Source organism: Kogia breviceps, chromosome 5 (assembly GCF_026419965.1).
Source record: "Kogia breviceps isolate mKogBre1 chromosome 5, mKogBre1 haplotype 1, whole genome shotgun sequence".
NCBI lineage: Eukaryota > Metazoa > Chordata > Mammalia > Artiodactyla > Physeteridae > Kogia > Kogia breviceps.
The window spans coordinates 134023166-134083722 of record NC_081314.1 but is presented as its reverse complement, the minus strand read 5'-3'; the positions used below and the strand labels follow the sequence as shown (position 1 = coordinate 134083722).

The following is a 60557-nucleotide window of genomic DNA, read 5'->3' as shown; positions in this document are numbered from 1 at the left end:
GTGCAGTATCCCAGTTATGAGAAGCAAAAATGTCCCAACATTGCTAAATGTCACCTAGGTGATAAAATTGTTCCCAGTTGACAACAGTTACCCTAGAGCATGGACTAATCAGGCACCATTCAATAGAAATACAGTGTGAGCCACATATGGTATTTTAAGTTTTGCTAGTAGCCAAAAATGTAAGAATAGGTGAAATTTTAATAACACAATTTGTTTAACTTGGTATCCAAAATACTATTTCAACATATAATCAATTTTTAAAATTTAGACATTTTACATTCTTTTTTCATATTAAGTTTTGAAATCCAGTGTATTTTAAATTTATAGCATTTCAATTTAGATAGGAAATTTTCATCAGGAATACTTTATCTGTATTTAGATGTCAGGAAATTTACTATTGAAATAGCAAATTCATATACCCAAGTTTTTTCCAAACACACTTAACAGTTTTCCAATAACTGGATCTATTTTGAAATTTTAATTAATAAAAATTTGAAATTTAGTTCCTTAGTCACACTTGCCACGTTTCAAGTGATCATTAGCCACATGTGGCTAGTGGCTATTGTATTGGACAGTGCAGGCCTAACCTTACATGTACATACAAAAAGAAAGGTTCTTGATAATCTAGGAAGAATCACTCTGGACTCAAACTCAGCTACAAATACTTTTACCTATGTCTTGAGAGTCTTTTGCCCGTAAAATTCTGGGATCATAGCTTATCCTTTGGTTAAGTTTTGAATCACACATAATGTAGTCATATGTCAAAATCAGCTATACTTTGGTCACAGGTAGCATTTTCCAGAATTTTAAAAAATAATTCTGCAGTAAATTTTAACTGGCAGTTCCGTTTATTAAATGGTTGTACCATGAGGAAAGTACTATATTCTGATAATGGTCCTGAAATAATAGTTATAGATTGTTGGACATTTCCATTATTTGAGTGGTTTTAGTACTCTGAGGGGTCTGATGTACTATGGTAATAGAATTATTAGAAGGTAAAGTTAGTAGTAGCTAAGTTACCCATATCAGTATATTGTTGTCCATCTGTATTTATAGATCTTCCTCCCTAGGGGTCTAGAAGAAGGTCGGGGAATTGTTAAGTGCTGGTGTTTCCTGGAGTAACATTACTAGAGAGGTTTTGGATAGTTGTCCTGTTTCTTAGCCATGACTGTACATTAATTCTTCTCCTAGCCCTTCTGCTTATGGTATTATTACCCACAGCTGCCCATTTCTCATAGAACAGAGAAGGTTTTGGTCTTATTTTTGTTTTGATTATCAGTTAGTTTATCTTGAAGATCAGAAGTTTGTTTTGATTTCTAGATTTTTGAAATGTTTAATGACATGTTGGAGATCATCTCTAAATTGGCATTTCTGAGCAAACCCACGCCCTCGGCAGTGAAAGCCCTGCATCTTAACCACTGGACTGCCAGGGAATTTCTTTTTCAGACAGAAAAATTCAAGAAATGACCTTGAAAGGGTAAGCAAACAGGAAATGCACTACTAAGGCCATTTCAGATGCCTTTCCCTTAGGAAAAGTCTTAGCAACAGCAACAACAGAAATTCAAAACTATGAACAAATAGGCTTGTCCTTTTTTTGTTGTTTTTTGAAAATGAAAAAAAAAAAAGGTCAAGGCTGTTTGTCTTTACATTAGCTCTTGAGGATACTCCAGAATATTGTTTGAAATTTTTTCTGGGTTTGTTTTTGGAGTCTGCTATTTATTCATCTTTTTTGTTTGTTCATAGTTTTGAATTTTTGTTGTTGCTGTTGAGTTAAGACTTCCTAAGGGAAAGGCATCTGAAATGGCCTTGGTAGTGCATTTCCTGTTTGCTTACCCTTTCAAGGTCATTTCTTGAATTATGAGGAGCTGAGTTATTTAAACCATCTCCTAATTTCTTGTGGTTTTTTGTTTTCATTGTTTTTGCTGCTTTTAAGCTTTTTACCCTCATCTGAGGGGCTGACAATTAAGTGAACTGGTTGGTACAAACCTGGTAGTCCAGGACAATAACTATCAAACAAAATTCTGGGGCTTCCCTGGCGCAGTGGTTGAGAATCTGCCTGCCAATGCAGGGGACACGGGTTCGAGCCCTGGTCTGGGAAGATCCCACATGCCGCGGAGCAACTGGGCCCGTGAGCCACAACTACTGAGCCTGCACGTCTGGAGCCTGTGCTCCGCAATAAGAGAGAGCACGATAGTGAGAGGCCTTTGCACCGCAATGAAGAGTGGCCCCCACTTGCCGCAACTAGAGAAAGCCCTTGCACAGAAGCGAAGACCCAACACAGCCAAAAGTAAATAAATTTTTAAAAAAATACGGGAGTCCGTGTATTTAAAAGAATTCTGAATTCTGCATAAATTTGTCTTCCTAAGGTTAAGAAAATTATTGATTAAAGCTCTCAACTTGACTCTAGATCAAGGTTCAAATATCAGTTTGTTTAGATCTGCATTCTGGTCTAATAGCGTTGAAGGAGTATATATAATGTAAATGATCTGTGTTAAGAAAAACTTTGAGGAAAGGATTACTTGTTTTGGAGGTAAAAGAAGGTGCAGAAGGATAGAAGGGGTTTTAGTGGATGGTAAAGCTGCAGCTGGGTAGAGAGAAAGGTGCAAGCAGGGTGGGTTTAGGTTTGAATGGGAATGAACTGGTATTTCTTTCACAGAGGCTTTCTAAGAGTCATTGTTTCATTTTGAGGCCACAGCATACCAATCAAAAGTTGACTGTTGAATGCTTTAGGCTTTTTTCCCCCTAATTTTCCTAGAGCTCCTTTGAAATGTATTGATTTTGATATATCAGAAGTTCCCTATAATGGCTATTGTAATTCTAAGACATTTTTAGCAAAACATTTGCCTTTATCAAGTTAAGCACAAGAGTTAGGATTAGAGTGAAAATTGTGCCAGGAGGAGGTTGTGTCTTTGACACAGACAAATCAGTGACAAACAAGAAAAAGGCACTACATTGGTTGAGTGTGTTTGTTAATGATAGATGAGGTTCTTCAAGGAAGCAGAGGATAGGAAGGAGCCAAGTGATCAGTGACCCCTACAACTGATCCTGACACATGGACTAAACAAAGTGAACTTTCACAAATTGCCAGGTCTTGGGGAGAACTCTTAAGAGGATCTCATAGGGGACACCCAAAACAATGTTGGACCCATCATCTTAACAGCCAATTTTCATCAGTCTAATGAATCATTAGTCTTTAGGGCCAACTTGTGTTGATGTGGAGACTTAGCTTATGCCTCCATCTGTCCCCTATGAAGTACTTCCTTATATGTTCAACAGACAGAAGACAGTAAGGGCCAAAATAAGAAAACATAAGACAAGAATTCGTATAAATAGATGTACAGGAAAGTGAAAGCAAACCATGCGGTGGGTCTGATTACCATAAAGACAGAAGTAAATGTACTAAGTAACCTTATATGAAGACCTATTTGTTTAGAACTCTTAGATAAATTCAGCAATTGAGAGCTCAATGAACCCTAGTCAAAGTTCAGATTGTTTTTGAGAGACTCACCTGGCAACAGATGTGAGGGCTTGGAGTTTGGGACTCAAGAGGCCGCGGATCTTTTCTGTTGGTCCAAGGGTCCGTTGGGATACTGTCAAGTGAGGTATTATAAATAATCTTGATGTGAGAATTGTCCAAGGAAGAGATCAAGATTACTACTTGATATCTGAAACAAAGCCTGTATTACTTAAGAAAGGGAGAGTTATGCTGGTTGGGCCTGTCATTCTGAGTAAGTCCAATTGCTAATTTTATGTAAGGTTTTTGACTCGGGTATTGTTCTGATGTTGTGTTGGTTACAGAGGTGGAGTGGGTTGGCCTCACTCTTACAGTCTTGGTTATTCTCGCAAGACCTGTTGGCCAGCTGGCTTTCAGAAGGTTTAGTGATAAGTGTATTGTTGACTGGTTGACCTTCAAAAGTGTGAGACTGTCACTGAATGATTGGCTTGCAGAGGCAAGGTTACTGAATCAAGTCATTGTTGATTACATAGATTTTGAATTGGTTCTAATTTACTTGTTACTGGCTGTAGAACAGTCAGTCTGTTACCAAGACTGGAGAGAGAGGCTTTTTTATTCTTAACAGGTTTGTTGGCTGTATAGTTTTTGCTGGATTTAGTTTTTTTTTTTAATTAAGTGAAATCCACATAACATAAAATTAACCATTTTATTTTAGTTTTTTAAAGATTAGTTTTAATTTTTGGCTGCGCCATGCGGCTTGTGGGACCTTAGTGCCCCAACCAGGGTTTGAACCCAGGCCCTCAGCAGTGAGAGCGTGGAGTTCTAACCACTGGACCGCCAGGGAATTCCCCACATTAACCATTTTTAAGTGGACAGTGGGAATTCCCTGGCGGTCCAGTGGTTAGGATGCAGCACTTTCACTGCTGTGGGCCTGGGTTTGATCCCTGGTCAGGGAACTAAGATCCTGCAGGCCTCGGGGCATGGCCAGAAAATTAAAAAATAAAGTGGACAGTTTAGTAGCATTTAGTACATTAAACAGTTACCTCCCAACCTCCCACCCAACCCCTAGTAACCACCTACCTGCTTTTTTTTTGTCTCTATGGATTTACCTTTTCTGGACATTTCATATAAATGGAATTGTATAACGTGACCTTTTATGCCTGTCTTCTTTCACTTAGCATGTCTTTGAGTTTCCTCCACATTGTAGCATGTATCAGTATTTCATTCCTTTTTTATGGCTGAATAACATTCCATAGCGTGTATATACCACAACTGGTTTGTTATTCTTTTGTTGATAGACGTTTGGGTTGTTTCACTTTTTCACTATTGTGAATAGTGCTTCTTTGGATGTTCGTGTACAATTATTTTTATGAGTCCCTGTCTTCAATTATTTTGGGTATATACATAGGAGTAGAATTGCAGGTGATTCTGTGTTTAATTTTCTAAGGAAACACCAAGCTGTTTTCCACAGCAGCTGCCACATTTTACATTCCCACTCAGCCAGGTATGAGGGTTCCAGTTTCTTTACAGTCTCTCCCACACTTGTTATTTTGCATTTTTAAAAATTATATATAGCCATCCGAGTGCATATGTAATATTATTTCATTGTGATTTTGATTTGAATTTCCCTAATGACTAATGATGTTGAGCATCTGTCTATTCGTATACTTGTTGATTGTATATCTTCTTTGGAGAAATACCTATTCAAATCCTTTCCTCATTTTTATTTATTTTATTTATTTATTGCGGTACGCGGGCCTCTCACTGTTGTGGCCTCTCCCGTTGCAGAGCACAGGCTCCGGACGCGCAGGCGCAGCGGCCACGGCTCACGGGCCCAGCCGTGGGATCCGTGGCATGTGGGATCTTCCCGGACCGGGTCACAAACCCATGTCCCCTGCATCGGCAGGCGGACTCTCAACCACTGCGCCACCAGGGAAGCCCCTTTCCTCATTTTTAAATCGGGGTAAAGTTTTGTTTTTGTTGCTATTGAGTTGTTAAGACTTTTTAATATATTCTGGATACGAGACCAAGATCTAGCTTAGAAGGATGTTAATATTCTTTAATTTGGGGAGAAGTCCTTGAGAATTCAGTATTGATTAGGTTTGGCAGAAGTGACAAAAAATTCAAAGTAAATATGGTTTACACAAGAAAGAAGTTGATCTCTTTTGTAAATGAAGTCTAGATATAAGCAGTTCGGGGACGTAGGTTTCTTATGTATGTATATGGACCTTGGCTTCTTATGTCTATATATGGACCTAGGTTTCTTACGTATGAATGTAGACCTAGGATTCTTATGTTGTTGCTCCACTGTTCTCAATGTCTGACTCCACTTCATGGTCCAAGGTGACTGCTCGAGCACCAGCCATTTGGGGTACTTTACATTCAGCACCCTGTTAATATACCTGTCTGAGACTGATTCTCTTCCTGCCATCTCTTGCACATTTGTCCTTCTGTTTACAGAATTAAGAAAGAATTCTCACCCATCTATCTCTAATTTTACAGTGGCCAAGGTAGGGAAAACAGAAAACCCCTGGGAGCCTAGAAAGGTAATTTGAAATATGTTGAGAAAGATGTTTGTAAGGACTAACAAATCCTTTTTTGCAACTCAGTGGTTTTCAGTTGCTTACTTTTGATAAAATAAAAGCCTAATAGAGGGACTTCCCTGGCGGTCCAGTGGTTAGGACTCTGCACTTCCACAGCTGGGAGCATGCGTTTGACCCCTGGTCGGGGAACTAAGATCCTGCATGCCGCCTAATAGAGCTGTCAGTCAATACATCATTAGAAATTATTTCATGTTTAGCATATTACTCAGAAAAATTTAATGAATGCAATGACATTGAGTAACAAAGCTTGAGTTACTATAAAACTCCATTTTCATCTACTTATTCACATGAAGAGTTTTCTCAGTGATTTTATTTATAAATAGGAAAAATAGGAATAGAATTTATGTCAACTGCTATCTTATTTTAGTTATATATTTGTAAGTAATTATAGTAATATATAGTTATAAATAATATATATATATATCTATGTGGAACTATGAACTAAAAAAAAAACTACAAACTAGTTTCAACTCTAATAAGAGATGAAGAATTTCCAGTAAGATTTAAAATATTTTCTGCTTAATTACCTATAAAATTTTTAATGTTTATGTTTTTATTATTTGAATTCTAATAGTTATTTAATAACAATCTAGAAAAATATTTTTAATACCTATAGCTTAGTCACAGGAAATCGATATTTAAATTTTTAAATTTATATTCCTATTTTTACTATACAGCAGTATTATAGGGGGATAAAGAAAATATTTTAAGCACTCCAAATATACTATAATTCTGTAAGGGAAATGGAGTAAAAATACAGATCCAATGAATGGTGTTAAATGTCTGACTGTTGAAGAGTTTTCTTGTATTATTTTATTGATGATGGGAATCAAATTGCTATAGCATTTAGATTCTATTAGGTATATTTAAGAGAATGATATAACAGTTTCTATTTTTAAAAATGTGTTTATAGTATGCCCCTGGAAATTATCTTATTTATACTTATTTAAACTTACGATGATAAACTTTAGTTATTAGTTTTAAAATATGTGAAGTGGTACATACCTTCCCAAAATTTGTTTGGGAAATTCTGTTCTGGCAGATGGTAAGAGAAAGGTTGGCAGCAGGTTCCCATATGAGTTAAAGAGACCTACACAGACAGCTCTTTATTGACAGTTTTAGAGACATTTAAAACTGTTTCTTAATTTTAGATTTGGTGCTGGAGAGTTTGTCAGGAATAGCATGTCACACTATCTTCCAGGTGAGCCAGTCAAGTGATGGTGCTAGAAATGTTGAAACTGCTGTACTGCTTGGGTCAGATCTTTCAAAGGCTATATTGCTAGGATTCTAGCCATTGCCTGAAAAAAGAGAGAAATCAAACAGAACTCTATGTAATCAAAGCCTAATTCTTCCATAATAACAGAACTGACAGCTTTTACAAAGTGAAAAGTTTACATTTTCTTTTTTAAAAGTACATATTTATTAATTTATGTTAAATAACAATAGCAAATCCATCACCTGTTAATATAGAACTGGCATATTTTTATGACAAATAATTATATTTTCCAAAATAAAATGTTTAGTGAGAGAGCAACATAGTTTTACAATTTTTGCAAATTTCTTTAATGCCTGACTTGTTAGAAGGCAGCTGGATTCTCATGTCTGCTTCTGCTTTCAGTTGGCTGCCATCTGTTGTTTTGGTTGAAGTATATTTAAAAAAAAAAAAAAAAAAACAACAAACTAGCCCCACACAGATATGTAAAGGTTACATTTTCTATCAGCAAAAGAATATACATTTTGACTTGTCTTACTAGAAGTGAGTTTTTAGTTGTCACAAGATTACAATTAAGTAGTTTCATTTTTTGGAAGGCACTTTCCTTAATTTAACACCCTTTCATGCCTGTGTAACTCAAGGTTTGTCATAATCTGCTTGACAGTGGTTCTGAGAACAGTCCTATGGAATTTCACATCTTGTTTCCTCATCTTAAGTCCTGAATGGATGGTGAGTTTAAGCAAATACTTTTCTACATCTAATTAAATGACAAGGTTTTCTTTTTTCCTTCTCTTTATCCTCGTGGTGGTTACCTAAATAGATTTTCTAATCTTGAACCATCCTTGCATTCTTAGTACAAACCCTACTTGGTCATGATCAATACTATTATTACTGATAATATATTTGTGGATTTTAAAGATATTTTTTCAAAGTCTGCTTCTTTGTTCACAATCCACCCTATGATAATCTTTATTGTACTGTATATTGATAAGTGAGATTAACCTATAATTTTCTTTCTTATATTGTTTCTGTTTGGTTTTGGTATCAGTGATATACTAGTATATCAATGATATAATAGCTCATATTAAAAAAATGAGTTAAGGTTCTTGAGTGTTTGATAAAACTCACTTGTAAAGTCACCTGGGCCTGGTGCTTTTGTTTTGTGGAGTGGAGTGGGCAGATACTCAACTAACTTTCTTTAATGGTCATAGACTCTTTAAAATGTTCTATTTTTTCACAAGTTAGTAAGTTTTCTTTTCTTAGGAAATTATTCATTTCATCTGTTTTTAAATGGATTGGTATAAAGTTATTCATGGTATTTTCTTATGATTTTTAGTACTTATACACTATTTGTATGATTTTTCATCCCTAATATTATTGATTTGTGCCTTATTTCTCTTTTTTCTTGATCAACCTAACTAAAGATATATCTAGGTAATCTTTTCAGAGAACAGGTCATTGTTTTGTTTAACCACTCAGATTCTTTCATGTTTCATTAATTTTTTTTTTTGTTATTTCATTATACTTGTAATAGTTTATTCTTTTTGTAACTTCTTGAGTTATTCATTGATCTTCTATAGTTTTTGTTTTCTAATAGATGTATTTGAGAGATATATTTCTCTCTTTATATTACTTGAACCCTTTTCCGCAAGTATTGATATGTGGTACTTTATCATTTCATAATTTTCAATATGACTGTTAATTTGACTCAGTTATTTAAAAGTGAGGGTTTAAAATTTTTTGTTGTTGTTTAAAAAATATACAAAGCATTTTGGCCTTCATTTTTATTTTCACTTTTTGAAATAAATTTCTATGTATACTTCATTGTGGTTATTATTTCTACTTTGTTGTGGTTACTGTTTTTCCCTTTGCATACTCTAATCCTTGGAAGTGAATTACTAAGACAAGTTCACACTCGAGGGGTTAAAAAGTAGACTCCACGTTTTGAAGGGAGGAGTGTCAAAGAATTTGTGGACATACTTTAAAATCCCCACAGTGGAGATAATGCACATACAGATTTTGGTGGAGCACAATGTTGTGCTAAAAACAATGTTCTTTCTAATTTATGAAAGCTATGAAGCAGAAGTGAATTTGAAATTGGTTGCAGTGACTGTATTATTTATAACATCTAAAGTGTGATACACTGCCAAATAGCCCTGTAGTTAATTTACACACACACACTTTACACTAACTGAACTATTAAACATTTAAGCTAATATTAAAACAAAAAATAAAAATTAATTTAAAAAATATATTTACCATACACTGTGGGAGCCATCCACCTACTTCAAAAATGTATAATTATTTTAAAGTGACTGCTCATAGACAATTGTTTTATTACATGCTACTGCAAAATCAGTCTGTGAAGCATGACTTTCCATTTAAGTGATTATTCCCAAGTAATTTCATTATTTTCTGTTCTCATTTTTATTTCACACATGAAAAGCAAAGCTGTCATTGTTGATGTGTTTCATTCATAGAACTTTGCAGTTAAATAATGTCAATATCATCAGATATGTCAAAAGAAATCAGTTAAGTCAATGCCAAAATTGGTCCAAAAATTTTAAAATTCAATTCAAGGAACTGAATAAACCTCTTGGATATTCATTCCTTGAAGATACAACCAACATCTGACAACATTGTGCATGTTACAAATTAAGTTAAAAAGCTCCACATTGAATAGAAAGCCGTTTGACAGTTTTATTAGTTAGTTATTACTATGTAACAAATCACCCCAAACCTTAATTTAAAACAATCATTTATTTTCTAACACAATTTCTATGGGTCAGGAATTTGAGGCTGGCATAACTGGGTGGCTCTATTTTGGGGTCTGTCATGAAGTTGAGGTCAAGATGTTGGCTGTGGCTGCAGTTATTATCTGAAGGCTTGATCGGGGTTGGAGGATACTCTTCCAAATGATTCACTCATATGGCTGTGGGCAGGAGACTGTGGCCTCTCACCACTTAGGTGTCTTCAAGGGGTTGAGTTTTACAAACACGGCATCTGGATTCTTCCAGAGAGAGTGACCCAAGACAGTAAGACAGAAGCTGTAATACCTTTTATGGCCAACTCTCAAAAGTCTACATCATCACTTTTGGGCTCTCTAGTACTTAAACTCCTAGCTGTGGCATGTTTAGCCCCACTCTGCACTAGTGCCATGTTACACATGTCAGTCATTGCATCTTGTGCCCTCCATTTGAGCATACTTCACTAATGATTACTTGTACCTTAGGTATAATAGGTCTACCAGGTCCTCAAGGACTGACTTAGCCCATCAACATAGGTTATGCCTTCCTTCTGAAAGCAGAGATTGGCACCATCTGCCAATTCTCTGAGTCTTGTGTAAACTGCTCTAGTGAGATGCTCAGCTAGCACTGAAGCAAGGGATGTAATGGCCATTGGTTCAGGTTCTCTTCTTAGGTCCAGTGTCTTTATTCCTAGGGCCAGCTCAGGGCAAGCCCAGGCCTTGCCAGTGTAGGTGCCCCCTTTTCCTCTACTGAGACAAGGGAGTTGCTCAGACATCTGCAACCATTTCTGCACCTAAGAAGGGGGATGGGCATCCCTTACCAAAGCCTCTATTCCTGTGGTTATCAATCCTGGCTGCATATTAGAGTCATATGGGGAGTTTAAAAAATATACTGATTCCCAGCTCTCATCCCTCATTATTCTGATTTGATGGTGTATGGTGGGGCTCCTGGCATCAGTACATTTTGAAATATATTCAGGCAGTTATAGTCTGCAGTGAGGTTATTTTCTCGCTGGTTAACTCGAACAGGGGTTGTCAAACTTCCTGTAAAGGGCCAAGGAGTAAATGTTTTAGGCTTTATGGGCAACTATTTAACTCTGCCAGTGTATCACAAAAGCAAATGAATGAATGAAAAGCTGTGGTCCAATAAAACTTTATTTACAAAAGCAGGTAGTGGGCCAGATTTTGCTTGTGGGCTGTATGTAGTTTGCCAGCCCTTGAACTAGATCAACACAACATGAAAAGCACCCCAAAGCTGTTAACAGAAGCCTCTGTCAGTGCCACCACACTTCAGGAGACTCACTAATGTATCCTGAATCCTGGCAATGGTGAATGGTTCAATTTCACTAGTTGTCACCTGTTTGAAACCAGCTGGTTTTCATAGCTCTAGCTGTGGTGTCTTGAATAGGATTGGACCCGTAGGACCTAACCTTTAACCCAAATCTCAACTATCACCCTATTGTGGCAGTTATATGCTCAGGGGCTCGAGCCAGAAGACCCAGCCTGTGGGACTCTTGTCACATGAGCTATGATATTCACTGCAGTGTCTCAGCAGAAGGCCCTATGGACATGCAGTCACTGTTCCTAGTCCCTGGTATCTCCCCCACTTGGTTGAAGATGCATGTTGGAAGATCAATCTTCATGGATCTCTTGTGTTTCTTTGTCTTGAAATTAAGGCACTAACTTCCCTTTGTTCTGGATTATCTCTTCAAGAATATTTGTATAGGGCTTCCTTGGTGGCGCAGTGGTTAAGAATCCGCCTGCCAATGCAGGGGACGTGGGTTCGAGCCCTGGTCCAGGAAGATCCCATATGCCGTGGAACAATTAAGCCCGTGTGCCACAACTACTGAGCCTGTGCTCTAGAGCCCACAGCCACAACTACTGAGCCTGCGTGCCACAACTACTGAAGCCCGTACACCTACAGCCCGTGCTCTGCAACAAGAGAAGCCACTGAAATGAGAAGCCCATGCACTGCAAAGAAGAGTAGCCCCCGCTCACTGCAACTAGAGAAAGCCCGCGCGCAGCAACGAAGACCCAACGCAGCCAAAAGTAAATAAACTTTAAAAATACATTTGTATAGTGACCATCCTTTAGAAAATAGTGATAGTGTCTCTCTCCAAAGCAGAGAGAAGACATTTCTCAAAGAGCAGGTACTTGTACCCTCCGGTCTAATAAACAGTGTCTCCACAGCAAAGGGAGGACATGCTTAATGCCCGCAAGGAAAAATTGGGGTTCCCTTAAGTTCAGGGTTTCTCTTTTATAGTGCAACCCACTGTGTATACCAGTTATCCTTCTGGGTCCCTCCACGTTGCTCCCATAGGACTCCAGGGCAAGGAGAAGCTGATGAAAATATGCTGGTGCTCATATTAATTGCTAGGCTGAGTAATAAAGTTCTTTGTCTCTGATCGAGAAGCATTCTTTCTTCTGCCAACAGTGAGGGTGTGTCAGGTTAACCTGTTAGCTTACAAGTAGGGTAAAATCTCAGATCCTTTACATTTCTTGGCAGTGCCGTGTCCTGCAGTGTTTTCTGTGGAACCGCCATTAGTGCTGGCTGACTGGAGCCAATGGGCCTTCATACGATAATCCACTCCCCAAAATGTTGTTATGGCACGTTTGCAAAAGTACTGTCATAGGACCCACAGCCAAGGGCTATAGGTTGGAAACAAGTCTCCCTGGTGACCTGTACTTTACACTCCTTTCCCACTCTTTACTTAAATCATGAGGTTTTTCTTACCAATTCTCCTGCCTATGCCCATGAGCTAAGCCAATCTAGTTGGAGTTTACAGATCCGTGAGAATGACAGTGAAACTCAGCCTAAGTTGTTTTCACTTTGCCATTTGGAGCAAAGATCAAATTCATGGCCTAAAGATGAAATTAAAGGTATGCCTATAAAATCCTTCAGTAAGACCTCAGAAAGATCAAAGGTGGTGTTTTAGAGCATTTTCAGTCAGAATAAAGGCTCTGTAACTATTTTAAGGATGAGCCTCACAGATTCTCTTAAATAATAGGGCCTCTAGGAAGCTTAAGGGCATTAACCCTGAGATACCTCAACAGAAGCCCAAGGTAGAGCACGGCTTATCTTGAAAAGATTTATGTGTGTGGCATACATCTAATCGAGTTAACCCCAAAAAGATTTCCAGGAGACCTTAAAGTTTTAAAGAGAACTACATCAGCGGAAGTACAACTTGGACTGAGACCATCCAAAATGAAAAGAGATTTTGGACCTCTAAACATCCATGAGCAGGGACCAGCCTGAGAAAACAACTCAGATGCAAACATGTACTACCTTTATCTTGTGGTTTAACAACCCATACAGGATATTGTAGTGAATGCTGAAGATTGAGAAAGTTCTAGGAAGTTGTCCATTTCATCTCTATTTAAAAAGTATTGGCATCCAAGTGTTCATATTTTTTCGTTTGTGACTTCTCGTTATCGATATAATCAGAATTTCTCATTTTTCAGATATTTGTCCTTTGATATATTATTGTATCTTTGTTTTAAAATCAATTTTGGGGAATTCCCTGGCAGTCCAGTGGTTAGGACTCAGTGCTTTCACTGCCGAGGGCCTGGGTTCAATCCCTGGTCAGGGAATTAAGATCCCACAGGCTGCATAGTGCGGCCAAAATAAATAAATAAAAAAAAATAAAATCAATTTTTGCTCTCATCTATATCATATTACCAATTTTCCTACTTTTTTAGAGAATTTATTCTAGCTTCTCAAATTGGACACCTAGTATATTAATTCTAAGCCTTTCTTCTTTTCTTTTAAAGCATTTAAGGCTGTAAATTTCCTTTTAAGTTTTACTTCCACTGAATTCCCTGTTCTGATATTGAAATTTTCATACAATTCAGTCATTTAAAAAATGCCCATTATCACTTAATTTTGACCTATAAATTATTTAGAAGCATGTTTTAAATTTTGCAAATGTATGAAGTTTTAAAATTTATCTTTTTCTTAGCGATTTATAATCTAATTACTTTATAATCAGAGAATATGGGCTATATGATACTGATTCTTTGATTATTACAGGGACTTGCTTTTGGCCTAATAGGGAATTATGTTTGTAAACATCCCATGTATGCTTATGTATTCTCTAATTGTTGGCTCCGGAGTTCTATTATACGTTAGTCTATAAATCAAACATTTCTATTGTTCAAATCTACCTTTATGTTTTTTGTAAATCTCCTTGATGTTGTGGTAATTGAGAGGGGATTTGAAATCTTCCTGTATGACTGATCGGTCAACTTAAACTTGCATTTCTCTTTTTATTTTGTATAGTATGAGGCTCTTTTACAGTTACATTCAAGTTTAGAACTGTGAATATCTTCCTGTACACCTTTTATCATTCTTTAGTGTCCACTTCGATCCCTAATAACGCTTGTAACTTATTGTCAGTGTATTAGCTTCCCAAAACTGCTGTAACAAAACACCACACAGCTGGGTGGCTTAAAACAATGGAAATGGATTCTCTCGGAGTTCTGGAGGCTAGAAGTCTGAAGTCAAGGGGTCAGCAGGGCCGGGGCCCCCCCCCCCATGAGGGCTTTTGGGGAAGAATCCTTTCTTGCATCTTCCATCCAGCTTCGGGTAGTTGGTGGCAATCCTCGGCACTCCTTGGCTGGTAGACTCATCACTCCAATCTCTGCCTCATCTTCATGTGGTATTTTCCCTGTGCCTGTGTCTCTACATCCAAATGTCCTTCTTTTTACAAAGACAATCATCATATTGGATATCGGGCCCACCCTAGTCCAGTATGATGTCACCTTAACGTAATTACATCTGCAAAGACCCTATTTCCCAATAAGGTCTCATTCACGGGTTCTGGATGGATGTGAATTTTGTGGGGAACACTATTCAACCCAGTATAGGCAACTATTAATGTAGCTATCTCAGCTTGTTGATTTGTCTAATATATCTTTTCCCATCCTTTTATTTCCAATCTTAAAATGTACTATACTTCAGATAAGTCTCTTAGAATCACTGTGTAATTGAAATTTAAAAATGATAATATTTTTCTTCTAGCTAGTGAGTTTAATTCAATTACTTGGATAACTGAGATATTCTAAATTATATCTCATTACCTTGATTTACCCCCCTTTTCTGTTTGTCTTTTTTTTTTTTTAATTGAGGCTTTTTATTTTATAATTTGCTGTTTTCCTCTCCTGTTTCTACTATTTTGGTGGTTACCCTTGAACTTTGACCATACTGTATTAGCTTCCTATGGCTGCCGGAACAAATGACTGTAACCTTAGTGGCTTAGAACAACAGGAATTTATTCTCTTGCAGTTCTGGTGGACAGAAGTCTGAAATGGGGTTCTCTGGGCCAAAATCAAGGTGTCAGCAGGGTCTCACTCCCTCGGGAGGCTTTAAGGAAGAATCATTTCCTTGCCTTTTCTAGCTTCCAGGGCTGATTCCTTGTGATCCTTTAGTTCATGGTCCCTTGTTCCACCTTCAAAGCCAGCAGCATCGTCATAATAAACTTCTCTTTTGTATTAGAATCGCCCTCTGCCTCTTTCCTATAATACACTTGTGATTACACTTAGCGCCTACCTAGACAATCCGGGATAATCTTCCCATCTCAAAATCCTTAATCACTTCTGCCAAGTTCCTTTTGTTGTATAGAGTAACATTCACAGGGTTCTAGGGGTTAGAATAGAGATATCTTTGGGGCCCATTATTCAGCCTACCACACATACATATTAAGTACTATCTTTACCTCCTGAACATTGCAAAGAATTTAGAACACTTTCACTCTAATCAAAATGCCCTGCCTAATTTATACACAGGTGTTCAATATTTATTTCTATTTTCAAACCAGTTAAATCACACTGCAATTACTAGTAGTATTTTATATAATGTTTGTTTGCATTTATGTACATCTTTCGCATTTTATTTGCCATCAGTTATTTTTTCCATTTGAGACCCCTGGGATGTTTTTCCTTTTTCCTGAAATACCTTTTTAGAAGTTCCTTTACTGTAAATCTCTTATTGGTAAACGCCTTCATTTTTACCTGTAAATGTTACTTTTTAAAACCTCACTTGTAAGAGTTTTGCTGGGAACACAATAGGTGGACCACTACTCTCAACATTTTGAAGATCTTACTCCACTGGCTCTGGCTTCCACTGTAGCTGTTCAAGAACTCTGTTGTTTCTATTATAGTTCCTTTATAGCAGGGGTTGGCAAACATATTAAAGGAACAAAGAGTAAATATTTTGTGGTTTGTGGGCCATATGGTTTCAATGGTAACTGTTGCAGTTACTCAACCCTGCCACTGAAGTCCAAAGCAGCCACAGGCAATGCAGAAATGAACTGGAGTGGCTGTGTCCTAACATTTTATTTACAAACACAGTTTGTCAACATCTGCTTAATAGCGATGTGTACCTTCCTTCTCTTTGATTGCCTTCTGAGATCTCTTTGCCTTTCGTGTTTTGCAATATCACTACTATATGTCTAGGTGTGGATTCTCCTTTATCCATTTTTTGCTTCCAGGATTCATCTTCTTTTTAATTAATTAATTTATTTATTCTTGGCTGTGTTGGGTCTTCGTTGCTGCACACGGGCTTTCTCTAGTTGCGGCGAGCGGGGGCTACTCTTCATTGCGGTGCATGGGCTTCCTTCTCATTGTGGTGGCTTCTCTTGTTGCGAAGCACGGGCTCAGTAGTTGTGGCACATGGGCTCAGTAGGTGAGGCTCACAGGCTCTAGAGTGCAGGCTCAGTTGTTGTGGCACATGGGATTAGTTGCTCCACAGCATGTGGGATCTTCTCAGACCAGGGCCTGAACCTGGGCCCAAACCCACGTCCCCTACATCGGCAGGGGGATTCTTAACCACTGTGCCACCAGGGAAGACCTATAGATTTTATCATTGTGAAAATTTTTGGCTATCAGCTTTAAACATTTTGTTTTCAGTTTTCCTACTCTTTCTCTTCTTTCTGGGAATTTGACTGCATATATATTGTCCTGTTTTATATTGTCCCACAGATCACTGAGGTTTTGTTCCTATATTTTCAGTGTTTTTTGTTTGTTTTCAAATCTTCCTTTTTGTATTTGGATTGTGCTGTCACTGTTTTCTCATGCACTGATCTTTTCCTCTGCTAATCCCTTGTAGTGATAATTTTACTTCAGATATCATATTTTTGATCTTTAGAAGTTCTGCTTAGTTCTTTTAAAATATTTACTTCTCATTATATTCAAGTTTTTCTTTATATCTTTGTACTTATTCATAATATTTTTAGTAACTATCTTAAGGTCCTTGTTTAGTAGTTTATAATCTATCATTGTTGGGTCTGTTTCTCCTGATGGATTTTCCCCTGATTATGGTCTATATTTTCCTGATTTCTTCACATTGTTGCGGGAAAGAATTCAAGAGCGAACCATGGTAAAGTGAAAGGTTTATTCAGGGAGATACACACTCCGAAGACAGAGTGTGGTCCATCTCAGAAGGTGAGAGAGGCCTCATCTTCTTCTTAAAATGTCATTTCAGGAAAAACATTAGCAAAAACATTACCTTTCCAAACAGTCTCTTTCTTACATTCTTTTTGGGATTCTTGTTTTGCTAGACCTTTGCATTCTATCCTCCATAATCATTTTTCTTCATATTTTCTCTTTTTGTCTCTCAGAGCTACATTCTGTGAGTTTCTTTCAGTTCATTAATTCTCTTGTTAGCTATCTGTTTTACCCTCTCCATAGTGGCATTAAAAAAATAATAAATTTATTTATTTATTTATTTTTGGCTACATTGTGTCTTTGTTGCTGTGTGCAGGCTTTCTCTAGTTGCAGCGAGCAGGAGTTACTCTTCATTGCAGTGTATGGGCGTCTCATTGCGGTGGCTTCTCTTGTTGTGGAGTACAGGCTCTAGGCATGCAGGCTTCAGTAGTTGCAGCATGTGGGCTTAGTTGCTCCATGGCATGTGGGATCTTCCCGGACCAGGGCTTGAACCCATGTCCCCTGCATTGGCAGGCAGATTCTTAACCACTGCACCACCAGGGAAGTCCCCCTAGTGGCTTTTGATTACAGGAATTCTATTTCTCATTTTCAAAAGTTGCCATGAATTTCTTTTTTCCAAACAGTATCTTCTTGTGTGTCTCCTTCGTGATTATGTTAGCTCTAAACGTTTCAAGCATTCTGTATAACAATTCCAGTATCTGTATTCCTTGGGTGACCAATTCTGAGTTAATTTTTTCCCTCTGCTCTCATTGACTGTTTGCAGAATGTGGGTATTTCCCTGTCTTTGGCTATTAGCTTGCTAGGGTTGCCATGACAAAATAACACAGGATGAATGGGTTAAACAGCAGACATTTATTTCCTCACTGTTCTGGAGTCTAGAAGTCCAAGATCAAGGTAGCAGCAGGTTGTTTTCTCCTCAGACCTCTTTCCTTGGCCTGAAGGTGGCCACCTTCTGTGTCCTCACATGGTCTTTCCTCTGTGTGCAAGCGTTCCTGATGTTTTTTTAATCTCCTTTTCTTATAAGGACACCAGTCACACATGCAGCCCAATGTTCACTGCAGCACTATTTACAATAGCCAGGTCATGGAAGCAACCTAAATGTCCATCGACAGACGAATGGATAAAGATGATATGGTACGTACATACAATGGAGTATTACTCAGCCATAAAAAGGAACAAAATTGGGTCATTTGTAGAGATGTGGATGGACCTAGAGACTGTCATATGAGCGAAGTAAGCCAGAAAGAAAAAAATATTGTATATTAACACATATATGTGGAATCTAGAAAAATGCTTCAGATGAACCAGTTTGCAAGGCAGAAATAGAGACACGGATGTAGAGAATAAATGTATGGACACCAAGCGGGGAAGGAGGGGATGAATTGGGAGATTGGGATTGACATACACACACTAACATGTATAAAACAGATAACTAATGAGAACCTGCTGTATAGCACAGGGAACTCCACTTCACTGTACAGTAGAAACTAACACAACATTGTAAAATAACTATACCCCAGTAGGAAAAAAAAAGAACACCAGATTGGATTAGGGCCCACCCTAATGGCCTTTTTATTTAACTACCTCTCTTAAGGCCCTATCTCTAAATACAGTCATATTCTGAGGTAAGAGGGGATCAGGGCTTCAACACATGCATTTGGTGGTGGTGACAGGGGTGGGGTAGCGGGGGAGACACAATTGAATCTGCAACAGCTGTGTATGTGAAGTCCTTGGTGTTTTACGTAGCATTTCTATGTTTAGTTTCCTATGTTGATAGAAGTCCTCTATACTCACTTAAAAGTATTTCAAACATTATTTGAAAAAGTATTCAGGACCTCATTCCCCAAAACTATGACTAACAGCCCACAGTAAAATTCCAAGGTTAATTTTTTTTTTCTCCTGGGATACAAGAGGTTATTTACTATAAGACTTCATTCAGATGGCACTGTTTCTGGGAATGGAAATTTATTTACAGATATCAGATTTAAGTAAATACTAATTTTGACATTTTTGCTGCTGAAAGCAGCATAAGCAAAGGAAAAGACAGCTTTTGGAGTCAGATCTGTGTTTGAAATGTTGCCGTACCGTTTTCACTGTTTACTACTGTGTTTCTTTGAACAAATTAACATTTCTGAATATCGAAGGTGGATAATTCTATTGTCTGTGGATTGTCCAAAGGATTAAATGAGCATGCCATCTAAAGCAATAGTTCTAAAATTTGATAGGGTGCCTTAAAGAATGTTGAGAAGTACTTTTTTTTTTTTCTTTTTTTTTTTAGCGGTTCGCGGGCCTCTCACTGTTCTGGCCTCTCCTGTTGCGGAGCACAGGCTCCAGATGCACAGGCTCAGTGACCATGGCTCAGGGGCCCAGCCGCTCCGCAGCATGTGAGATCTTCCCAAACCGGGGCACGAACCCGTGTCCCCTGCATTGGCAGGCGGACTCTCAACCACTGCGCCACCAGGGAAGCCCGAGAAGTACATTTTAAAAAATACAGTTTTTAGGTCTCGTCGGCAGAGTATTCCGTGGATTTACGGTGGCGTTTAGGAATGTATAATCTTGAACTTCCTTAGGCGATTCTGAATGTAGCCAAATTAAAAAATTATAGATTGCTCTCACTCTGGTCCTACACAGTCCTGCTAATTGATTTTGATAAATATAGGTGACCCTTGAACAACACGGGGGTTAGAGCGCTGACTCCCCTCACAGTCAAAAGCCCACATATAACTCTACAGTCAGCCCTCCATGGCATCCACGGATTCAACGAACCACTGATTGTGAACTACTGTAGTATGTCATTACTGAAAAAGATCTGTGTATAAGTGGACCCGTACAGCTCAAACCCATGTTGTTCAAGGGTCAACTGTATATTTTAAATGGTGGAGAAGTTACAGAAGAGGTTCCTAAATTTAGTAAGGGTAATTTGACATTTCTTGAAAGATACATGTGGGCTCTTAAAAATGTGATTAATTTGAGTGCTGGGTTTATTTACATAGAACTCTCCCAGACCTAAGAAAAAAATGAAAGCAGTCTGCAATATATATGCAAGAAGAAAATAGAAATATATGATAGAGGATAAAAAGTTGGAAAAATGTGACCAAGGAGAAGAATGGAGGCAGAAGCCATTCTAAATAATAGAAAGAGAATGGAGACAATAAGTAAAGGTAAACTTAAAACATTTTAAATAAAAGATTGTGTTTAATTACAGAATACACTATCATTGTACAAAAGCCAACGCAAAAGAATGAAAGTTCCTCTATTCCCACCTGTTATTTACCTTTTGAGAATTTCTTATATACACATACACACAAACTTTCTTTTGTTAGTTTTTCAAAAATATACATATAGGTTAGTACTATTTTGCAACTTGATTTTTTTCACTACTCAATAGTACATCATGAACCCCTTCTGGTTCAGTATATAAAGAAGTGACTTGTGTTTAATGGCTGGATATGTCACTCATGTTCAGTAACATGAATATACTGTCATTTATTTTACCAATCCCTTTGCTGATGGACATTTAGGTTAACTTCATTGTTTTGCCATTACAAGTAATGCTGAAATGAACATCCTCTTCATATAAAAATATAATTTTTTATTATATATTCTCCACATATAATATATATAATATATAAAATTCAAATTATATATATATTTACTTGCATATGTGCAAATATTTCTGTAGGCCTGATTCCTGGGTAAAAGGAAATGCCTTACTCTTCTGCCTTTTTCTATATGACAAATTTCTGACTTTACTTGTTAACTAAGAAATGACTTCTGTTTCAAAATATGCCAAATGCATGCAGCTTTCAGTAGCACACACTGTAGATTAGGACTTGGTGAACTTGAGGACTGAAAGGATTTCTTGGCCCGCTTGCCTGGAAAGTGCAGTGGTCCCTTGTAGACCTTTTGTCTTCATTATTTTCAAAATTTCTTCTAAAACCAAAATTAAACAAAAGGTAAAATCCAATGAAATCATATGGTGAAGTACATATTATCACTAAACAGTTTAATAAGATGATAAACACAGACTATTTACAAATTCTATTTATCTAAGAAAATAGCGTATACCATGTAATTTCTATTGAAGTGAACTTGGACTTCAGACAGATGAGGGCACCTTGGATTTTCAGGGTGTTGCTGAGATTTCTAATCAGACTGGATAACTGCTTTGCAGTGGTAACCTACTCTGGACTCAATAGAAACGTTAGTTATACTTGCTATTACAGTAAATGATTCATTTTTTAGTTGCTTGGCTCTAATCTCTGCCCTATCATCCTCCGTTTTGGATGAAAAATGCCAACGAGGGTGTGTGCAAATCATATACGGACATTGAAAAGTGGTAGTAAATGAAGTAGCTTATTTCTTTCAAGAGTACTGAAAAAAGCAAGACCTTCCCTTTCCAAATAAGTAACATTAAAAAGATGAAACCAAGAAACTGGAGTTACAAAAGACAAAAAAACCCCTCAAAACCAAACGAACCAAAAACCCTAGTTAATTATGATGTGATTTGAGGGGCTGAGAATGTAACATATAAGATAATAATCAAACCTGAGATCTACAGAAAAGAGAAGAAAGATTATGGTCGATTTAGTTAACCAAGTAATCTGAAAACCAAGATATAAAAATCATATCAGGAGATACCTTTCATGGTAAAACTTCAGATGAACTAAAGAGTATGCAGCAGAACTGTCAAAGACATGAAGACTAGAATATAGAGGGAAAATTCACAGGCTGAATTGAGGGTGAGGTGTTTTAAGAAGAAATTATAGATTCTGTATTTGAATATTAGTTGATAAATTAGGGAAAAAAACTCTCCCTCGCTCCAAAAAAGACAATACTCTTGAAAATCTACCTCTAAAAAATCTCTCTCCTCTTTCAACATGAATGTTACGTCTGTATTATCTGTTGTCAGTGATTACATTCATTAACATTCTGGGTTACTACCGTCTTTGACATAATTAGCCTTGATTTCAGCAAAGTAAATGGTTAAAGATAAACTGCTCTGTATTACCTGGATTGTTTTCTTTAATGGTGACTAGATAGAACAATCCTCTTGGTGAAAGGAGCTCTGGAGCCAGTGGAAACAATCTGTCCATGACCTCACGACCATTTCTGCCACCAGCCCAAGCTGCCTCTATCCCGTGACTCCTTACCTGTGACCAATTAGAAAGATGGTTCTGTTTTGACTTAAGTTACATTAAAAAAACTGAATCTTTTTGACAAGTAACGTTCACCAAACAGGTATTTACTTTTTATTTTACTGCTGCTGAGGAGGCAGCAGTAAAGCTGAATCTGAGCCCCACCATTTCCTAGCATGTGTGACCTTGCATAAGCCTGTAATCTTTTTTTTTTTTGCCCTTGGGATAGACCTTTGTGTGATTAGCAACATAAAGCTAAAGGTCCTAAATATCTGTCACCATTTCACATTTAATTATGGCAGCTGGCACTACAGGAGAAAACTCCCTCACAGAACCTTCATGTCTCCAAATCTTATACAGATAAGTCTGTAATCTTGATGAATTAGTTTCCTCTCTTACCTGTAACATTAGAAAAACAATAGTTTTATCTGTAAAATTAGGAAAATGATAAAAAATTATTTTTGTCCTTTAGGAATAAACAAGGAAGTATATTTAAAGTTTGAGAACAGTGATCTGTGCATAATAATGTGGTTTAATAATAGTTGAGGGCTTCCCTGGTGGCGCAGTGGTTGAGAGTCTGCCTGCCGATGCAGGGGACACAGGTTTGTGCCCCGGTCCGGGAAGATCCCACGTGCCGCGGAGCGGCTGGGCCCGTGAGCCGTGGCCGCTGAGCCTGCGCGTCCGGAGCCTGTGCTCCGCAATGGGAGAGGCCACAACAGTGAGAGGCCCGCGTACCACCAAAAAAATAATAATAATAGTAGTTGATACTATTAATACAATGTTTAAATTCTTATACCTAATATAGAACAATTAGGAAGAAACTAAAAGGGAGAACTAGTATTATAAGAGATCTACTTTGCAGATACAAAGTTTCAAAATGTCCCACTGTATCTGGCTCTCTTCTAGATTACTTGAGAGTACTACAGCCCTTTTTTAGGAACCCATTTATTACATAAAAGTACATTGAAGCATTTTTTCCTATAATGATCTAATTATAGTATAGAAACAAAACCCATGAGTTTATATAGTATTTAAAATCTTTAGGGCTTCCCTGGTGGCGCAGTGGTTGAGAATCCACCTGCCGATGCAGGGGACGCGGGTTCGTGCCCCGGTCCAGGAGGATCCCACATGCCGCGGAGCGGCTGGGCCCATGAGTCATGGCCGCTGAGCCTGCGCGTCCGGAGCCTGTGCTCCGCAACAGGAGAGGCCACAACAGTGAGAGGCCTGAGTACCACTAAAAAAAAAAAAAATCTTTAGATCCTTAACATTGTATATTGTTTCTAAAACTTAAGAATACATCGAGAGATGAACGGATAAAGAAGATGTGGCACATATATACAATGGAATATTACTCAGCCATAAAATGAAATTGAGTTATTTGTAGTGAGGTGGATGGACTTAGAGCCTGTCATACAGAGTGAAGTAAGTCAGAAAGAGAAAAACAAATACCATATGCTAACACATATATATGGAATCTAAAAAAAAAAAAAGGTCATGAAGAACCTAGGGGCAAGACAGGAATAAAGATGCAGACCTACTCGAGAATGGACTTGAGGACATGGGGAGGGGGACAAAGTGAGAGAGTGGTAGTGTATATATGGACATATACACACTACCAAATGTAAAAGAGATAGCTAGTGGGAAGCAGTCGCATAGCACAGGGAGATCAGCTCAGTGCTCTCTGACCAGCCAGAAGGGTGGGAGGGAGGGAGACACAAGAGGGAAGAGATATGGGGATATATGTATATGTATAACTGATTCACTTTGTTAGAAAGCAGAAACTAACACACCATTGTAAAGCAATTATACTCCAATAAAAACATTAAAAAAAAAAAGAATATCTTGATGAAATCACTCAACTATTTAAACCCTAATACAATTATTTTCTTCCTAATACCTTTAATGGTTTTTGTCCACATTTTAGTTTAAATTATTTACATACAATTATACATTGTGCTTTTATTCATTTATCATGGCATGTATTTCCCTATTAAAAATAATTTCTTGGGAATTGCCTGGCGTCCAGTGGTTAGGGCTCCACGCTTCTGCTGCAGGGGGCATAGGTTTGATCCCTGGTTGGGGAACTAAGATCCCGCAAGCCACATGGCGTGGCTGTAAAAAAGAATTTCTTTATACCTATAACCATATACATGTACAATTAACAGAAATATGTTTGTATACCTCCTTTAAAAATAAACTGTACTTTTCCCTTTTCCTGTTTTGCTTGTCTGCTACCCTCCCATCTTACATACACACACACACACACACACACGTTTTTCTTTTTTGTCCGTGTTTTACAAAAAAAGGATTATACCTACGTTCTTACCTGTATCTTGCTTTTCTCAACAGTACCATATGGAAATCTCTTCCATGTGATCAGGTATAGTTAAATTTCCTTTTTAATGGCTGCATAATATTTTATTGTGGAAAAGTATCATTTCTTATTTAGCTATTGATGGGCATTCAGCCTGTCCATTTGCTTAATTTTTTTGTATCTAATTTAAATTATTCTCATATTTATCATAAGCTCCTCAATATAATTTCCCACATAGCTAATCATACTAGGAGTTCCTCTGCTTTTTTTGCCATGACTTTCCTCCTGGAGACTTCCCTTTTCTAACATTCCAAGAACTCCCTCTTTCTGGGGCCCATATCGTCCCGTTTCTTGGCTTACTCCCTTATTTTGGTGGAGCCCATTCTCTGGATGTTTCACAGGGTAAAGTTACCTGTGGAAAGAGTGCTTGGTGATGACAGCTTTTGCCAAGCCTGTCCCTTGTCATTTCTGTTTCAGTGTGGACTAGGAGCCCACTGTGCTGGACCCTGTTTACATGCCCCCCAGGGATGCTCAGCCAGACTTGTCTGCTTGCAGTAGAGATCGCCCTCCAGGAGGATCTCCTGGCAACAACCACATTCTCACAGGCCACAGAGGGGAACTTTTCAACTCTGGAAGGAGTCGCATTTGGTGGCCTGCTGCCTGCCTACTCCCTGGGCTTTGCTGTGCCTGCTCCTGATCCTTTATAAGTCACAGGTACAAACCAACAGTACCTAACCTCACGTTGAGGGATGTAATAGTAAGTATAGCCACAACTTTTTATATGTACAAACTCCTATTATTTGTATGTCTCCTGGATCTAACCTCTAAGTCTCTTAACTTTTACCTTCATTGTTTCCTTCTTTTTATCTTCATGCTCAATGCACTGAAATATTTTCATTTGGTTTCCATACCACTAATTCAGGTATGGACAGAGACTACATTATCTTTAAATTCATCTCCTAATGTTTTACACAGTAAAACATGTTTTCAGGCTCCAGAAAATCTTTGTTGTGCTGTATTTAACCCTGCTCTCCGGCTAACTGCTCAGCTAATGGAAATTATGACACTAGCTCTCTCTGTTGGAACTGTGGCAAAGCCCAAGTCATTGCCCACACTCAATTACCCACACAATTAACACACAGCTTAGGAGGAGGAACGTGGGAGAAAGGAAGCCCATTCAGCTCACCGTGTCCCCAGAATCTCTTCCTCATTCACTAGTCTTCCCAGTAGTCTGTAGGCCGGATAAACCATGATTGACTTAATTGTCTCTCTTCTGTTACATATATAGGTTCATATTACTTGTCATCATAAATAAAGGTGCACTAAACGTATTTTTGTAAATTATAATTTATATTCTATTGTTAATCATTTTCCTAAATTAGATCTCAAAGACTGAGATTATTGGACTAAAACATTTTTGTTACGCTTGATATTTATTTCCATAGTGCTTTTCTAAAGAGTTTTATTAAGCTGCAGGGACTTCCCTGGTGGTGCAGTGGTTAAGAATCCTCCTGCCAATGCAGGGGAGACAGGTTCAATCCCTGGTCCAGGAAGTTCCCACATGCAGAGGAGCAACTAAGCCTGTGAGCCACAACTACTGAGCCCACATGCCACAACTACCGAAGTCTGCGTGCCTTGAGCCCATGCTCTGCAAAGAGAAGCCACTGCAATGAGAAGCCTGTGCACCGCCATGAAGAGTAGTCCCCGCTCGCTGCAACTACAGAAAGCTCGTGCGCAGCAACGAAGACCCAATGCAGCCAAAAATAAATACATTTATTTTTTTTAAAAAGTTTTATTAAGCTGCCATTTCCCTCAACTACTGTTCACCTTATGACAGTGACTTTCCTTCTGAACATGAGTGAACATGAATTCATACGTCAGGGGAGCAACAACTTCTCAGGAGTAACAGCAGCAATATAGACCCTTCCCATCTTGGTAAAGGTGAATGTAATATTTATCAGCCTTACCATCAAAGAATAAAGTAGGTACAATAATTCAGAGGAAAGCTAGCTGGTCCACCACTAAACTTTTGCCTGCTTTGACCATCCTTTCTTTAAACTGGGAAATGGTTACTGCGGTTTGCCTCTTCATCACTGGAAATGCTACAGCGATGCGTGTCAGGGTTATAGCTTTTCCCTACCTGAGATGACGACTGCTTTCCCCCACCCCCACTTCCTGACCCCTGTGAAAGAAGGAAAGCTGAGGCTTTCAGAAATAATTCCTATGTGAATTCAAGGTGATTAAAAATATCTTTTTGCAAAATTGTTATTCATGATAAAGGCACACACAGGTACATGAATTTAAATGCCATGGCTTGATTTGGATGGGATTTTAAAGACTAGATATGGACCACAGTTTGTATTTCCATTAGTTTCAGGTTCCTTTCCTATGTCTGCCAATAGTCTCCAATAATTGACAATTACGAGTAAAATGAGAGCAGTCTGTGTTATTAGCGGCTGACTGATGTCATATGATGAAGTATGTCTGACTTTTAGATAGAAAAAAAGCTGAAAATATTAGTAATTAAATTTTGTTGTATGTCTTACCTCTTCAGGTGGAGTCACTACATAGGGAGGATTAAACACCAGAAGATCAACTTTTTCCTTCAATCTTGGTAGCAAGCCTTTGACCTAAAAAATGTTCAAAACAGTCAGAATTTTAAGCTGGACCCAGAAACAGTAAATAAGTGGATGGATAGATCATACTCTCTCAAGTTTTTAGAAAAAATGTGTTAGAGAGCCAAATTTAAGACAGAAATGGAGATAAATATTTTTACACTTTCATTCAGATAAAGATTATATGCATTTACCTAAAAATAAGGAAAATAAACTGTTTATCAGAATGCATACTCTGCTCTTCAACAGCTCACGTGTTCACATTCTGGCCTCACTTTTACAAGATAAAATAAGACGAAGGCAAGCTCTCATATATTCTACATAGATTTGTGCACAACTTTAAAGTTATAGCTGTTAACTTAAACATTTATTTTCTATAACCAAGGGAAATATTTTACAAGATGACAGAAAACGTATATCAATGACAAAAATATCAGAAGACAGAGTTGTATTTTTCTTTCTACTTCTTTAATTACTTGTATATGTATTGGCTAAAACAATTAGATATCAAAGAAACAAAGGACTAAAAATAGTGGGAAGAGACCCGAAAACATCAGTTGTTTGGCATTTTATAAATATTTGAACTGATACAACTTTCTACAGAATAAGAAAAATGTCTTTTTAAAGAAAGAATATTTAGGGCAAAATGCCATTTAAACCATCCCTCTGGATTGAAAAACTAAGTGTTTAAAAAATTATGTCTGATGATGTCATCCTATACCTTCACAGGCACAGTAAAGTCAAAATGCTGTTTCTGGATGAGTTCTCACCCCTAAAGCCATTTCCTTCAATTATTACTTCACACTGACTCTCACTCATGAATTCCAACCCTGTTATTCTTCAAAGGTAAATTCTTCCTCTACTCATTTAAAAAGAGAACAGATAACTATTTTGCGGAACATAATTCAGGTGTATCTTTTGCAAGCAGAAAGGTGACTAGTTAATCTGCTGTTCTTTCTAGTAATAACATTGGTGAGGAAGTACATTTGAAATAACCAAAAGCTTTGTTTTCAATTCCATAAAGAAATTAAGTTTCCCAATTGTAAAAAGAATTCAAAAATGTAATTTTCCAGAAATGCTGAGTAAGGAAATTAGAAAAGAATTTGCTGTGTAATTATTTATGATGGCCCTGAGGTACTACATACTAATAATCATTTCAGTACTGGACTTCAAATAAAGGGAACAAATTGATACTAAAAAAAATAGAAAATTACGGGGCTTCCCTGGTGGCGCAGTGGTTGACAGTCCGCCTGCCGATGCAGGGGACAAGGGTTCGTGCCCCGGTCCGGGAAGATCCCACATGCCGCGGAGCGGCTGGGCCCGTGAGCCATGACCGCTGAGCCTGCGCGTCTGGAACCTGTGCTCCGCAACGGGAGAGGCTGCGACAGTGAGAGGCCCATGAACCGCAAAAAAAAAAAAAAAAAAAAAATTACGGAGTTAAAAAGAAAATGGATTTAAATGAGAAGTCACTGTGGACTGGATATAAAGTCTAATTACAGGCAACCCTAACTCATCCATATCTACCTTTTGAATAGTCTCACAGCACTAGAATAAACCCAAGAAGTAAGCAAAAAAGGCCTCTGACAGCAAGTTTTAAATCCATACAGCAAAAGGTACTTTGTGTGAGAAGCACTTATTCAGAATCCCTTAACTCTTAGTTTAAATAACTCTTAGTTTAAATACAAGTCCAACTAAATTAATTTTTCGTATTCTAGCACAAAGCACATGAAAAGAGACAGGAAAGTGCTATCAATGGGTAGCAGTGAAACATGACAACATTAAAAAAGTGAAAAGACAGACAAAGAGGAGAGAAAATAAAAACTCAAAATCACTGCAGGCTACAGCTACTTAATGTAAAGGCAGAAACACCTGAATAAACCTTAGTCATTATCACGTATAGTACAGAATAATAACTGATATTCATATTAATGACCGTGAATCACTAAAAGGTAAAATTATGTTCATTTTGTTTTAAGAATGTAAGGAAATGCATAAGACATATTTGAAAAGATTTTGTTCTAAAACTAAAAAAGAAATACAATGAAAGTACTACTTTGTGAACAAACTCAGTTATCCAAAACAATGATTTTCTTTTATATGATAGCTGTGACACTCTATGTCCAGTGTTCCAAATACAAGCAAATTTAAAGAGTTTTGTAAACTGATCACAATACCTACGCTCGTACCTATCTCTTCCTACCTTCTTTGCCACAAGTCAACACTCCGCATCATGGTCAACTCTCATTACTGAAAGAATGGATTCTGACAGCTTTAGAACTGACTACCACCAGTCATGTTATAAAACAGCTGTGAGACCTCTCGACTTTGATTCAGAAGATGTGGGCTTAAATTCTGGATTTATCACCTTATTAGTTATGTGACTTTCAAAAGTGTCCCTTACCTCTGTTAACAAAAATAGATATTCTGAATTTCTTGTATCTCTAAAGTTTTATTGTTCTATCAAAAAAATATATAATACTAATTATGGACACATTAAAGAAACAACTTTAAAAATTTAGGGACTTCCCTGGTGGCACAGTGGTTAAGAATCCGCCTGCCAATGCAGGGGAAATGGGTTTGATCCCTGGGTCCAGGAGGATCCCACATGCCGCGGAGCAACTAAGCCCTTAAGCCACAACTACTGAAACCCACGTGCTCTAGGGCCCGTGTGCTGCAACTACTGAAGCTCGCACGCCTAGAGCCCATGCTCTGCAACAAGAGAAGCCACTGCAATGAGAAGCCTGTGCACCGCAACGAAGAGTAGCCCCCGCTCACCGCAACTAGAGAAAGCCCGTGCGCAGCAAAAAAGAACCAACACAGCCAAAAATTAATAAATTAATTTAAAAATAAATAAAATAAAAATTTAAAGAGTAAAATCACCACACTGATTGAGTACCTTTCTTGATAGTCTTATTTTCAATGGCAGTAACAACTTCTAGTGATATGTATAGAATTTCTTAGATCTTTGGCTTAATTCCTTCTAAGCTGCAAAATCATTTGTGAGTTTAAAAAAGAGAAATGCTCAATACCCTTATCAGTACAAGAATAATACAGGTCAAGAAGCATGGAAAGCATTTTATATTTCTTATGCCCACCTGGTATATACTATTATGATTTTTGCTTATAAAAAGGCATTCACATTTATAACTGAAAAAATGTTCAGAATCATCCAAATCTTACTAACATAATGTAAACTGTTTTAAAAACTGGAACTGAAAAAAGTACGATGTGTAACTTAAAATGACGGTTCTGCAGTTGTCACTGGTTGTTTTTACCTGCCCAGGACCCATTCTGATTTCATCTGATTACATGTCCTTGACTTTCACTGGGGAAACTCTACCTCCTCTCACTCTCAATCCAAGTGGCTTGGATTATCCCAGCTGAGCTGCCGGAGTGTGACTATGACTCAGGCTCAAGCCAGCCATGTGCATATTCCAATCCCCCTTGAGGGACCGGCATATGACTAAAGCTGATATAAATGGTACTCATTCTGGGGCTTCTGCTGGAGTAAAGGAATAGGAAGTGTTTCTTTCCCTGTGAAGTTGCTGAGAAACAAGATACATACATGCAAGCATCTTGTTACCATGAAGGGAACGACTGCTGAGGAATACAGCCACTAGAGAGAAGTTTAGAGCTAAGAAAAAGATGCCTGTAACATCATTTGAGTTCCTGAAACTGTTCACTCTTTTTACTAAATCCAGTTTGAGCATTCTTCTGACTGAGAGATACCTGATCTATACAGGCCAAGAGAAAGTTCCTTTGAATTGTGGAAAGGATGGATTATATCAGTCAAGAATTTACTTTGTTCAGCAGGTTAAAAGTTAATTAATGACTCAAGTTTCTTTGACCTAAATCACCTTGACCTTAACGTACGTACTTGAAAAGAAAATTAATTATTACAGTACTGGACAAGAACTAACAGCTTACCAAATCTGTAATTATCGGTTGAATGTGGACTTTGTTACAGCGTGCTGTCTCCAGGGTACACGCTGCTGCCTCAGGGTTGACATCAGTGCACCTATAAACAGAAAAAAAACCCAACTACATCCTGTGTCTACAGACAGAAATTCAAGGAATGTTATACTCCTTTTACATAAAGTAGATCTATAAAAAAATTGGAATGCTTTAATAATGGTGAATAAAAAAAAGAACTCAGATTTGTAATATTGACAAAAAAGATTGTTATATTGATATAATGTCCAAGAGTAGAATACACTTACATGCACACATAGCTGAAGGAATTTATTAAATTATGAATCCAGTAGAATACTATGTAGCTACCAAAAATGAAATTTAAAAGGAAAATGCTCATCATACAATATTAAATGAAAAACATAGGAAATTTTTAAAAAATAGAGGAAACACAGTTGGACCATGTGTGGTAAAATTTATAGGTGATTAAAAAAATTATTTATTTGGTTGTGCCTGGTCTTAGTTGTGGCACATGGGCTCCTTAGTTGCAGCAGGTGGGTTCCTTAGTTGTGGCATGCAAACTCTTAGTTGCGGCATGCAGGTGGGATCTAGTTCCCTGACCAGGGATGGAACACAGGCTCCCTGAATTGGGAGCATGGAGTCTTAAACACTGCACCACCAAGGTGATTTTTATTTTCTTCTTAATATTTTCTATATTCTCAAGTCTTCTAAAGAGAAATTTTATTAACTTCCAATTTTTTTCTGATAATCAACTTATTTATCTAAAAAAGATTCATTTTTTATTCCAATAATTTAATAGAAAATTAAAATAATAAATAATATGAAAAAAATTGAGAAGATGCTGAGCTGGTGCAGGCCCAGGCCCGCCTAGTACAAGGTTAAGGAGGTAGGGAGGAAGGTGGGGAAGCAGGAGGGAGGCAAACTGCCCTGCACAATGGTGAGGAGGCAGCTCAGAATGTGGTGGTTGTTATTAACGGCTGGCTTGACACTTTGGTGTGTACAATGTACTAAAAAAAGACAAAGGGAATTCTAAATCCTTCTAAACCAGCTGGTGAGGGAAGAGGGCAGGACAAGGATGGGGATGAGGGGACCAATGTAGGCTTCTGAAGGCCTCTGAGGGGCGGGGCTGGAATGTACTGTGTGGTTAGCAATGAGGTGGATGGAAAAGGGCCAAAGTGAACTGTACCATGCAATGAAGGGATGGAAGAAAGACCCACGACTTGGCCAGCAAAGCTGGGGCAAAGGTCTGGGAAGGGGAGAAAGAGAGAGAGAGGGACTGGGTCCCAGTAGCCTAGGTGCAGTGGTTAAGAATCCACCTGCCAATGCAGGGGACACGGGTTCAATCCCTGGTCTGGGAAGATCCCACATGCCGCGTAGCAACTAAGCCCGTGAGCCACAACTACTGAGCCTGCATGCCACAACTACTGAAGCCCGCACGCCTAGAGCCCGTGCTCTGCAACAAGAGAAGCCACTGCAATGAGAAGCCTGCGCACCGCGATGAAGAGTAGCACCCGCTCGCCGCAACTAGAGAAAGCCCGTGCACAGCAACGAAGACCCAACGCAGCCAAAAATAAATAAATTAATTTAAAAAAAAGATTCAAATTTAGAGATGAGCTAAAATTATTATGCTTCATATAATTATGCAGTATGATGGAATGGTTTGGAACACGCAATTATAACTTTTAGGGAAGCATAACTTGCATCTGAGTACTTACTACGCTTAAATACACACTATCAGATACATATTGTTTACTTACAGAAATGATTTCACTCAAGCAGTTATATCCATAGTGAATCTCTTAGACCAAGATGTGGAAGAATTTGTATACTTACATGTACAAAGCTTGAGGACCTATCACAGAGGCTAGGAATGCAGATACCACTCCAGACCCTGACCCTACTTCAAGGCATATTTCCACTCTAAAAAAACAAAATAAAACAAGTAATAGTAGTGGTATTAAAATACACATCTCGGAAAATAACTCATGCTACCTTTATGTCTATTTCTCCAGCATCATCCCTCACCTACAAATATATGGAAATATAAAAGAAATTTATAAATAAACTGATTTCTGACAACCAGTTTGTGCTTAATACTGCATAGTTCAAAACTGTTTCGGGGTATGTAATTTATTTTAAGTCTGTAAAATAGTAATATAAAACAGGTAGCTTTCAATTAATTTCTATAAAACATTACATAAACCATGGAATGTTAATTTAGGGTTGGAAATATTAATATGGAAGACATCAGCCCTTCCCACAAGGAGCTTCCAGTTTGGTATTTCCTAAAGTGATAGGATATTATTACAATATTTATTTATGAAAAACATTTTCTCTGTCACTTTGAAATAATTCATAAGTCCATCAGCATATCCCAGGGAAAGAAAAGTTCCCCCATTCTACTGATAATAGATTTAGTTAGAGCAGCAAAGAAATTCCATATTTGTACAGCTCTACACTGAATTGGGAAAATATCTGAGTATCTGATCTCAGATTAATAAAACTCCTTAGAATGCTATTGAATATAATACATTCTTGATTCTACTATATTTGTCCTTCCCTATAATCATATATATACATCAAAGGCACGAATTATCCCCATTATAGAAATAGGTTTGATGGGATTTAGAGGCCTCTCTAGTACCTAACTCTCTAGTACCTAACTTTCCAAACAACTATTCAAAAACAACAAACTCCAGGGGTTTCTCAATTTTGGAACCATTTCTACACATCTGACAAGCCTTTACTGTGCTGTAGGGAGGTCTGCTGAATTTTACACGTGGCTTCTACTTGAAAATAACTATTGTGGTCTCATAAATAATTAAAACTCCAAGATCAGAAATACCCAAGACTTTAAAACAAAATCAGTTCCTTTTACAGCACACTTTGCAAGGCACTTTGTGCTTGTAAATCTTTCTGTGATATCTTGATAATAAAAGACAAGTTATAACACAGTACTGTTCCATTCTATATTCCAGTAAATCCAAACGTTCCATCGTTCACAATGAAAAACTAGTTTAATAATAGTTGGGGCATTTTACACATGGAAAAATCTGACCAAGAGGGATAAATAGACACAATATGGATCTTTGAAGCCTGACAACTCTTTGTTTCATCCTGAGAAAACCCATTTCAACTCTTGATCTTTACATAAATCTAACTATCCAAATTTCCTTCATTTAAATAATGACAATGTAAGTATTCACTCTTTTTATATTATTAATTTAAAACTTATATGAGCACTTCAACAAATCCATACTTATTAAGAGCCAGGGTATGTTCTATAGGCAGCGCTGCACGTAACTTTAAATTTTTTACAGTTAAATGAAAAATTCAGTACTAGTCACATCTCAGGTGCTCCGTAGTCACATGGGGCTAATGGCTGTTGCTAGACAGCTGAGTATGCTATTCAGTGGGTTTAAATACACTCCCCTACTCCAATATTTTACAACCTCATTTCCTTTTTGTGTCCTTCCATTGCTAGAGAATGCTTTGATGTACTGAGTAAATTAATGCCATGCGACACTGATATTTACTAAAAGTTGTAATATTAAGACGCAGCGTTTTCTGAATGTTTTGCTTTTGCACGTGTTATAATATCGGTACTCTCAGGGGCTTAGGGTCTTCAGTTAACAGCTGATATGAAAAGATACATCCCGGCGTGGTGAGGAAGCATGGAGCCCCTGAAACCAAAACACCACTTTGGCAACTGCGGACAGATCCCCGCTACACTGACTACGTGTATCCACGGAAAAATCCTCAGTTACGGTGTTCTGGTGTCAACCGTCGCCAAGTGGACCGACACCGCCTCCTCTCGGGGACGGCGGCGACAGTCCTTGCCTTGATCGTCCCCGCCGCCTCTCCAGGACTCCCGAGCCCTCTCCCGCGGGGACCCTCCCCCTCCTCGCACCCCGTGAGTTCGGCTGCCGCCGCCTCGAGCGCATCCAGCAGCAGGAATGTGTCCTCCGCGGGCTCGTACACGTCGCTGAAGGAGCCACGGCCCACATGCCTGTACAATGGCGTAGGGAAGCAAGGCGCCGCCATCTTTCGCTCCTCCGGCCCACGCTTATGCACAATGCGCATGCGTGCGTGCAAGGGCTTAGGCCCAGCAGTGGGGGCGGGGCACCGGGGGGCGGAGAGTCGCCTCGCTTACGGGTTGTCAGCAGATGGGATAGCGGCAGCCTCTATTGTTATTGATTAAGGTGAATGTTTTCTCTCTCTATTCTACACTTAGAAGTTTCCTTCTATAACTAGTTGGCAAAGATTTGAAAAAATACATAATGTAATAGTTACTACATTTAACCTTTTTTTTTTCTTTTACATCCATTGAACTTTCAACGTTGCGCCTTAAGATTAAGATTTGTTTTCCTTATTTCATTTTTTAGTAGTGCAATGTAGTACAAAAATTGCCTTTCTTATGTTGAATCATGAATGCTCTCTTTTTATAAACCTCACTCAAACAAAACGATGCATTTTTCTTTTATTTAATACACTGTTGAATTTGAAATGCTAATGATCTAGCTTTGTTTTGTATCAGGGTTATGTTTCCTTAGGACATCGTTTCTGGAGCATTTGGTAGAAATACCCATAAAACTGATTGGACTTGGTGCTTTTAGCGGGTGGTTCTCTGGTGTTTGGGGGAGTCTTCTATAGGTTATTAGACTAGTCAGGTATTTGCATTCTTTTTGAGTCAGTTTTTGAAATTTCTTTCTCACTGAAATATTTAAATTTGAGAAATAAAAATACAAAGTACTTGGATAACATTTTAAAAAATCTTGAATATCCACCACCCAGAATTGACAATTGGTAGTATTTTCTCATGTTTCCTTAAAATATTAGTTTTAAAATATAAGAACTAAAATATTACAAGTGAAGTGGATGTTCTTTCTGTACTCACCTTCAGTTCCATTTTGTAATCCTCAATACAAAATAACTTCTTTCATGGATTTAGGATCCGTCTAACCCATGTTTTCATGCTTTTATTCATACATTCATAGACAACATCTGGTTTATGTGTTTTCATATTTGTGTAACTGGTGATAGGTTGGACGTATTGTTCTTCAAATTTCCTTTTCACTCAACATTATCTGAGATTTGTGTTTTGGTATATAAAGTTAGTTTACTCTTCTTAATTGCCACATAGTTTTTTTTGAAATTATAAAACAATTGCTATCTGGCATGGATAAATATCAATTGGTAAACATTTAGTTTTTTCCAGGTTTTCACTGTTATGAACGACACACTGTAATCAACTTTCTTAAGCATGGCTTTTTCTGGTCTTTTACAGAAATTTCCTGGGATTCAACCCAGAGTGAATCAGCAGGGTTGTAATGTGTACACATTTTAAATTTACTTGACATTTTCAAATTTCCACATTTCTCCCCAAGCTAGTTGTACTTATTTATATTTCTGCCACCTCTTTGTGGCAGATTTTAATATTTAATATTGTTAGATTTATTTTTTGTTTATTTTAAATTAAATTGTTCTCATTGCTAACTGAGGTTAGGCATGTGTTCATAGTTTCATCATTTGAGTTTCTTCCTTTGTGAATTGTCTGTTCATTTTTGCATATTTTTCCTTTTTGGTTTTGTTTTTATTTTTATCAAGGTTGATAACATACATAGGCCAAATAATTCTACATGATTTATTATGAAAAAACAATCCACTCTTAGCACCACAGCGCCCAACTTCTCATGTCTCATATCCCAGGGGTGGCCATTTTCAACTTTTAGCAGTTTCTTTGGCCATTTATTCCCATCTTTCTGTGTACCAAGCTTATAATGATATTACTTGAGTTCTCAACTTTAGCGTTATCTGTTGAGTTCCCATAGTAGGAGGTAAAGTTCTCATGACAGAAGGCAAGAATTTAATTCTTCTGCCTCAAATAAACAAATGTAATTGCCACCCCTTCTCTCCCCATGTTCTCAATATGATTATATCATGACTTTTTAACATTTTTTTATATAAATGCTACTCAAAACCGAATGTGTAATATACTAGTTACATTTGCTTTCTTGTACAACTTTTTGCTTTTCCTTAAAGTTAATAATTATCCAGTATATTAGTTTCCTAGGCCTGTCATAACCAATTACTACAAACTAAGGGGTTTACAAGAACAGAAATTTATTCTCCTGTAGTTCTGGAAGTGAGAAACTCAAAATCAAGTTGTTGGATAGGCCATGCTCTCCATGAAGCCTCTAGGTAAGAATCCTTCCTTGCCTCTCTTAACTTCTGGGAGTTACCAGCAATCCTTGACCTTCCTTGGCTTGTGGCAGTGTAATGCCTATCTCTGCCTTAGTCCTCACATGGCCTTCTTTCCTGTATGTCTTTGTATCTCCAAATCTTTCCTTATTAGGACACCAGTCATTCGATTTAGGGCCCTACATATTCTAGTATGACCTCATTTTAACTTGATTATATTTGGAAAGATTCTATTTGCAAATAAGGGCATCTACACAGAGGTGGGGGTGGATGGATGGTTTAGGACCTCAACATGTCTTTTGGGGGAATATGATTCAACCCACAACACCTCGTGATAAGTACTTTTTCACTTGCATAGTTTTCTACATATCAAAGTTCAGCCTCAAAGTCTCTTCTAATTGTTTATCCTCTGCCTGCCCACCACCCCGCCCCACATATATTTAAAGACATTGAGAATACTGATTATTTCTATCTAATCTATTTAGGCACCAATATATAGCTCTAGGGTTCATTCCTTAGTTTTGCCTCTTGAGCTTCATTCTCAGGCTAATCCTCCTTTTGGTACCGAGATGGCTGCATCTTTACAGCTTCCTGCCACCAGATTCAGTGGAAGAGTCATTTTTTCCAGTTGCTCGCACAGAAAGTTCTTGTCATTCATTCTTTTTTTATTGGGTCCGAATAGGTCATGTGCTAATGATTGACTTGATCCTGTGACCAGGTAGATGACATGATCTCTCCCCATCTCTCTTGGGACCTGGAGGGGGTGGGCCCACCACAACCAGAGAGCCAGAATGGTCCACCAAAGCAAAATTGTGGTACTGATATAGAAGCTGGGCAAAAACCATGAGCTGTCTACTACATGAAAGTTTTTCATATGTTAGGTGATTATTTGCCTTCAGTTTGTTATTGCATTTTGATTTTGTTTTTCAATATTTTTTGCTATGCAGATATTTTAAAATATTTATTAAATCTACTTTTAAAGTTTCTGATTCTTGCATTGTGCTTAGTAATATCTTTCCCACTCTCTGCTCTTTATGTTCTGGTTTCAAAGTATAGACTTCACTATATTAATTGGATCTACCTTATTAGTTAGGTCGTTAGATCTTCTCGAATCTTATTTTACATCTACTTGATTTTCTGTGGCCTGAATGAAGTGATTTAATTGTTTATAATCGATGCAATCAAAAGTCTTTCATTATTAGCATGCTTCTGTCTACTTATATATTTTTTGGTAGTTTCTGAATTTTCATGATATACCAGTTGGGTCATTGATATTTACGATCAATACATCTTATTTGAGGATTTTGTTTACTATAAAATGTGTTCGTCTTGCTTACTGCTTTTTGTTGTGAATTCAACCTTGCTTAAGATTAAGAACACAACACTGCTTTCTTTTTGTTTCTATTTTCTTACTATGCCTTTGTCCCTTTTTCACTGTAATTTTTTCACCCTTAAACTTTGAAACACACACATACGCACAAAGACATTATGTTCTCACAGTATTCCCGCTGATCAGCATCATATCCTCTCTTAATAAAGATAAACATTTTAGCAGCAACATTCAGCAGCATTTTGAAACGGCGAGTAGTGAGGGCGCAACTTCCGGCCTCGCCAACGCATCTCCCATAAGAGCTCGAAGCTCCAGTTTTAGATGTGATTTAAATCCCACCAATCATTTACAGCCTCGTAAGTTTTGGAAGGAAGAGTGGAACACTCAGATGTAGAGGCTGACTTCTTGGCTGTGTTATCTCCGCTGGCAAGCTGAGTTGTAGAGGAGTTTGATTTTTTTGCAACAACTGTGACAGGATTCTCAGTGTTAGGCCTCTAGCTTCATGGGTATCGAGAGGCAGAGCACAGTTCCTTCATTTTGCAGCTGTGGATGGGGGTATATGTGATTTGAGTCTGCAGTTAGCAGCTGCAGCAGCTGATTCCTGATTCCATGGTTTCATGACCGGGGCAAGGCCAGTAGCTCAGTTGTGTAATGTGCCTTTAGGAGGTGTTCCTGGAAGTTCAACTCAGAGCTGATCTTCTTTAAACCTTTCAATGATTATAATGCCCATTGGATATCGTATTTAAAAAATGCCTTTTAGCCTGAACTAACTGGAGTGGATCCTATGGTATGCAACAAAACCCTCACTGATACATACATGGGGATTCCCTGTATTTTCTGGTATGTTGTGATAATACCTTCTTATTTCAGAGATGTTTTACATTTGTTATTTTAAGGATATTTGGTTCCATCATTACTGGTGGTTTTGGTGGTATGGTAGTAAAATCAAATGCTTAGTCAGGCATTTTGATTTCATCTTCTTAGTGAGAATTCTTGTTTCTCAGTGGCAATGGAGTCTAATAATTGCAACAAGGTATATTTCTACTCTTAAAAAGGCTTTGGTATAAGCCTCTTACATAAGAGAGAATATCTTCTCTTTTTTTCTGGCAAGATATATTTAGCTGGTTCTTGTCTCATCTTAGCCTGGCTTGCATTTTAATAGAAACCACAAGTTGCAGCTGGTCTCTTCATGCTATCCAAGAGTGGAAGCAACCTTGATTAGTTTACAAGTCTCCTCTTGGTGTAAGGGGGTTATGTCGATGATTTAAGTTAATTCCACTATAGTTTAGTAGTTAGTGAAATAACACACGAGTCGAAGATAGATCATTTTTAGTGCATCTTCAAGAATGACTCTAAATCTTTCCAACAAAAGAATTCTTTTCAAAAAGTTTTGTTTGTTTGTTTTCATAAAGCATCAACCTTTTAGGGTTGTTCACTACACTTAAAACACTATGACACAGACTGGGAGAAAATATTTGCAAAAGACACGTAAAGTATTGTTATCCAAGATATACACAAAGAACTCTCAAAATTCAACAAAAAGAAAACAAACAGCCTAATTAAAAGCTGAGCAAAAGATCTGAACAGACACCTCACCAAGGAAGACATACAGATTGTAAGTAAGTATAGTTAGGAAATCTCAAATTAAAACGATGAGGTATGAGTATACACCTATTACAATGGCCAAAATCCAAACCACTGATAACACCAAATTCTGGTAAAGATGTGGAGCAGTAAGAACTCTCATACGTTGCTGGTGGCAACGCAAAATGGTACAGCCAGTTTGGAAGACAGTTTTGTGGTTTCTTACAAAACTAAACATACTCTTACCATGTGATCCAGCAATCCTTGATATTTATCCAAAGGAATGGAGAACTTATATCCAAACAAAAGCAGCTTTATTCCTAATTGCCCACATTTGGAAGCAACCAAGATGTCCTTCAGTAGGTGAGTGGATATAGAAACTGTGATACGTCACAGACACTGGCATATTATTCAGCTCTCGAAAGAAATGAACTATCAAGCCATGAAAAGACATGGAGGAAAGTTAAATGTACATTTTGAAGGGAAAGAAGCCAAACTGAAAAGGTGATATATGGCATGATTCTAACTATATGACATTCTGGAAAAGGCAAAACTATAGAAACAGTAAAAATATCAGTGGTTGCCAGGGTTTAGTGGGGAAGGAGGGTGAACAGCCAGAGGCTAGAGGATTTTTAGGGCAGTGAAACTATTCTGTGTTATACAAAATAGTGGATACATGGCATTATACATTCATCAAAGCCCATTGCATGTGCAACACTAAGACTGAAGCCTAATTGTAAACTATGGACTTTGGGTGATAATAATGTGTCAGTGAAGGTTCATCGATTGTAGCAAATATCTCGCTTTGGTGGGGGATGTTGATTGTGGGCAGGCAGTATGTGTGTAGGGGAAGAGGGTATATTTAAACTCTGTACTTTCCATTCAATTTTGCTGTGAATCTAGAACAGCTTTAAAAAACATACAGTGACACACTAAAAAATATATATATATATATATATATTTATATTTGTTATTGGTTAGATTTAGAAGTATAATTTTAAATATTTTAATGACAATTACAGTTAAATGTGGAGTCAAAGATAAGCATGTTTTAGTTAATGAAATGCCTTCTATTATTATTACTATTATCATAATTATTATTGACTTAAAAATCCTCAGTAAACCTTATAAATTTAGTGATCAGTGATGTTCATTGATGTTCATTGAAAAATACATATATATATACGTGACAGAATTGGTTTTTGTTCTTCTGACATTCCTGTTGTTAATATTCTCATGCTACAAAAATCTCAGTTAAAAATGTTAAAAAGAATCTCTTCAATACTGCACAGCCAGCACAGTAAGCGGTATGGTTACCTGCCAATACAGCATCAGCCAGTTGAACTGTTAAGATGGTTACTCATCCACTGGATAATTTCACAATGCTCTTTTTAAATTTGGTTGCTTTGGACACATTCTACCCTGGAAACAAAATCTAGGCTCCATAATACATTCAGAAATCGTAGACTCATCTCTCTTTTCCAGCTGGTCCTGGTAGGGTTGACACATTTACTTCTGCACCATAGGAAAGGCTGCTAGAAAAGCTCAAGTATGCATTCAAGTCCATTACTTTGGCACAATGCAAGGTCACATAGAAGAGGGAGACTCTCTCAACCTCTCTATATTGGAAAATTAATTCTTTAAAGTCCTTTAAAAAAATCTCTACATGTGCTCAGATCTTATGAACTTAGGATCAGCAATGACCTCATCACCTTCAGCTGGTCTAAAAGTTACCTTTGGCTGCTGTGTACTTTATGAAATCTTGTTAATTATGACTGTTTTTCCTAGTTACAAGTCCTTCTGGGTAAATTTGTATAAAACATTCATTTTTATCACTTACATAACCACATAAAATATTTTCATTGGCGTCAAAATGTCATGTTATTGCCAAACAGATTCCATTTCAATTTCTAGAAATTATTGGAAAGTTAATATTCACATTTTAATGGCACCCTTGCTGTAGTCTTAAGTCATGTTTTATTGAAATTCCCAACAGAAGTCATAATTACATTGTGTTTATACAGGATAAAGCACAGAAATAGACAACATTTCCAGTTAATCTCTGTGGTTAATGATTATCCTTTCCTTTTTTTTAAAAAAAGACAAATCGTGAATAAAATTCAAGGTCTTTTTGAAACTAAGTTTTCATGAAAATGATCATCATGGATACTCATCATTCACTTCTCTTTTCTGCACAGTGATATTTTAGTTTAGGAATCATTAACTGAATCTTTCCCCTGGCTTATGAAACTTTACATACTCCTACCTAGGAGTCATACTTCTATCTAGGAGTCATACTCCTGCCTAGGCTTTTGATTTCTCTGTAGAGATGTCAATTCAAGAAAACTCAATCTCGACATTGTTATTGAGTCCCAAGCTTGTACAACTTGCTGCATGACAAGCCAATAAATCTAGAGAAGAGTTCAGGAATAGCAGCTTTATTCAGACAGCCATCATCTGAGAAGATGGTGGACTAGTGTCCCAAAGAACCATCTTACTTGAGTTAGAATTCAGGCTTCTTTTATACTAAGAGGGAGGGGTGTGTGACTGATTGTTGCAAACTTCTTGGTGCTGTGATTCTTTGTTTTTGCGGCTGTCCACGGTTGTCTGGTCACAATGTTCCTATAAACCTCCTGCAAGACAAATTATTCTTTGTCCTGCAACTTTTTTCTCTATATGAATGGAAAAGTGTTATACATTGTCCCCTACATATGAACCTTCAAGTTGTGAAGTTTCAAAGATGCGAACCTGCGTTCCCATGTCCAATCACGTAAGTTAGTTCACATGTCTGGTGTACATTGTCACGTGCGTGCATCCTCTACAAGAGGTTGTGCTTTTGTGTACTTTGCAGTACTGTGTAGAGTACAGTAGTACAGTATCTTTATTTCAATCCCAGGATGTGAGTGAGTGAAATTGCAGCTTGCCCTCCGTCTCCTATTGCTGACGACCCTTCAGCTCTACCATCTCCCACCTCCCTCCCTGCAGTCAGTAACTCTTCTTGCCTGTGCACTCGATGCCAGCCCCTAGATGCCAGCTGTTAGACTGTACTTTTCAAGGTACTCTACTGTAAGATTAAAAATGTTTTCTTTATTTTTTTTGTGTTTGTTATGTATTATTTGTGTGAAAAGTATTATAAACCTATTACAGTACAGTACTATAGAGCTGATTGTGTCAGTTGGGTACCTAGGCTAACTTTGTTGGACTTGTGAACAAATTGGTCTTAACGAACGTGCTATCAGAATGGAACTCGTTCATATGTAGGGGACTTACTGTACCTTTAAAGATTAGAGCCTTGAGAATAAGCTATCTTGTATATTTCAGGCTATAGACAACTTTCTTTTACAAAAGGTGCAGAGCCAGCATGGCTAAGCACAGGCAACAGAGCACAAAGATTAGAGCTAAAGGAATACATCCAATATGGAGTCAGGTTTGTTCTTCTCTGTTACAAACCTCATTTCAAGAATGTAATTGTTGGGCTTCCCTGGTGGCGCAGTGGTTGAGAATCCGCCTGCTGATGCAGGGGACACGGGTTCGTGCCCCGGTCTGTGCGTCCGGAGCCTGTGCTCCGCAACGGGAGAAGCCACAACAACAACAACAACAACAAAGAATGTAATTGTTTAACTGCAAAGCTACACTTTTGGGTAGAAAACACCCTTTGGAGGTTGCACATTGAAGCCATGTTTAGAGATCTGGAGAAATGAATTTTTAGCAGTAATCACATTTACTTTGTCCCCAGTCTGGAAGAAGTCCCCATGAGAGCTGGAGGATGACTAAAGGGCTGACTTTGATCATAGTTGCCAGAACATGTACTGTCACTCTGAGACTCTTCTTTGCCTGGATCTTGCACATCCCCTCCTATGGACCAAAATGTGGTGTCCCCTCCCCATAATTCTTATGTAGAAGCCATAACCCCCAATGTGATGGTATTTGGAGGTGGGGCCTTTGGGAGATAACTGAGCTTAGATGAGGTCACGGGAGAGCAGGCCTTCATGATGGGATTAATGTCCTTGTAAGGAGAGACATCAGAGAGTTTGCTGTCTCTCTCTCTCCCTGCCATGTGAGTACCTCCTGAGAAGTCAGCCATCACAAGCCAGGAAAAAGGCTCTCACCAGAACTCAACCATGCTGGCACCCTGATCTCAGACATCCAGCCTCCAAAACTGTGAGAAATATGTTGTTCAAGCCTCTCAGTCCGTGATGTTTTGTTATGGTAACCCTAGCTTACTAATATGTCCCCCAAGGACAAGATACTTGGAGCCAGAGCGCACACAAAGGGTCTGGTGGGGAATTCAGGTGGTGTTCCAGGCAGTTCAGGAACACGTTTTACAATTTCAATTACTGCCTCTTTTAGTGTATAAATAGAACCTCAGAAGGTGGTTAAGCTGAAGAGAGAGCCTTAAGAGGACAACATTCCAGTGGGATCAATTAACAGTTTGTAAGTAAAATTATCATTTTTGCCTATACTGATTGCTGATGAAATTCTTAAAGTAGTTGTTATTCTTAAGAAAGTTGAATTGATAGTTTAAGTTATGGAATGTTCTGAGCTGGGCCCTATGTCTTCCTCATATTATTCTCATTAAATATTTGTTTATTTGATTTAAAATGTTTTTAAATCATGGCATAAATTTAGCAAAGAATAGGAGGCCTATTCTGAAACTTTATTACTTTCTTGTGAGAGAGTATTCCTTTATGGCTTACTTATACTAGAAGTGGCACTAATTACTTGGGAATGTGAGTGAAAATTTGCCCTGGCAAATGTGGAAAAGCAGCTTAAAATAGCTCATCTAGGGACTTCCCTGGTGGTGCCGTGGTTAAGAATCTGCCTGCTAATGCAGGCGACACGGGTTCGAGCCCTGGTCTGGGAAGATCCCACACGCCACGGAGCAACTAAGCCCGTGCGCCACAACTACTGAGCCTGCTCTCTAGAGCTCACGAGCCACAACTATGAAGTTGTGCCTGCGTGCTACAACTACGGAAGCCCGCGCTCCTAGAGCCCATGCTCTGCAACAAGGGCCACCACCGTGGTGAGAAGCCTGCACACTGCAATGAAGAGTAGCCCCCCCTCACTGCAACTGGAGAAAGCCCGCACGCAGCAACAAAGACCCAATGCAGCCAAAAAAAAGAAAAAAAAAAAAAGCTCATGTACACATGGAGAATTTTTCTCTCCAGTCTTGACTCAGGCACTTATTATCTTGACTTTCTGTAAGTCATCAAAGCATAAATGTAAATTACTTCTGTTTTCCCCCAGTTTTACTGAGATGTAATTGCCATATAACATTGTATAATTTTAAGATGTACAACATAATGATCTGATATATGTGTATATTGGGAAATAATAACCACAATAAATGTAGTTAACATCCATCACCTCACATAGTCACACATTGTTTTTCTTGTGATGAGAACTTTAAAAATCTACTCTCTTGGCAACTTCCAAGTATATACTACAGCATTACTATCTATAGTCATCATGTTGTACATTACATCCCAGAACTTAAATGTCTGGCACTTGTTTTTAATAAGTAGAATTTGGCAGTTTTTAGAAGTAATTTAAGGTGGAAGTTTGCACCTTTTGACCTTTTGTACCTTTTAAATTGGGTGAAGGTGATCAAAAAGTACATGCTTCCAGCTTAAATTATTTCTAGAAACTGCCAAATCCTACTAATTAAAAACAAATGCCGAGCACATGTCTAATATTTATTGTGCTACGTATTTATGCTTTTGAAATATTGCTTGAAACAGCTATCTAGGACATAGCTAGTTTTTGTCATATGTAGATCTATGTCATAACTAAATGTGTTGTGACAGAATTTTCCCTCTAGGCCTGAGTTGCATATATTCAATCGTGGTGGACAGAATAACGGTCCCCCAAAGATGTCCACATCCTAATCCCCAGAATCTGTGACAATTTTAACTTACCTGGCAAAAGGGGACTTTACATATGTGATTAAATTAATGATCTTGCAATAGGGAGATTATCCAAGTGGTCTCAGTGTAATCATAGAGCTCCTTCTAAGAGGGAGGGAGCAGAGTCAGAGTAAGGGTAGACAATGTGGTGATGGATGTAGCAGTCAGATTGAGAGAGAGAGAGATTTGAAGATGCTGGTTTTGAAGATGGAAGAAGAGAACAAGCCAAGGAACATATGTGGCCTCTAGAAGCTGGGAATGGCCAGGAGATAGATTCTTCCCCAAAGCCTCCATAAGGAAGGCTGCCAACTCATTTTAGACTTCTGATCTCCTGAATTATAAGATAATAGATTTGTGTTGTTTTTAGCCACTAAGTTTGTGTTAATTTGTTATAGCCGCAATAGGGAAATAATACATCAATTACCACTGATTTTATTTTCTTAGTGTGGTACAACTAATAATTAAAAGCAGTTTAAACTTTAGACCCTATTTCAGACCTCTAAAGACACAAGCATGGCGGATGTAAAAGACAGGCTAATTTAAAGTTCTAACATGTACTGGCCCCCAGTCGAAAGCTGGGGGAGATGGTAGTGGGTATAGTGTGCAGTCCTTTCATACCCAGCACACTTAGACCTGCACCGTCTACCCACCTGGGGCTCCTGAGCGCTGAAAATTCAGCCAGTGTGAAATGAAACGTGCTGCAAGTGTAAAATATACCATGAATTGTAAAGAAGACTGTAAAATGTTTCATTAATAATTTTAAAATATTGATCACATGTTGCAATATTACTATTTTGAACATATTGGGTAAAATATAGTATTAATTAAATTTCAATTTCTTTTTACTTCTTGATTGGAAAATGAAAACATTTTCATTACATATGTATGGGTGAGTCATATGTTTTTATTAGATAGTGCTGCTCTAAACAGATAATGCTATTAATGATGTAATTAACAAGATATAGATTATTTACATGCTGATTAATGTATTATTGAGTAATGAATATGCAAATGCAGTCGAGAGTTAATAGGTTTATTTATATACATTTAATGCATTTTACAATTAATATCTCCATTTTTTTATAGTCACATCCTCCTAGAGTCTGATCTCCATAATCAGATTCAACATTTGGGATACATATGCCTTTTTACCTGCAGGCAGTAAGGATAGTTTTGAATCGCTTAGATTTTTTTGTCTTCTCCCAAAGACCCCATGGACATCGCATCTTTCTTTTTCTGAAGAAATAGAATTTCTTTTGAAATCCAGTCAATGTTTCATAAAGGCATCTAGCCAGTGTAATTTCCTGGACCAGATTAATGTTTGTAGGATCAAGAAGTCTTAGGAAACTAAACAGAGTCTTTAAGCAATTATATTTTGGGTGATGATTACCTTAGAGTTCAGTGAAAACCTATATATGTGTGTATTAAGAATATATATGTAATGTATATCAATACATATATTATGTATATATACATAATTATGCATAAAGAATACATGTTATATGTACATGTATATGTGTTATGTATATATATCAGTACATATATATTATGTAATATACATATACTATGTGTATATGTACATTATATATATACACACATATTCCTAATACAATACATATATAGTTATATAAATGCAAAAGCAAAGTGATGAATATTTGATAAAAGGCAAAGACTTTGCCTTCTGGGCACTTCATGACATTTTGGGGGTGCCAAATATCACCTAGGACAAGATGTTCATGGTTTGACCCTCAACCTGAGCAAATCTATGTATTAAGGAAATTTATACAAACATTACAATTTCAATAAGTGAGTAAATGTTGTAAATGATTCTTAGTGGGTGGATTTCTCCTTAAATTACTGGGATCATCCTTCCCTACCTCCAGTTCTCCCCTGTATTTTGTAGGGGCTACCACACCCAGTATCTCCTGCTTGGTGTGAGTATTGACCATCTAAAGGGGTCTGTAATGAAATGGTAACCTTTGAAGAGGTTTCCCCACTTTCTGATAATATCCCTGTATACACTTATCATTGTGGTATATGTTCAGGAAGTAGGGAAAGCTTTTCAAGGAATACTTGGATTGGATGGAAGTCGGCTACCAGAAGCTAACATCCAACTAAATTCTATCGGCAAAAGGTCTTGTTTCTTTCCCAGTGAAAAGTGGAATGTATATTTCTTGGCTTGCCAAGAGTATAAAAACATCTCATTCATTAAAAGAACTTAGCTTTCATGTTTTAAATAATTCTCCTGATTTCTTAGATAACACACCAATTAGATATAAATGCACTCATGAAGAACCTGGTGCAAGGGGTTATCCCGAATAGCACTTCAAGTCTAAGTGCCCTTGGTTAATTGTCAAGGCATGAGGCTGAGTGAGGACACGGCAAGTTTACCTGCCTTGGGGCATTACTGAGACCAGCTGGCTCTCCTAGAGCCATAAAACTTTTTACTATTTTTTCTGCATATATTATGCCATGGAACTGTGTGACCTTCTGGGACTTCTGCTGCTTGTAAAAAGGCCCAACATTTTTGTTGGCTGAAGTGCAGGGTGAGAATTGCTCATCACCCTTGCAGAGCAACTGGAGATCTCTTTTGGGGTTCATTGGTTAACCTGTACTGGAGGGCAGTTAATGAGCCAATGAGGGAAATGTTAACATTAAATTAAAATGTGTGAAAAATGTTCCTATGAGCATCAGAAGAGCTAGATGCATTAGGGGCATTGAGAGTCAGAATTCAGGGAAAGAACAAAGTGTTTTGTTCTTTTCTAAGGCATGCAGAGCTCATTATTGTTGATGGAAATGAAATTTACAGGGCTGAGTGCCTTGAATAAGTCAGAGGTTGGAAACCCTTTGACTCAACTTTATTGGCCAAAAAATTTCTCTAAAGAGAAGCTTGCTTGACCTACTGTGAGAATATTTATTACTTTCATAAATAATCAATACACATATTTCTACATATAATTTCATCACATTTGAAAACACTTCTTATTGGTATAGAAGGTATAGATGAATGAAAACCAAATGCCCAAAATTTGCTCCCAGAGAATATGGAATTGCCCTTAGAAGAATGTGATCTTTGGGCTGATAGATAAAGCATGGTGCTAGATGTCTCTTCCTGGTATGTCCTACTGAATTCTTAAGATTCTCAATGGTTATCATGGAGCCAGTCCGATCAGTCCAAAGAATGACAAGTCAGTGTAATGCAGCAGATAAATTAGGCCTTGAAATCAGCAAACCAGGTGCCAGATCTCTATTAATTTCCGTCTTATTTGACACAGCAGAATTTAGTAGTATAGAGTATGACAAAATAGTTTACTATTCTACCCAATAGACTTTATTCTACTAAATAGAATTCTAGTCTACAAAATAGAATTTAGTGGTATATAGTATACTAAAATAATGGTGCAGAGTTTTATTCAGCTCTTTTGGTTGCAAAGACTAGAGAGTCATCTATTCCAATAATTTAAAAAGTTTTAATGTAGCAATATACATATATTGTTTAGAAAAATAGTCTCTCAGAAACCCACGCACAGGGTTCACAGTAGAAGAATCTCTATAGAAAATGGAACAGGAACTGGGAAATGATTTGGAACCTAACACAAGTCTGGAATCCTCAGAATTAGGGATCTGTTCATTTTGATCTGGGTGCCTAAGGTTTTTTTTTTTTTTTTTTTGGCTCTGGCTTCCTCTGCCCAGATGGGGCACCCATGGCTTTCATTTGCATTGTGAATGCATCTCCTTTCACAGGCTATGGAACTGGTGTGGTAATCTACTGGGGGCTGCAATTCTGGTGTGGGTAAGTGGGGGCCGGGGCCACAGTTGGGACCAGTGACCCAGGATGCACAGGACAGTTATGTGGGCACTGCCATGGCCATCGTCTGCCAAGGTCCAGGAACTCTCTAGGGAGCACAGCCATGGGGAGGAGGCTGTGGACCTTCAGCAGGTCCCACCTGCCTGGCCAGAACTGGCACCCCAGCTCCTGATGTATTTTGTTGGGTGCCCAACTTTAATATGAAGACACCATGTGTCCATGTGAAGACACTGTATATCCAGTACCTTCTCTATGGCTACCAAATGACCTACCTTTTCTGTATTTCACTACTCAGATTCCTAGAACAGGCATTCTGGTCTGGATAAGCATTTACTGGCCAGGCCACATTGTAGTCCAACGACAAGACTATGGATTGGCCAGCCATAGGACAGGTCTTTGCCCCAAACTTGGGTGGTAATTAAGGGACTATCCCTTTAGCAGAATGGGTGGATATCTTACTTTTGCTGGGGTTGTTGGTATAACTGACACAATGACTGATATGCCTGATGGTTCCTGGGAGATGGTTGTGGTTGGATTTGATCTACATGCCATCCTGTTTTCTGATTCAGTTTCTCCACCATCACTGGGGCACAGGTGGAAATAAGGCAAAGGCCTTTATTTGAGAACACATCTCTTCTGAATGTCCATTCAGTGAAACTCAGAGACCGTCTCTAGGTAAGACTCAACTTTTTAAACTATTCACTTCACAAATGTAAAGCATAGAGGTTTTCCTACAGGGAAGTGACAGAGCAGAGCTAATCCTGGGCAAAAGGGTCAAGTGGGCAATGAAGTTTTGTTATCAGGAACTTTCTTTCTTCTCCAACCCAGAGCCATTTTATACCCCATTACATTAAAGGCAGCTGTAGTTTGGTAAGAAGAGGATGTGATTTAGAATCAGAAGATACCCCTAAATCACACCTTTGACCCATATCCTGTGCCTTGGGTAAATAAACGAGCTTCTCTGAGCCTTAAATTCCTCATTGTAAAGTGCAGCTATCATACAAGGTTGTTTTTACTACCGTGTGAAAGAGATGAGCATACGGTACATGATTGTTTAATAAATACTTAAAAAAATCAGAGGTCGAAGGGGCACCTAAGAGCTCTTATTTTATAGATGTGGGAACTGGGGTCCAGAGATGTTATTTCACTTGTTTAAGTTCAATTAAGTTGAACCAATTAAGTTCAACTTAATTGCAACCAAAACTAGAACCCAGGTCTCCTGATTTCCCAGGCCAATGTTTTTGCGAACTCCAAGTTTCTCCACAATTCTCATAACTTGCTCTTTAGAAAGACTGTGTAGGTATGCAAAGTTAGAGCTTCTAGTTTCTTTCGATGAACAAAACATATTTTTATAATTAGAGTAGAAATTCCCAAGGTTCTTTTTTTTTTTTTCAAAAAGAAAATATGTGATTCTTATTTACTGTGAAGAATGAATTAATATTAAATAAATTACTGTCCTAGCTGAACATGTGTTTAGTAACTCAAGTCTTAGAGAAGTGAAACTCCGTAACTAGGCGTTCCTGGGCCTCCCTGGCCTCTTACAGTCGCTCTGGCCACATGATTTCCTCCTGTGGCTCTAAGGCTGAGAGCAATGCCAAGCCTTCTAATTGGCAGTCAGATGCTTCAGACTGAACGACCACAAAAGCCAAGGTGATCTGGGCTCACCTGGCCGAAGTGTGCTCTGTGCCATGCACTCCTTTGTCTTGTGAGCAAACTGTGGCATGGTGCAGTGGAAACTTCATGTAATCGTCTATATTTTCAATTACCAAGGAATTCTTTTAAGAAATGTTAAAGGACTAGATTCCAGAGTTTCTTAGCAGAATACAGGTGGTTTGTCTATACATAATTGTTATTTTCTTTGCCCAGGAGTGCAAGATTTTTGAAGCATGCCTTTTTTCTCCCACTTATTATAATTTCCTCACAAACGCCTATTGTCTATTTTGTGCAAAGAACCATGGGATATACAACATGGTATTTGATACTCTCTTTCCTAAAGGAACCCATTTCCTTGTTGAGATGAGAGCAGAAGCTCCATGGGACCTTATCTGTCTTATTCACTGTTGGAGTTCAGTGCATAGACCATTATCTGGCACAGAATAGACACTCGGGAAATATTTGTGGCATGCATGAACGAATATACCTATATCAAACATTAATTATAGCTACTGCTTATGTAGCTGATATTTACATCCACTAGTTTTCCAAGTACAATTGCTGCTTCATTTGATCTTCACAACTCTATGAGGTAGGAACTATTAATACACCCATTTTGAAGATGGGGAAACTGAGGCTTAGAGAGATTAAGTAACTATCCCAAAGTTGCACACTGGTGATACTGAGATTTATACCAAAATCATCTGGCTCTGAAGTCTGTGTTCTTGACCACTATGCTCTGTTGCCCCTGCGTGTTATGCTTCCTTAGGGCTAAAGACACTCCTTCCATGATTTTTAGAACTAAAATCAAGGGGTGTTGTACGGGTGGGGAATAAATCAGGAGCTTGGGATTAACATGCACACACTACAATATGTAAGATAGATAACCAGCAGGAACCTACTGTATAGCACAGGGAACTCTACTCAGTATTCTGTGGTAACCTACATGAGAAAAGAATCTGAAAAAGAATGACTATATGTATATGTATGACTGAATCACTTTGCTGTACATCTGAGACTAATACAACATTGTAAATCAACTACACTCCAAAAAATTTTTTAAAAATCAAAGGGTATTTATAATGGAATCACATATGCGGCATTAACAACAAGAAAACTGGAAAGTTTTGTAGAGTAAGAAACAGATGTAGGACCAAATCCTAAGGGGTAAGAAGGATTTAAACAGACGAGAAGTAGAATTCATCTCTCTTTGACTTCTGGGAGAAGATGACCTTAGAAATTCTCTTTATAATATGGTTATGTTATAATTTTATACAATATTATAGTATTATTTAAAATTTTTTAACCAGTTTCATCATCTTAACTAGTTAGCGTGGGTTAGAATCCAGTCTTGTTCATCTTTCTATGCCCCCTTAGTGCTAGGTTGGGACCCTTCCCAATGATTTGAAAGAAATTGAATGATCACTGGGTGGTAACTTGATGGGCTGGGGAAAGCTAACTACACCAAAATACCCTTGCCAAATTTGAATTCTGATAAGCTTGCCTCTTTCTTGCTTTTCCCCAACTCTTCTTTTTAAGAAATCCTCATGAAAAAAACACAAACACAACTACTCGTATGAAATCATTTTTGACATCTTCAGAGATTTCTCTAGGTTCTGGCCCAAGTCTGACTGTTGTTCTCTTCTACCTACATTCTTCCTACACTTGAGGGATTTCAAAAAAATGTGCTTAATGATTGGACCTTGTTTTAATTTTCTCTAACTTATTTATTTTCTCTTGAGGTTAAGAACATTTTGCAAATTTGCAAATACCAAAAGTATTTTGCACACGTAATAAGTTTAAGAAAACAATCAGATCAGATTCAGAATATCTCCCCAAGGAAAGAAAGTGCACAAAATAGTCAAATGAGTAATTGAAAAACAAAGCAAGGGAACTAAAATATCTCCCCAAACTAGTTCCTAAGATATGCCTTTTTTCCATTATGAAACACTGACTAGTCTGCACTGTTAAAAATATATTTATTTATTTATTTTTGGCTACTTTGGGTCTTCGTTGCTGCTTGCGGGCTTTCTCTAGTTGCGGCGAGCAGGGGCTACCCTTCGTTTCAGCATGCAGGCTTCTCATTGCGGTGGCTTCTCTTGTTGCGTAGCACGGGCTCTAGGCACGTGGGCTTCAGTAGTGGTGGCACGCAGGCTCAGTAGTTGTGGTGCACGGGCTTAGTTGATCCGTGGCATGTGGGAATGTTCCTGGACCAGGGCTCGAACCCGTGTCCCCTGCATTGGCAGGTGGATCCTTAACCACTGCGCCACCAGGGAAGACCCTGCACTCTTTGTTTTTTGAAGTGAAACTTTGATGGGAAAATTCATAACTGAATCCATTGTGTATTTCACGCTACCATTAACATTCTTTTTCTTGCCGGATATTTTGCTATGAACTTAAGCATTTATCCTCGATATGTTTTCCAGCTTCTTCAAGTGTTCATTTTTCTTGTTGCCAATAAATATTCCACTAAATTTTCAAGTCACACTTCCTGAACGGTAGGACAGGTTCACCATATCTTTGTAGAGACTAATTATAAAAGCATATTTTATTTTGTTCATCCATAATGAATAATACAAGCTCCTGGTTTGGATTTTACTCCACTGAGTATGATCTCCTTAGTCTGAAGGTCTGATGTTGATAAACAAGTCAGTTTTGGAAATGCTTGGGATCTGAAGAAGAGTGGCAAGCTGTGTATGACCTAACTGACAGGTTGATAAAATGATTGAAATTGCTAAATTGACAGAAGGACCAAAGTTGAAAAATTGATAAATAAACATTTCTTGAGCACCGACTATATGCAAAGCCAACTTCAAATTGAGATTTGCTATCCATTAAACAGAGGTAGGGGCTTGATGTACAGACCTCGTTAGTGATGTGTTTCCTGATTCCCTACCAGCAAGTCACGAACAAGAATGAGCTCTTCTCAGCTTGCTGTTCTCACTTACTTCAACTGGGCAAGAATTTGACTTCCACATGCAAATCATTTGGTCTTTGTAACTGACACTTTAATGCATTCTGCTCCATAGCAGTGCCACCATGTACTACTTCTGGCTTACTTTGGAGTTCACACAAATTTTTCTTTGTCTGGATCTCGTCTTGCAAAGAGACACTCCCCACGTCTGCAAGATCTAATTACATCTATTTGCGTAAGTCAAACAAATGTTGATAGGCTTATCATGAGTTCGTTCATTATGTCTGGGACTCAGGAGACTATAAAGAAACATGAATAATGGGAGTAGAAACAGTAGTAAAAATAATAGTAAAAATTAGTAGGAATGGTAAATGATGTAGTTAATATTTACTGAATGCCTAACACTGACATTGTGCTAATTTCTTTATGTGCAATAACTTCGTTTTACAGAAGAAGAAATTAAAATTCAGAGAGGCAAAATAACCTCTCCCAAAGCTCACACAGTCCGAGTGGTGGAGCTGGGAAGTGCTTTTTTTTTAAACATCTTTATTGGAGTATAATTGCTTTACAATGTTGTGTTAGTTTCTGCTTTACAACAAAATGAATCAGTTATACATATACATATGTTCCCATATCTCTTCCCTCTTGCATCTCAATCCCTCCCACCCTCCCTATCCCACCCCTCTAGGTGGTCACAAACCACCTAGCTGATCTCCCTGTGCCATGTGGCTGCTTCCCACTAGCTATCCACCCTTCATTTGGTAGTGTATATATGTCCATGCCAATCTCTGACTTCGTCACAGCTTACCCTTCCCCCTCCGCATATCCTCAAGTCCATGCTCTAGTAGGTCTGTGTTTTATTCCCATCCTACCCCTAGGCTCTTCACGACTTCTTTTTTTCATAGATTCCATATATATGTGTTCGCATATGGTATTTGTTTTTCTCCTTCTGACTTACTTCACTCTGTATGACAGACTCCATGTCCATCCACCTCACTGCAAATAACTCAATTTCGTTTCTTTTTATGGCTGAGTAATATTCCATCGTATATGTGTGCCACATCTTCTTTACCCATTCATCTGTTGTTGGACACTTGGGTTGCTTCCATGTCCTGGCTATTGTAAATAGAGCTGCAATGAACATTTTGGTAAATGACTCTTTTTGAATTATGGTTTTCCCAGGGTATATGCCCAGTAGTGGGATTGCTGGGTCGTATGGTAGTTCTATTTTTAGTTTTTTAAGGAACCTCCATGCCGTTCTCCATAGTGGCTGTATCAACTTACATTCCCACCAACAGTGCAAGAGGGTTCCCTTTTCTCCACACCCTCTCCAGCATTTATTGTTTCTAGAGTTTTTGATGATGGCCATTCTGACCGGTGTGAGATGATATCTCATTGTAGTTTTGACTTGCATTTCTCTAATGATTAATGATGTTGAGCATTCTTTCATGTGTTTGTTGGCAATCTGTATATCTTCTTTGGAGAAATGTCTGTTTAGGTCTTCTGCCCATTTTTGGATTGGGTTGTTTGTTTTTTTGTTATTGATCTGCATGAGTTGTGTGTAAAATCTGGAGATTAATCCTTTGTCAGTTGCTTCATTTACAACTATTTTCTCTCATTCTGAGGGTTGTCTTTTGGTCTTGTTTATAGTATCCTTTGCTGTGCAAAAGCTTTTAAGTTTCATTTGTTCCCATTTGTTTATTTTTGTTTTTATTTCCATTTCTCTAGCAGGTGGGTCAAAAAGGATCTTGCTGTGATTTATGTCACAGAGTGTTCTGCCAATGTTTTCCTCTAAGAGTTTGATAGTGTCTGGCCTTACATTTAGGTCTTTAACCCATTTTGAGTTTATTTTTGTGTATAGTGTTAGGGAGTGTTCTAATGTCATACTTTTACATGTACCTGTCCAGTTTTCCCAGCACCACTTATTGAAGAGGCTGTCTTTTCTCCACTGTATATTCTTGCTTCCTTTATCAAAGATAAGGTGACCATATGTGTGTGGGTTTATCTCTGGGCTTTCTGTCCTGTTCCATTGATCTATATGTCTGTTTTTGTGCCAGTACCATACTGTCTTGATTACTGTAGCTTTGTAGTATAGTCTGAAGTCAGGGAACCTGATTCCTCCAGCTCCGTTTTTCTTCCTCAAGATTGCTTTGGCTGGGCTTCCCTGGTGGCGCAGTGGTTGAGAATCCGCCTGCCGATGCAGGAGACACGGGTTCGTGCCCTGGTCCGGGAAGATCCCACATGCCGCGGAGCAACTAAGCCCGTGAGCCATGGCCGCTAGGCCTGTGCGTCCAGAGCCTGTGCTCCGCAACGGGAGAGGCCACAACAGTGAGAGGCCCGCGTACCGAAAAAAAAAAAAAAAAAAAAAAAAGATTGCTTTGGCTATTCAGGGTCTTTTATGTTTCCATACAAATTGTGAAAGTTTTTGTTCTAGTTCTGTAAAAAATGCCAGTGGTAGTTTGATAGGGATTGCATTGAATCTGTAGGTTGCTTAGGTAGTAGAGTTATTTTCACAATGTTGATTCTTCCAATCCAATAACATGGTATATCTCTCCATCTATTTGTATCATCTTTAATTTCTTTCATTAGTGTCTTATAATTTTCTGCATACAGGTCTTTTGTCTCCAAAGGTAAGTTTATTCCTAGATATTTTATTCTTTTTGTTGCAATGGCAGATGGGAGTTTTTTCTTAATTTCACTCTCAGATTTTTCATCATTACTGTATAAAAATACCAGAGATTTCTGTGCATTAATTTTGTGTCCTGCTACTTTACCAAATTCATTGATTAGCTCTAGTAGTTTTCTGGTAGCATCTTTAGGATTCTCTATGTATAGTATCATGTCATCTGCAAACAGTGACAGCTTTACTTCTTCTTTTCCGATTTGGATTCCTTTTATTTCTTTTGCTGTGGCTAGAACTTCCAAAACTATGTTGAATAAGAGTGGTGAGAGTGGGCAACCTTGTCTTGTTACTGTTCTTAGTGGAAATGGTTTCAGTTTTTCACCATTGAGGACGATGTTGGCTGTGGGTTTGTCATATATGGCCTTTATTATGTTGAAGAAAATTCCCTCTATGCCTACTTTCTGCAGGGTTTTTATTGTAAATGGGTGTTGAATTTTGTCAAAAACTTTCTCTGCATCTATTGAGATGATCATATGGTTTTTCTCCTTCAGTTTGTTGAAATGGTGTATCACGTTGATTGATTTGCATATATTGAAGAATCCTTGCATTCCTGGAATAAACCCCACTTGATCATGGTGTATGATCCTTTTAATGTGCTGTTGGATTCTGTTTGCTAATATTTTGTTGAGGATTTTTGCATCTATGTTCATCAGTGATATTGGCCTGTAGTTTTCTTTCTTTGTGACATCTTTGTCTGGTTTTGGTATCAGGGTGATGGTGGCCTCATAGAATGAGTTTGGGAGTGTTCCTCCCTCTGCTATCTTTTGGAAGAGTTTGAGAAGGATAGGTGTTAGCTCTTCTCTAAATGTTTGATAGAATTCGCCTGTGAAGGCATCTGGTCCTGGGCGTTTGTTTGTTGGAAGATTTTTCATCACAGTTTCAATTTCAGTGCTTGTGATTGGTCTGTTCATATTTTCTATTTCTTCCTGGTTCAGTCTCGGCAGGTTGTGCATTTCTAAGAATTTGTCCATTTCTTCCAGGTTGTCCATTTTATTGGCATACAGTTGCTTGTAGTAATCTCTCATGATCCTTTGTACTTCTGCAGTGTCAGTTGTTACATCTTCTTTTTCATTTCTAATTCTATTGATTTGAGTCTTCTCCCTTTTTTTCTTGATGAGTCTGGCTAATGGTTTATCAATTTTATTTATCTTCTCAAAGAACCAGCTTTTAGTTTTATTGATCTTTGCTATTGTTTCCTTCATTTCTTTTTCATTTATTTCTGATCTAATCTTTATGATTTCTTTCCTTCTGCTAAATTTGGAGTTTTTTTGTTCTTCTTTCTCTAATTGCTTTAGGTGCAAGGTTAGGTTTTTTATTCGAGATGTTTCCTGTTTCTTAAGGTCGGATTGTATTGCTATAAACTTCCCTCTTAGAACTGCTTTTGCTGCATCATATAGGTTTTGGGGCATCGTGTCTCCATTGTCATTTGTTTCTAGGTATTTTTTGATTTCCTGTTTTATTTCTTCAGTGATCAGTTCGTTATTAGGTAGTGCATTGTTTAGCCTCCATTTTTTTTTTTTGTATTTTTTACAGATCTTTTCCTGTAATTGACCCAGCAAGGATCTCATTCAGATTTGATGGAGAAATTAAAACCTTTACAGACAAGCAAAAACTGAGAGTGTTCAGCACCACCAAACCAGCTTTACAGCAAATGCTAAAGGAACTTCTCTAGGCAAGAAACACAAGAGAAGGAAAAGACCTACAAGAACAAACCCAAAACTATTAAGAAAATGGTAATAGGAACATACATATCGATAATTACCTTAAATATAAATGGATTAAATGCTCCCACCAAAAGACACAGACTGGCTAAATGGATACAAAAACAAGACCCATATATATGCTGTCTACAAGAGACCCACTTCCGACCTAGGGACACATACAGACTGAAAATGAGGAGATGGAAAAAGATATTCCATGCAAATGGAAATCAGAAGAAAGCTGGAGTAGCAATTCTCATATCAGACAAAATAGACTTTAAAATAAAGACTGTTACAAGAGACAAAGAAGGACACTACGTAATGATCAAGGAATCTATCCATGAAGAAGATATAACAATTGTAAATATTTATGCACCCAACATAGGAGCACCTCAATACATAAGGCAAATACTAACAGCCATAAAAGGGGAAATCAACAGTAACACAATCATAGTAGGAGACTTTAACACCCCTCTTTCACCAATGGACAGATCATCCAAAAGGAAAATAAGTAAAGAAACACAAATTTAAAATGATACATTAAACAAGATGGACTTAATTGATATTTATAGGACATTCCATCCAAAAACAACAGAATACACATTTTTCTCCAGTGCTCATGGAACATTCTCCAGGACAGATCATATCTTGGGTCACAAATCTGGCCTTGGTAAATTTAAGAAAATTGAAATCGTATCAAGTATCTTTTCCGACCACAACGCTAGGAAGTGCATTTTTATTTAAAGATTAGCAGAACTCACCATCTGGGTGTGTTTTCTTAAGAGGGGAAGTTTATGAATATCATTTCAATTTCCCACTTTCCATTGGATAGGTAGAGTTTTCTTCTCTGTGCTTAAAAGCTGTACATTCATAGGGAGGGTGGGAGGGAGAGAGATGCAAGAGGGAAGAGATATGGGAATATATGTATATGTATAACTGATTCACTTTGTTACAAAAAAGAAACTAACACACTACTGTAAAGCAATTATATTCCAATAAAGATATTTAAAAAAAAGAAAACTATATATTCTATTTTCATTCTTATGGTGGGTACTCCTTTGCCTAAGCTTATTGTCATATTTATTTATTTATTTATCCTTTTTTTTTGCCATGTGGCTTGCGGGATCTCCCCAACCAGGGATTGAACATAGGCCATGGCAGTGGAAGCCCGGAATCCTAACCACTAGGCCACCAGGGAACTTCCTGTCATATTTATTTTTTTCTATTGAGTGCTGAAACTTTTCAGTGTCTGTATTTCCCCTGAACCAGACAAGTAATGCTCTCATGTCACTTTGTTCTCTTCCCCCATCACTCCCCCA

General features: G+C 37.9%; 1 protein-coding gene and 1 long non-coding RNA gene across 5 annotated transcripts; one reads left to right on the top strand and one right to left on the bottom strand.

Moving 5' to 3' along the window:
- Positions 1-21104: 21104 nt before the first annotated feature.
- On the bottom strand, positions 21105-35519 carry N6AMT1 (N-6 adenine-specific DNA methyltransferase 1). Of its 2 annotated transcripts, none has more exons than XM_067034973.1 (6): positions 35469-35519; positions 33293-33379; positions 31454-31544; positions 27458-27541; positions 22471-22612; positions 21105-21392 (listed from the first exon to the last, which is right to left on the bottom strand). In XM_067034973.1, the coding sequence occupies exons 1-6, from the start codon at positions 35501-35503 to the stop codon at positions 21286-21288; spliced, it is 546 nt and encodes a 181-aa protein (XP_066891074.1). In that variant the 5' UTR covers positions 35504-35519; the 3' UTR covers positions 21105-21285. The 2 variants fall into 2 exon arrangements, with proteins under 2 accessions (XP_066891074.1, XP_058921425.1); XM_059065442.2 differs by having other exon boundaries at positions 35370-35515.
- LOC136794276 (uncharacterized) lies at positions 35223-60048 on the top strand. 3 transcript variants are annotated; one of them, XR_010840826.1, is made up of 7 exons: positions 35223-35661; positions 43471-43630; positions 44925-45008; positions 50174-50273; positions 50858-50963; positions 54971-55090; positions 59072-59452. It is a non-coding gene; the product is annotated as an uncharacterized lncRNA (long non-coding RNA). The 3 variants fall into 3 exon arrangements; XR_010840825.1 differs by lacking the exon at positions 43471-43630; XR_010840824.1 differs by lacking the exons at positions 43471-43630; positions 54971-55090 and having other exon boundaries at positions 59072-60048.
- Positions 60049-60557: the final 509 nt, after the last annotated feature.

Coding starts and splice junctions, on each gene's coding strand:
- N6AMT1 (XM_059065442.2), bottom strand. CDS start 35,503: ATGGCGGCGCCTTGCTTCCCTACGCCATTGTACAGGCATGTGGGCCGT. Junction 22,613..27,457: donor TAGTGACTCCACCTGAAGAG/GTAAGACATACA, acceptor AATTGGTCACAG/GTAAGGAGTCACGGGATAGA. Junction 21,393..22,470: donor CATTAAAGAAAACAATCCAG/GTAATACAGAGC, acceptor TTTTGGTTTTAG/AAGAAATTTTGAAAATAATG.